At 37.3% G+C, this 56,743-nt stretch overlaps 1 protein-coding gene and 1 pseudogene across 1 annotated transcript; both read left to right on the top strand.

The window, feature by feature from the left end:
- Positions 1 to 10,459: 10,459 nt before the first annotated feature.
- Positions 10,460 to 29,778, top strand: LOC130429849 (NACHT, LRR and PYD domains-containing protein 3-like; annotated as a pseudogene).
- Positions 29,779 to 49,166: 19,388 nt separating this feature from the next.
- LOC130429848 (uncharacterized) lies at positions 49,167 to 56,237 on the top strand. Its single transcript, XM_056758674.1, has 4 exons — positions 49,167 to 49,352; positions 51,116 to 51,421; positions 54,914 to 55,237; positions 56,023 to 56,237. Exons 1-4 carry the CDS (start codon positions 49,262 to 49,264, stop codon positions 56,235 to 56,237), a joined length of 936 nt encoding a protein of 311 aa, XP_056614652.1. The 5' UTR covers positions 49,167 to 49,261.
- The last annotated feature ends 506 nt before the right edge of the window (positions 56,238 to 56,743 follow it).

Raw genomic sequence — 56,743 nt, 5'->3', positions numbered from 1 at the left:
GTCAAACGGCACACTAGAGTTTGGGTCACCGCCGTGTACATGGCGAAACCGCTATGACTCTTAAAGGGAATGGGAGATGAGACTCTGATTGGATAACTGCATGTTTAGTCCAAAACACAGTAATGACTCATTAAGAGAATAAGGAAAACCCTTTTAGACAATCCGCTTGGTGTGGCAAAATTAGCATTAAGCAGATGCCTTTATCCAAAGTGACTTACAGACCCCTCAGGGAGCAATAAAGCAATATGACATACAGGAGCAATAATACAATATATGCTAATACAGAGTTACTAGTTTCCACAAACAACCTGTTGAGAGAAATAGAGATGGGTCATTTTTTCTTCTTCTTTTATTTGTCTGTCATGTATTCACAGAAGAGATTTTAAGTAGTTTTTTAGTGTTGTAAGAGATGTGGTTGACCGGACTGAGTTGGAAAGAATGAAGAATGTTCCACCAGAAAGGAGTTTTGAGCACTTTCGCATCTGACTGCACTTAAAAGGAATTGTGAAAATTAAGCTAACTGCCCCAATGTTATTTCATATAAAAGATATACATATATATAACATAATGTCCACAACACAAAATAATAACTTTATTTAGAAAAAGCCAGTTCGTTAGTTTACATGCGCTGCAACGTAGATAATCAAAAACGATATGCAGTCAGTATTTTGAACTTTTCAAACAACTTTTACAATATACACACACATTACCTTTTGAATTTGAAAATAATAAGTGGTGCCAGTCGTTATTAACGTGTTATTAACATTCCAGCAATTGAAGCATTTTCATACAAAACTTGATGGTATTTTGAGCCATCGGTTCAGATTTTTATAAGCTTGTTTTGTCTTTTTTAAGCTTTTTTTTTCATTTTGCACAAATGTAAATCAATGTTATTAAAAGTTAAAAATATAAAATATATTATTTTCATGTGCCCATTTATGAAGAATGTGGCCCATTATGGATGTGACAATCTTGGCTGACTATGAAAAATGCCTTAGAAACTTTGAGACCTCACATGGGAATTTGAACCACCAAATGTTGACCAAATGCTGTTTAAACTGTTGGCAAAAACTTTCTTTTTTCATGGTAGGGTTTGTTATTTTCATGGAAATACCCTAATGTAATATATTTTTCAAATGTGTTCAATAAAAGCCTTGCTGAAAGCCACAGTGCAGTTTAATGTTTATAAGACATTTTACAAAGACATTTTCATTCTTAGTGTTTTTAAACTAATATATCATTTAGCTGTTATTGTGTGCTTTGTTATGTTAGAGTAGTTTTAACCGGTACATGGTGTCATGAATAGCCGAGGGAAAACAAGGAGCGGATCCACGTGCAGTAAATTATGTTAAATATGATCCAAAAGGAACACAAAGCGTTTAATCCAGGCAGATGACCACAAGGGAAACGTACATACATACAAACAATAATACACCGAGATAGCTGAACACAATGAATATATATACACAGACGAAGGAACAAACAGGTAATGAGACACAGGTGAAAACAATACATGATAACAAGACAAAGCATGATGGGAACTGGAGTCCTTACAAAACACAGAGTGGAATGGCGCCCTCAGGTGACAGAGGTGCCAGTACCAGGGCGGGACACACGGAATATGTATAGAAAAATTAACATTATTGAAGAGTTATTTGAAGGAGTTCGTTATTACTACAAACTTCAGATACTTTTGTTAATTTAGATATTTGATGGGGTCTTGTCATTGGTTTGTTATTTTACATTAGCCTTTTATTATTATTATGTGTAATTTTATGTGCTGCAATTTCTCGTTGGCCAAAACCTTTATGTTGAATCTGTCATTCTACTGTATTGGCAAAACCTTAAACAAGTTCAATTTGCACATATAATACACTTTATTTTGCAAAACTAAACACAATCTCTCTAAAAGATATTTGGAACAGTGATTCACTTGTATTACAAAATGGTAAACACAGTCGGCAAAAGTAAAAAAATATAAGGAGGATGAGCATCCAGCACACGACCCCAAGGCCTGTAGACTAGTATTCATTATTGAGCTCGTGATCACTATAGATTTGTGTACAATGTTTGAAAAGTGTATTGCTATGTACAAACGTTTATGCCCTGGATGCTATTTTCTGTTTTATTGTGTGATGAATGAGTTGTTTATATATGTTACCCTGACAAGTATTTAATATTATAAATATTGCAAACAAATACAAATATGAACATTGTCAGCCAGCTCCACACATTTACATTTAGTCGTAGTGTCAGTAGAGGTGCTGTTTTTCTCTGGTGCTTTGTTTGGCCTTTCCAGGAAGAATGTTAAATAGTTTTTAAAGGCTTATTATCTTTAAAGATCCCATTCCACGCGATCACATTTTCAACCTTTAGTTAGTGTGTATTGTTGCTGTTAGAGCATAAATAATACCTGCAAAATGATAAAGCTCAAAGTTCAGTGCCAAGCAAGATATTGTCTTTAACAGAATTCACTTTCCAAGAACTACACAGAACAGCTGGATCGGACTACAGCCCTCTAATTCCTGGGTATCTTATGTCACTATTCTGAGTGCTTTTATTAACCTCCGCCCAAAGGAATATGCCAAAGAAGGGGCGAGGTCTTCCGCAGAGAAGAAGAAGAGCTGCTGGAGTAGTGTTTGGTTATCAGAGATCATAAACATTTGACAGAGCTATGCGCTAAACTACTTTCACTTTCATCAAAGTCCTACAGCTGGTAAAAAGAGTTCAGCTACAAACATTCTAAGATAACCAACGATCAAATGACAGCTTCCATGACTTTAACATCAGCTGTGAAAGCCGTTCTGTGAAACACACTGATATTGTGTGTGTGTGTGTGTGTGCATACCTCTTAAACACTTCTATGAAATGTCCTTTGAAGTCCTGCTTACAAATGTCTCCGGGTCAATCGGTTATTTTATTATCCAACTTATGACCAATATAAGGCAAAACTTATGCTTATGTAATTAGTGTTAATTAATATAACCGGTCTGACCCATTGTCATTTCCCTCGTCATATAAGAAAAAATCCCCATACCTAACAAAGATTGAAGTTTGCACATCCACTAGCAGACCTTTGTTACAGTTTGATGGATCCGCATGTTTTTAACTGATAAAGTGAAGTTGACGCGATTGTTACTTTCTATTGCTCAAAGGCTAAGTTTATGAATACACATGCGCTGAGAGGGGCACGGACCAATCACAGCAGAAGCGGAGAAGCGGAAGCTCGCTGATATGGTATGGGTGGGACATCTTCACACGTACACTCTAAACTGGGAAACAATCCCGGCAGACCTGGTCAGCTATACCAATCGGAGCGTTTCGGAAAGAGGGACTTTATATAGAGCGGAAGTTGAAATATTTGAAATATAAAGCGTTTTCTTAAATTAGAAACATGAACATCCATTGTTAAACACCCCCCCAAAAAATATCAAAGCCTCAAAAACAGCGTTTATCTATGATTTGGTTTGGAACTCCTTTAGGGTGCTGAGTAGCTCCCCCTAGTGTTTAATATCAGACACTGCTCCTAAACATACTGTGTCTGCAGGGCAGTGGCGGTTGCTGGTCTTTCAAAGAGGGGAAGCTCATTTCACAATGAATGAATGAACAAACTATCTAAAAAACATATATAAACACGACAGAGGAAATGTGGGTATACATTAAACTGAAACAAGGAATGTGGTGTAATTGTGTGAAATGTATAATGAAAATTGGCAAGCAAATACCAAGAAATAGGTTGCAGCAGTTTGTCTTTCAACTACACTTGAAAAATCCGCAATGGGACTGAGATTGAAAAGCTTTAGCGTCAGCGACTTTTTATAGAACAAAATCGCTGTCAATCAAAAGGAGATGCAGTCTTTCGACAGACCCTCCAATCATCACGCAGTAGCTTGTAGTCCAGGCCATCCCACTCCTCCATTCACCCCCAGAGACGCTGAGCGTCCGTGGGCGGGACATGATAGCAGCATTTAACCAATGATCGTCTAATTTCGAAGCACTGAAAAAAACTGTTGAAAGCATCCCCATTGAAGTCAATGGACGCTAGGCTTCAACAGGGAAATGCACTCTGACGCTACGGGAATGTTTGAGAAGGAAATAGAGTCAGCCGACCTGCTATAGGTAGCTGATTATGAACAAACTCGTCTATGTGATGTGCGTGTTCAAACATATTTTTATTCAATAAAATGTTAACACCAAATTTCCTTGTTGACCAATAGTTTTTGACATTATAGGGGAAGTCAAGCTTCCCTTGCAGTCTTAAAGAAATCCCCACTGCCACACACACAGGATGCAGACTGGTAGTGTACCTTATTCTTTGAAAGTCTGTCATGACCCTCCTCCTGCTTCTCACCCTCCTGGTGCTTATATTTGGAAGCCCCTCCCTTTTTATTGTCAATCTTGAGAGACAGAGAGAGACAGACTGACTTTTAGCCCAACTCTTATTAACTTAAGTTACACCACCTTACACATACATCTTGTCAACAAAGCACATGAAATCATCATAGATGACACAATAACAAACCTACACACATGCCTCCACATTAAAAAACAAGAGAGAGAGGGGGAGATAACTTTAAGTAAAGCATCTTTTGCGGCGTATTTTACACAAAATCTAAACCAAACGCGACAGCGCAGCAGGCTGAAACATGAGGATTAACAATTGAAGACGCGTCACGCTGAACCATTGCACATGATGGAATGTCTTTATTACTCTTTATTGCTCTCTTTCACAAGCTTATAAAACATAAGCACTTACGCTGATTGATGTCCTCATGAGAACGGTGCAAAGATACCTCAGACAATGCATTTGATGGTGATAATGTTGGTGATGGTAACGGTCAATAGAAAGTTTCTCCCCATGCTCACCCTGCAGCCATGATCCATAACCCCCAGGTGAACACACGCACACACACTAATGTAGACACCACACCCCCGGTTCCACCCACAGTAATGACGTCACAATGCGTGTGCACATACACAACAGTACAAGAAGAAGAAATGAAGTCAAACCCAATTTGTGGCTCCTACAGCACCAATTGGTGCAGTCAGTTACCTTTTCTTTGAAGCCTTCCCAGTCTGCCCCTGCTGCTCACTGTACTTTGATTTTGGGATGTGAGGACATTTGTTTGCCCTTGTGTGTCCTCCTTCTCCATCTCGATTGCACACAGTTTAATTTGGAGAGTTTTTTCAAATTCTGTTGCAATAAAATTGAAATGTTATGCAAACGTTTGTCTAATCATGTTTAACCTTACCAAATCTAACATTAGTCCCAATTGGACTTCGCTAACATTAGCACATTAGGTAGCTAACATGAGCCAGAAAGCTAAGCTATTGCTAGCCAGGTACCTAGCAAAATCCATTTTACACTTCTTTAAGTACGAGCAAAACCATTTAATCTGGTATGTAACTACGTAACGTCAGCTAAAGTTAGGGTGTAACATACTTGCCACGTCAAAAAATTTGGCTCGGTGCACCAGCCAGGGTTTGCCTTTTCGCCATTCCACCAGCTTCTCGGTTTTTATCAGTCCTTGCAAGAAAATCTTTAAATGAAAAATCCGGGACACAGTCGAGGGCAAAAATAGTATAGGCCCCTCTATCCTCACCCTCATTCCATTCAAGTAAGACATAGCGGATCTCCAATGTTGATATCGCCATTTTTTCTCCCAGCCGGTATCTTTCGCCGCATGCGGATGACGTCATCAACTAGAAAACATTGCATTTTGCATTGCATTTGTTGGATGTAACGGTGAATGTGTGGATGTGTATGAGCTGTAATGTGAATCTGGAAGTGACTTGAAATTGGAAAAAAGGCTTGATTGACAAAATAAAAAACGACAAACCATTTTGTTGTACATTTCCTTCCTTTCCACTATCTTCATACAAGAAAGAATTGACCTTAAATGTTTCAGGAACACGTGTAGACATAGCTTTCCATCTCTTCTCACTTATTTGCCATAGTTAAATTCCATAACATGCCAATTACATCTGATACCAATTTCACATGTTCGTACATACATACGTTTTTTGCATTTTTTTTGTTTGTTAGTTATTGCCTTGATTTTAGAAAATATGAGCTAGGCATCATGTATGACAGTTGCCAAAGTGAGATATGAGCTACAAAATCACCAGATCCTGCCATGAGCTATATAGGAGACATATCTTGTATGTACATATAGGGCTTATAGGTGGATATGAAGAAGCAATACAGGAGACCTATATGGCCTGTATATGGACATATATGCACCTCAATTTTGCCTATATGTGGCATATATACGCATATAGGTTTCATATATGTGCATATATCCTCATATACTGTAGGTTCTTTCCATGTGGGAGTATGAAGACAAAGTATTTATCAATGTGTAAATTATAGAAACTAAAGTATATTGTTTGAGTCAAACTGTTGTCTGAATGCTGTCTGTTTTGAGACCTGTTAGACATGTGAATAAAAAATAAAACATTTCTTGGTTTGGACCAACGTCTATAATTTGTTTATTAAATAGAAAATACACCAGAAAAGTTTGAATGTTAAAGAACCGTTAACTAGTGTAAAGTAGGCTTGGTACATCATTTTCAGGGGTAAAAAAGAGAACTTATGGAAACCTTGATTTCTTCAGTCAATGTTTTCACACACTATCGAGGAGTGACTACGCTCTGCTTTGGTCTTTGTAGGCATTCTGAAGTAGTTGCTACAAACTGGCCACTCCTGCGTGATCAATGTGATGCTTTTCACTGACGCACATTTTATGGTAAAATAATCACTCAGAAACTTTGGTTATGAAAAGAATCAAATGGTTCCACAGTTTGCTCGTATAAGGACAGAAAATACAGTGCATGCTTATTTTTTATATAATAGTGTGTTCTTATAACTATCAGGCATATGCAGTCGCTTTAGACTGTCAGAAAAAAATGATCCTTATATGAACCTCTGTGATCATAACATGTTTGTTCTAATGATTTAAATGCATGTAATAATGCATTAGATTCAATTCTTCGCCTATATTGCATTTTTATATTGTAAACGTAAATAACTCTTGTTTTATTCTTTAATGTGTTGCCTCCTGGTATATAATGTTTCACAGAACATGTGTTGAAGTACTGAAGGGACAAACTCTCACTTTGTGGCTCCTGGCGGAAATTTCTTGAACTAGTTTCACATGTAAACTCTCTTCCCCACCGGCGGCACTCAATGCGGCGGTAGAGAGCATTCTGGTTGACTACCTAGTGTTTGTTTTTTCACCTGAAAGTCTGAATGAACGGCAGAAAACTGGTTAAAGGTCTCATGAAGTGTGCTTGTTTATTGTTTTATATCGTTGTACAAGTTCTGCTTGTGACGTTCGCGTGGTTTTTACATTCAAAAACATCAAAATCAATAAGTAATAAGCTATTTTCTACACAGGTTGAGGCCAGCTCTGCAAAAGCTCGCTTTTAATGGGCGAGCTGCATTGAAGAATTAAGTAAACTAAGTAAACGCTCACTGCTATGATTGGATAACAGTTTGTGTAGTTGGAGCCTTATGTGAATTTGGTTGGAGACGTTACGTTAGGTTACACATTAGCACCATTCACAGTTTTCAGAGGGCATCAGTATTATCTGGAGACCTCCTGTGATTTATAAATGACCTCACATCAGTATTTAATGTGACGCATTCGCACAAGATGATATTACTCAAATTTACTCACATTTCCAGTATGTGATGGCATACTTCTCGTTTGGCTCTCAGCGGAGGCGGTCGCATTTTCTCACTCCCCGTCCTTGCCCATATTTTCCCTGCTTTGTCTCTTGTCTTGTCTCGTCTCATCTATTGAGAGACTCTCTCTGCACTGCACTCCAAACTTCGAAAATTATGGATGTGATCAACGCAATTGACACCATTTTCTCAACGAGAAAACTGGGTTCGGGGGAACCCCCTTGCCCTGACGGAACGTACGCAGCTGGTTACACAATGGACGGGTGGGAGAGATGGCGGATCGTGTGTCTGGCGGCTCTTTCAGTCGAGGATATCGAGGATATTTACCTATTTGGAACCATGATAACAGGTCTTGTGGTGATTGGATTAGGCTTTGCCCTGGGTTATCGAAAAATTCACAATACGGGAACAGCTGTCATAAGGCTGCCCGTATCGATTGAAGCTGTTCGAAGAGCGGTCAGCATTGAGACTGAGACTATTAACCGAAATATGGTCGTTATCAGGGAAATCCTAACAGCTCTGGGTAGAAAAATTTATAATATCGGAGATAAGAATCACCATTGAACCAATTGGACTATGAGGGCTGCCGTGACATGTTGGAATACGGTTTCCCGACTAAACAAATCACAATCTTATCTATTCGGCTCCCCTGCTCCAGAAACGGCCTTGGTAAATCTGGAGCTGGAAAATTTAACCCTGTGAGAGCACTGCAGTGAGACGGTCTTGCGTTCCTCCCCCACACAAAGACTCAGAACTATCACACACACAAAGACTTATCCCTCCCACTCCTCTGTATGATTTGAACCGCCAGCCTGACAAGCGGGTCTCTGAGAGGCACCGTAATGGCACTGGGCCAGATGGCTGCTGGTCGGAGCTGGATTATTTTACCCTGTTGCGAGTCTTGTCTATGGTGTATTATGTGTATCTGTTTTTTTCCCTCCACTTCCCTCATGTTTGCTGTATTTTTCTTCTTAAATCCATATCGTTACACTGTACTTGTTATATGTGTAATGACAATAAATTGAATCCAATCCAATCCAAAGACTTTGCGTATAGTTTGTATAATATAGGTGTATAATGATATATGATTGTGTCTGTCAGCTTTTGAGACCAGTGATCCTGAACCGGACAAAAGATCACTGCGATCACAGGTCTCAAACCTTTCGAGAGTTTCCATGAGATAAAAACAAACAGGAGACTCCCGGTAACTTATGCATATCACACAGCACTCGAAATAATACCAAAACACTTCTAAACAGCCTCCATTATTCACAAACGGTGGATACAAATTTGAAAAATTGTTAGGGTTTACCTTTAAGTTTATTGTGCTGAGCGATATCACTTTATAAGACGTTAATTATTATGAAACTTTCATATTGAATGCAGCAGCGTTTTGGACTTTTAAAGAGTTGGCGTCTCAGGAGGACGTGCATTTAAATCACACTGTCCTTAATGTCTCTCCACTGATTTGAAATGTTAAGGTGTGCCAGGTAAAGATGATTGACAGGCCACATTTGGCCCGCAGGCTGCCAGTTGAGCGCTGCAGTATAAGTCTCTTCTGTGGAATCCTGATGTAAAATTATTTATTATTGTATGAGTCTGCGTGTACGAGGAAGTAAACTTGCCGAAACTCATGTCAGTTGTTACTGGATGGCATTTTTGTTCTTAAGAAAACAACACTGCCATTCTCAAAACAAAAGATTCAAAAACACCTGAGATCTTATCTTGAACAGACATGCAGAAGAGATATATAGAGAGTTATAAAATAAGATCATACAATGACTTGAATAATGTAAATTTAGGCTGTTGGGCTTGCATGTTTTATGGGTTAATTTCATAGACACAACGGTCTTTATACTGTACAAACTATGTAACATATTCCCTAAACCTAACAATCACACAAAACTGTCTGCCATTTTCAAAAAAGTTAATTCTGTATGAACTACAGGCTTGTTTCCTCATAAGAACCAAAAACATTCCCCATAAGGTCAAGGATTTTGGATATTGCAGTCTTTGTGGGGACATTTTGCCCCCATACCACATACCTCAGGGACACACACACACACCTACTTGTTTTTCTGCCATACACTCACCTAAAGGATTATTAGGAACACCTGTTCAATTTGTCATTAATGCAATTATGGTGGTGGTGTAATGGTGTGGTGGATGTTTTCTTGGCACACTTTAGGCCCCTTAGTGCCAATTTGTTTAAATGCCACGACCTACCTGAGCATTGTTTCTGACCATGTCCATCCCTTTATGACCACCATGTAACCATCCTCTGATGGCTACTTCCAGCAGGATAATGCAGCATGTCACAAAGCTCCAATCATTTCAAATTGGTTTCTTGAACATGACAATGAGTTCACTGTGCTAAAATGGCCCCCACAGTCACCAGATGTCAACCCAATAAACATCTTTGGGATGTGGTGGAACGGGATCTTCGTGCATTCCACAAATCTCCATCAACTGCAAGACTCTATCCTATCATCGTAAAGTGCAGCGAGTTTTATTTTCTTCTGTACATAAAGTGGCTTACTGGAACTCGAAGAGACAAAGATAAAGCTCATTTAGTGTGAAATGACAGCTGAGCAACACAAACGCAGAATTAATGCGTGAAAAAAACATCCAAGTTAAGACACGCAAAACTTACAGAACTTTTTTTGTGCAGTGTTGTTTTTCTGTCATGAATGATGTAAAACTGGTTTGATTCGTTTTCTGTTCTAAAGAGAAACAAACCAACATTCCTGAAAGGTGACGTGTTAAACAGAAGCGCAGAAGAGACGCTGTCATTGCATTTACATTTAGGCATTCAGCAGACGCTTTTATCCAAAGCGACTTAAAGAGAAGAAGATTACTCATTATTACTCATTTTATTACTCAAGATTAATCATTACTGAAGGTGAGTCATGAATTATTATCATTATTAATGTTTCTGCAGTAATGTTTTATTATTGGTCATCAAACAAACCTGTTTAATCTTCATCATATTGAGAATATCAATTTTTCTAGTATTATTGAGTAATATTATCATTGATTGTCATGTTTGCTTTTTGTGTTTTGTCATCAAAAGTATGTGAGTTTCTCTGTAAAATCCAATGCACTTTACTTAGAAAGCAAATAGATTGGCGACTTGTCAATGTCAATGGCATTGAATCAATATTACTTTTGCACCCCCATTAATGTACAGCTGAACACAGAGCCTTACAAACCGGGCCGGATTAAGAACACATTGGGCCGTGGGGCTATAGCAAAACCCATCAAGGGCCCCTTCATTTTATGCCACGCCCGGTGTCTTCTGCACTGTTGATTACATCTTGAATGAATTCAATTTCATTTTATATTTATTTTCTTATTATTTTATCTAATTACATAATTTAGCCGTTCAACAGTGTAATTGAGAGCTATCCTGTCTAGCAGGTAGGAAATACACAGAATTGAATGTTCTCAAAAGTCGGCCCCTTTAAGAGCTTAAGTGATTTAAAAGCCTTTACATAAATAATAGCGTTATTATATAATGCAACGCTAGACAAATGATTAGCAAACATACACATTCTGCATTAATTGTGTTAAATATTTTTCTTTAAAAAATGTTTTTGCAGGCTTCGACCTGTTAACATTAAAAGCCCTACAAATGTTCTATTCGTGTAGAAAATTACATTATATTTAATTTCTTTGTTCTATAAGCACAAGTTTGCAAAGCCGACTAAACTTTTTAGGCTTTTAAAAAAACATTAACATTAACTCCAGATATGAACTTCTAACGAACAGGTTTCCAAAATCAGCAAAAACATTTGCAATCACTTCCTGAATGAGTATTTAACAATAAATACTTTATATAGGGTCTTAATGTTAAAAAGTGTTCTTTCGAACTTTAGCTGAGCAAAAACCCATATAATGATACTGTTGTAATCCATGCTTTTAACCATGTGACATGTCGCATTCCGGTGTTAAGTGTTAAATGGCTCTTACAGCACTGTGGCCGCAAACAAGCCTTAATAAAAGATAACTTTGATGAGGAGCGCTATTCATTCCATCGCATTTGTTACCGATCAGATGAGCTGTCTAATATGTTGCTGCACTATTACTGTCGTTTTCATCTAAAGGGGCAAAGTAAACATTCATGAAACCTGTGCTTTCTAACTGGTTGTTTATAAGAACAATAATCTACTGCTGCTGCTTACTAACCTTCAACATAATAAGCACGTTGATCTGTGACGGTGTGATGCTAAATGTGTATTACAGTTGCACACACAAGTTTCCTCGGGCATTGATGGTTGTCCCAGAGGGAACTGAAGTAGTTGGTTAGATTTGGAACTTTAGCTGTAATTTAATCTCATGTTTTCCCTTTTCTACTTTATTTCTCCTTTTTGAGCACAACTATCACTTTTTTGAGCACAACTATCACTATCAGAATACGAAGGAAGCGACTGTTCTTCCACCACCAGGCACTGCACAATGTTGCATGTTTTTGCTTGGTCTCTCTTGGAAATCCTTGTTTTTGCTCATATGACACAGGGTTAGCCGCTTTCGAGAGCCCGTCGCTTAAGTGACAGTGTTGCCAGATCTTCAGAGAAAAAATAAGCAAACAAAGACAAGACGGAAATAAACTAATAAAATACAAATTATTTATACATTTTATAAGAAAAGAAAAACATTTATTAAGACCTAAGTGCCGAGGCTTTTTGATCTAAGACCAAGCAACAAGTATAAAAGCGCATACTAATAAAGAACATGGCAACATTGGGAGAGAGCAGAGGTGCAGAGATGTCGCTATGGTTACCAGATTGTCAGTCATCCCAAATGCAGGAGTGTGTAGAATGTGTACATAGCTTAAGTCATTCACTCACCAGTGGGAAAGGCTAGAGAAGTCGTTGATATTCTTCTGTGTAGGCGGTGTTCAACCTATAGATATGTACATTTCAGGACCTGGTGTTCGCTGGGCCAGGTGTCAATAACAGTTGTCATTTCAGTAACAAGGACGTCTTCAGTTCTCACACTATGTTCACTTCAATACTATACGGAGTGTTTATATAACAAAAGCTCGAGTTAAATAGATATCTTAATTCATGAGGCAAAGATACTTTCATGTTGCCTGTATCTGTATTTATTTAAATAAAAAAACATGGAAGGTGTGGACTTGCATTTTATGAATGACTAAAGATCACGATTTCAGGTACTGGAAAAATCAACAAAAAAAACATTTTTTGCACGCAGTATTTGTGAATTTTGCCTCTTATTCATTAATTCCCACACTGACTCCTATAGACATGACTCTACACTACTGAAATTGCATGAATTGTTTTAACTGCAAAACTTCCAGCTTCTGGTGGAAATGATCAAAAGCATAAAGTGACTCTTTCAAGACATGTTCCCAGATAGTGCATGTTCATCTGTTGTGACGATCCTGTCCTGTGCCTTGGGGACAGTGTTGTTACAGTACCATGTCTTGTGTTTATGTTTTGTTTTATGTGGAGACACATGGCGGAATGTTTTGATAATTCGACGCGTGTCCTCCTGTTTTTCGTTTAGCTCCGCCCCCTTGTTTCCCGTCTGATTTCCCATTAGTGTTAAGTCTTGTCACCTGTCCTTCTCTGTCCCTGCTTAATCTCCTCTCGTTGACTTGTCCCTATTTAGTATCTCTGTTTCCCTCACACCTCGTCGGTTCATTGTTATTTCTTGTCTTGCCCAGCGTAACTCTCCTGACGGTTTTTGGATAACCCAAGTATGTTTCCTCCCCGTGAGTTTTGTCTGTGGATTGCGTGATTTGGACTTATTTAATTATTTGCTTTCTTGTTTTGTTTTGAGAAAATTCTAAGAACATTCTTAGAAATGTGTGCGTTTCCCCTTAGAATTACAGAAAAGATCCTAGTAAAGAAATAAACCAATTCATAAAGGATCTTATCCCTTAAAAGATCTCTCATAAGGGCCAACATTTTAAAAAGAGCTATAAAATACAATTACATTAAATAGAATAACAGTGAGTTAATAAGACACAGCACATTTCATCTTTATGACCGATCCTTTTAGAGACAGGCTTACATCTCCAAAACAGCGCAGAAATTCCATAGCACCAGAAATAGAAGAATCTCTACATGAACATTTTCAGCATCTGGAGAAGTGCAGCTATTCAGCAGAGATGATTTGGTTCTGTCACAGCCTTCTATGGGAATCACACAAACAAAGCATTTACAAACTTATTGTGTAACTGTTCATTTTCGTGCGTGTGTGTGAGTGAGCGTGAGTACAGTAAAACAGAGAAAATGATGTGCAATTTCAAACTAACAATCCCAACCAACCAATCACAGGGTTTAAAAGACTGTGTCATACAAAGCATCGGGGTCAGCCCCGCCTCCTCACTAAATAAAAGTTGCTCAGAATTTCTCTCAGATTGGTCCTGACTCTCTTTTAAGATAAGACTCCTACGTAGTAGTTTTTAAGATAAATTAAGAGCTTTCTAAGAGGATTATTGGAAGCTTTAAGAATACAGACCCTGACAGACATCTTAAAATGAGTTTTACCTCCATTCTAAATCATAAACATCTCACAGATATGACATCTGACAGCACACGTCTCAGAGACGTATTGAGCAAAAAATTAAAATACTGAAACGTACATTTCCATTCAATTTGCTACTTTAAACAAAATCTCACAACCCTTGCTCTGCCTCTGGGGTCTGGTACTGCAAAAGATGCCAACGCATCAGTCAAATGTGCGTTTACCCCGTTGGGAACCCGGCTTAGAGCGGCCCTGACAGGATGAGCCATGGTTCTGGAGAGTGCGCTCTCTCTCCAGGCTTCCCCCAGGTGATATCACTGCCTTCCGCAATCTCCACGTGACGTTCCGTTGGCCGGCGGTAACACCAAGCAGATAAGAAGGCAGAGCAGTCAACCTCTTTGGGGTCCCCCACAAGTGCAAGGTGACAGCTCTGTCAGCCACTGAACCAGCCTCCCATGGCACATGGCAATGGATGAAACTGATCATTTTCAAGGTCCAAGGTCCCACTGAAACACTTTCAGAGGCTCCTAGGGCACGTGGCGTCCTCGAGAGGGGTAATCCCTCTTGGATTGATGCATATGCAGCCACTTCAGCACTGGCTCAGAGTGCTGACACGACTCAGAGTCGTGTTCCTTGGATGGCAGCACACCAGCACCAGGCGGCACGGCTGCTTTGGTGCACAGCCGCCCGCGGAACATGCGGAAGTAGTACTTTCCCACAGTGAGCCTCCTTGCACAGGGGCTGTGCGCAGTCAAAGAAGAGCGGCTTCAGTTACTGCTAGTTGTGACTTACTGGCCCAACCAGACTTGACTCTCAGTCCTCTCGGTTCTGACGACAGCCCCTCTGGCCGATTCCCCTGAAGAAGGCAATCACTGAAGAAAACACAAACAACGATAGTTAATTTTGAGGTCCCCTTCATGAATTAAATGTATCTGCCCTTCCATTCCCATTTAAAATATATTCATTTGGCAGACACTTTTATCCAAAGTGACTTAAAAGTTGGATGCAGTGGGCAACTATCACTGCAGAGCAAACAGGGGTAAGGTGCCTTGCTCAAGGGCTTTTCAGTCATTTCCTTGTGGTACTGAGAATTGAACCAGCGACCTTCTGGCTACGAGTCCAAGTCTCTAACCACTAGACCACAACATTACCCTTTAAAATGGGCAAATTGAAATTGCGCATTGAAAATACGCCAAATGGAAACGTCAATTTCGCAAAAATAGCACTAGGCACTAAAGTTTTTTATTTATTTATTCAACCAGGATACAAAATCCCATACATGGTTTAACGGGGTACGCAGTCGTTCTTCAATACTGTTTTTGATCAACATTTAGCAAATACATAAGTCTGTAAATCTGTAACCTGGGCCCGTTTTCATGAAAAATCATAGCGCAAAGAGTTGCTCCTAGTGACTAAATTCTAAGAAAATTCTGAGAAATGTGGACGTTTCCCCTTAAAATTACAAAAAGATCCTAGTAAAGAAAAAAGAAATTCAGCAAGCATCTTAACCCTTATAAGAGGTCATAAGTCAAACATTTTAGGAGTAGCGAGGAGGACTTTTAAGAGACTTAAGAGATTCTTAGCAGCAGACGAATGGACGAAACACAAAGAGTTGCTATTGATGACAGTTTACATATTTCTTTTAAGGTTTATCAGATTTTTTTTTGTGTGTGTGTTCAACTTTAGTTTTTTTCTGGTTTTGGTTGTCTTGTACAGCTGCATTAATGCAATGCAAAATGTTTAAGCGCTATATTAAATTAACTTGAATGACACTGAGTAAATAAGACTCAACACATTAAATCGTGGAGGGTTCATGTTTGTGACCAATCCTATTAGAAATGCCATATCGCCAGAAATAGGAGTAATCGTATTAAGATATTTGGCAACTGGAGGAATGCAACTGTACAGCAAAGATGATTTGGTTCGTCATAACAGTCACAATCTGATCACACAAACAATTACAGCAGTTCCAGAAACTTACTGTGTCAATGTTCATTTTCTATCAAATACTGTTTGTTGATATTAACAGAATGGAAAAATATTTGTTTATACACACACCCATATAGTTATATATATATATATATATATAACATATATAGTGCATGTGTGTGCATGTGTATGGTAAATCTGAACAAGGTTAGTAATGCAATTTCAAACTAACGACCCCATACTCAACAGTGGCCTTTTTTCCTTCTGGCAAACCAACCAATCACAGTCTTTGAAAGACTGTGTCATGCATAGCAAACGATGTCAGCCCCGCCTCCTCACTAAGATAAAAGATTTTGTATTTTCCACACTCAAAGTTTCTCTCAAATTGGTCCTCAATCTTTTTTTAGCCAATATTCCTACGTAGAAGTTTTAAAGCTTAATTAAGAGCTTTCTGAGCGGATTCTTGGAAGCTTTAAGAATAAAGACCCTGATGTTCATTGTCTTTCAACAGGTGCATTGTTGTTGTCCTAAAGGGATCATTTGACGCGGCTAAAACAAATATTATTGTTCGCTTAAGATGTAATGTAATGTGTATACAGGATTTAAGGTTGATAAACGCTGTATTTTCCACATAGTTTGGAACAATCTCAGGGCGATTAAATGATGCTAGAATGCTTATCTTTGGGTGAACTAACCCTTTAAGTAGCATGAATGAATCTCATTGTAAAATGTGTCTGCTGCAGATGAGTAAAGTCAGTGTTGATGTGAAGGCGGACACAAGTTCAGCTGTAAATGCTCCTGTGGTCACTGGAAACACTATAACAGGACCCGTGACCTTCATCTGCAGCTCAAACACTGCAGGTACAATAGAACACAAACACAAATACAACATGATCAGTTTCACAGTGTTTTCATTCATCTTTTCTCTCTTCACAGAGCAGCAAAACTCCACAGAGAAGCTCACACAAGAACAAGGTGAATCATCACTAAACATCAGACTCTATAGCACTTTACATTCTGTCCTGACTCACAGAAAACATGACTCAGTTAGTTACAGTTAAGTGTCGAGTGAATGAAACAGTCGACTTAGAGACTCGAACTTTAAACAATCCAGTTGAGTGTAAAAAGGGATTTGTTGAATCAGAACAGCATTACTATCATGACTTACTACACATCAGTTCCACTTACATACGTCTTCAACTAATGCTTTGTTGGAAGTCACTGGCCTGTTTAAACTCCATCATAAGGTTTGTTGCTCAGAGATGATCGGCTCATTTCACATGATACAGAAGAACTTGAGTGTATTTCAGTAAGAGCTTGTGTTCAACTACACAGAAATAAAACACTAGACTGACTCCTGAAATCTTTTTTCAGTTTGAATTCAGTTGTCTAAATATCTGAAAACGTAAATGATCGTGTTATTTTCTCATCTCATAATGAGATATACATACGTGACACAGCTCAAGACAGCTACACTACATTAAATTAACTTAAAAATTTACTGCATCATGTTTGTGACACTTCTTTCATTTTCAGCTGCATTACCTAAAAGTCTTTAGTTGACAATGCTCAATGTTCTAGCAGGAGATTCTGTATTTTCTTTATAAGTAAAAAATTTGATAACCGGTTGTTCATAGTACATACCGACTGTCATATTGTCATAGAACATTCCTTGTGTAAAGTATTTCCATAGTACATGCCCATTGTGTATCCTAATATTGTATTCTGTATTTATTCACACTGTATATCCTGCACTTGCTATTTGCACCTGTGGTTAGACCTAAACTACATTTCGTTACACTGTACTTGTATATGTGTAATGACAATAAAGTTGAATCTAATCTAATCTAATCTAATCTAATCTAATCTAATCTAATCTAATCTAATCTAATCTAATCTAATATATTTAAAGGGATAGTTCACCAAAAAATTATATACTGTCATCATTTACTCACCCTCAAATTGTTGCAAACCTGTATACATTTCTTTATTCTGCAAAACACATCTACTGTATATAAAACATCTGAACTATAAACACAAAACTAACTTAGAAAGCAAGATTCTGAAGACTGGAGACGGGTCAGATATACAGTATAAGCACATCAGATATATATATGCTTCATATTTTCTCACTTTTCATTTCGCTTAAAAACATTTAATGCCCTATTTATTGAGTCCACCCAATGTCATGATGTGTTGATCTGTTTCATGTGAGATTTGTTTCATTTAGTCTGTAATCCTCCATTAGATTAATTTAATGTGTGAATAATGATGAACATCCTGATGTGAATAACATTTGTCTTGAATCATTTCTCTTTTCTTCTCGTCATTTATGATAACAGAGGCTTTAGGACTGAAAGAGTTTTTGAGAAGTCATAAGATCTACATGAAGGAGAATTCAAAACGTATTTTTGAGGGTATGAAGGAAAATGAAGCCGATCTGAATGAGATTTACACAGATGTGTTCATAACAAAGGGGGATATGAAAGAAGTCAACCGTGAACGTGAGATTCTGAACATTGATGATGCCTTCAAAAACACAACCAAATCATCAGAGGACAAACACATCAAATGCAATCTGATATTTCAGTCACTGAGAGACAAGAAGAAGATTATTCTGACCAAAGGCGTCGCTGGAATTGGTAAAACAGTCTCTGTGCAGAAGTTCATTCTGGATTGGGCCGAGGGAACAGCCAATCAGGACGTAGACGCCATGTTTCTGTTTCCATTCAGAGAGATGAACCAGATTGAAGACAAAGTCAGTTTTCATGAGTTTCTGCTGGAATTTTATCCTGAAATGAAAAGAAATGTCATAAAGTTAACAGAGAAATGTAATGTGGCGTTTATCTTTGACGGACTTGATGAAAGTCGCTTGAGTTTTAATTTTAAAAGCAGAAAACGGAGTAGTGTTGAGGAAAGATCATCTGTAGATGAAATGATTATAAATCTGATCAGAGGAGATCTGCTTCCATCATCTCTCATCTGGATCACATCAAGACCAGCAGCAGCCAATCAGATTCTTTCTAAGTTTGTAGGTTTTGTTCACTGAGGTGAGAGGATTCACAGACCAGCAGAAAGAGGAATACTTCAGAAAGAGAATCAAAGATAAGAGTCAAGCTGATGAAATGATCAAACACATCAAGAGATCTCGTAGTCTCTACATCATGTGTCACATCCCCGTCTTCTGTTGGATCACTGCGTCAGTACTTCATGATATTCTCATCCAGAACCATGAAGAAAACATTGACACGACTCTCACTGAGATGTACATTCACTTTCTGCTGATTCAGATGAACATGAAGAACCAGAAGTATGATGAGGAAGATGAAGAAGACTATACAAAGCTCTTAGAATCCAATAAAACCACCATTCTGAAGTTGGCCAAACTGGCGTTTGAGCAGCTGAAGAAAGAGAACATCATCTTCTATGAGAAAGATCTTAAAGATTGTGATATTGATGTGAGTAAAGATTCAGAGTACACAGGAATGATCGCTGAGATCTTCAAGAAAGAATCTGTTCTTCACAAGACAAAAGTCTTCAGCTTTATTCATCTGAGCGTTCAAGAGTTTCTGGCTGCGCTGCACGTCTTCATCTGCTACATGACCGACAACATGAAGGACCTTGAGTTTTTCATCACACCTGAACAAGACTGCTACATGACCGACAACATGAAGGACCTTGAGTTTTTCATCACACCTGAACAAGACTGCTACATGACCGACAACATGAAGGACCTTGAGTTTTTTATCACACCTGAACAAGACACAAAGATTTCTCTTCATGAGATTCTGAAGAAGGCCATTGATAAAGCCACAGAGAGTGAGAGAGGACATCTGGATCTGTTTTTACGTTTTCTGATGGGCCTTTCACTTGAGTCTAGTCAGAAGCTTCTCAAAGGTCTGCTCACACGCACTGAAGACACTAGAGACAGCATCAGAGAAACAACTCAATACATTCAACAGTTACAGGATCATTACAACACCTCAGATGAAGCTTCAGTGAACCTGTTTTACTGTTTACTGGAGATGAAGGATCAGTCATTATACGAGAGAATCCAGAAATACTTACATCCAGATGATTCAGATTCAGTCATAGAGCTCTCAGATTCAATGTGTACACTGATGATCTATGTGCTGCTCATGTCAGAGAACGTGCTGGATGAGTTCAACATGAACAGATATGATGTAGAGGATAAGAAGAGACTCGTTCCAGCTGTGAGATGTTGTAGACGAGCGATGTGAGTTCATTCAGTGTTTTTATAGCCTCTCAAAATAACAATATTCACTCTGTGAAAGTACAGGCTGTGAATGAACACTGGAATATAATCTAGATTAATCTTCCTCTCACAGATTTTCAGGGTCTGATCTGACTGCTGAGTCCTGTGAAGTTGTGTCTACAGCTCTTCAGTCCTCAAAGTGTCCTCTGAGAGAGCTGGACCTGAGTAACAATGATCTGAAGGATTCAGGAGTGAAGCTGATCTCTGATGCTCTCAAGACTCACAACTGTCAACTACACACACTGAGGTGTTTCTCTCTACACACTGATCTCACAATAGAAAAGTGAAGAGTGTGTTGACATGTTGATGTGTGTGTTTGTAGGTTATCAGGTTGTATGGTTGTATGGTGACAGATGAAGGTTGTTGTTCTTTGGCTTCAGCTCTGAGTTCACAGTCGTCACACATGAGAGAGCTGGATCTGAGCTACAATCACCCACAACACACAACACTTCAGCTGCTCTCTCACAAACTCAATGATCCAAACTACACAATCAAGTATGACACACAACATACACATGATTCACACACACCAGACCAATGTCACATCATGTTTATGTCTTTAATGTGTGTGTGTTTCTGTAGTGTGAGTCATGGAGGAGAGGAAAGAATTAGAGCAGGACTACACAAGTGTAAGTCTACACACACACACACACACACCCGACACACACACACACACACACACACACAAACACACCTGACACACACACATATCCCACACAAACACACCTGACACACGAACACAAACACAACTGACACCAGAGGTGGGTAGTAACGAGTTACATTTACTTGAGTAAGTTTTTGAAAGAATTATACTTCTAGGAGTAGTTTTAAATCACTATACTTTTTACTTTTACTTGAGTAGATTTGTGAAGAAGAAACTGTACTTTTACTCCGCTACATTAGGCTACAATAAACTCGTTACTTTTCTTTTGACCTCTTTGATATTCTACGCGTCATTGTTTTATTTTGACAGAGAGTGAGACTTCTGCCAAAGGCTCTACCATGTGACTGTGTTTCACCAATCAAACGTAGTTGCGCAGTCTCGTCACGTGACCATACTCAATCTCAGCGGCGTTCGGCGGGACGGGTTAGTTTACAGTCGTAGCAAAAAAAAAATGTCACAATCAACCATCGGCAATGCAGACACAGGCGAGGAGGAACACCCCTGGGGCCCGTTTCAATAAGGAAGTTCAACCAACACCGAGTTAAAATCTGAACTCTGAGTTGATTTACTCAGAGAATCGCTACTCTGAGTTTTCAGTTTCAGAACAGCTGATTTGAGTTAGTTTAATCAACCCTGAGTAAGTTCACTCTAGGTTACGCGCGTGCAGCATGGCGATGAAAAGCCATCATCAATTGAGTGAAGATAGCACGATTCACCATGGCAACGGCACGTGACAAAAAGCGCTCTGTTCATTTCTCGCCAATCAAATTGAAGGAACTGTTACAAGCGTACAGTGAATATGACCAGATATTTAGAAAAAAGTGCAACACAGCCGCAGCAGCAAAAGAAAGAGAGTTGGCGTGGGAGAAAAGTGCTTCACGTGTTAATGCGCAAGTTTATATGTCAATCACTTTTATATTTATTTTGTTGAAACTGTGAAAATGTAAATTATATTTAACTCTCTTGCTCTCATGTAGGTGAAATCCTTCTGCAATAAAAAGATCTTGGCAGCAGCTGAATATGAAATATACGACGGCGTCGTAAAAAAAAGATTTCGAGAATAAAGTCGAAATGTTACGAGAATAAAGTCGAAATGTTACGAGAATAAAGTCGAAATGTTACGAGAATAAAGTCGAAATGTTACGAGAATAAAGTCGAAATGTTACGAGAATAAAGTCGAAATGTTACGAGAATAAAGTCGAAATGTTACGAGAATAAAGTCGAATGTCAAATCTGACATGAACTACGAATTAACTCACTGATTCAGATGACGTACTTAAACATAATTTAAACTCTTAAACTACAACTTTCACGAAAATAATATACGTATTACGACGAGTTTATTCTCGTAACATTTTGACTTTAATCTCGTAAAATTTCGTCTTTATTCTCGTAATCTTGAATTTATGTTATTTTTAACGTGGCACTAAAACGCCGTGGTAGAAATACAATAACATCATTCATTCAGGAAACTTTAAAGAAATAAAATGGTCTTGCTAGTAGGATGACTGATTGGGAAATGTTAAATATACTTCTTAAACTGGCTTTAAAAGTTAAGATAAAACGTCCAAACGGGCCTCAGAATTCTCTCCCGACATAAATATAATTCTCTGCGAATTAATGCAGCTTCCTCATCTATGGGTTCATGAATAAACGAACATGCTATTTTAAGTTCTGTGTGACTAAATAGAGCGCGATTAGGAACACGAATCAATAAACAGATGACGTATGTCATTTCAAACCCGCTCGCGCTTCGAAAAGGGGGCGGAGATTGTAACAAACCCTGCGTTTGCGGAATAAAAACCTGCTCCCGACCAGGTTAGGTTCACGGAGTAGGTTACTCTGGTTACTCACTCGGAGTATAAGATACCTCGATTTCTGAAATGGGCTTGACTTACTCCGCGGTCGCGGGTTTGACATTCCTCGCATTCAGAAACCAAAAACCCTGAGTATTCCGTTTCTGGGATTGACTTACTCTGAGTTTGCACTTACCCTGCTTTCTGAAACGGGCCCCTGGCCTCATATTGAAAAGCATGTTTACCTTAGTAAAAGTGCGAAACAGCAGCTACATTATGCGGTGTCTTCTGTGTCTCCCAAAACAAACGGACATTTCAGCATTCAAAAACTCAACATCTAACTTGAGGAAACATGTATCGCTAAGTGTTCTAAAATCGTTTTTTTTTGCTGTGGATAGACGAATGTTTGTCTTTAAAGTTACATATGTTTTAAACATTTCCTATATATATTATGTGTGGAACGGTACGTGTATTTGTATTGAACCGAAATAGTATGGGCGTCACGGTTCGGTGCATACATTTAACTTACACAGAGAATAACTTACACGGTATAAAAATAAATAAAACTCGCGTGCAAATTAATTAATATAATGCAGAACTACTGTTAGATACGTGGGTTCTTTAGGGAGACTTCATCTGTAGTCCCACTTTAGCTTGAAGCAGGCTGCCTTTGCATTGCAATGCATTAGTATATTGTGTGAGAGAGAGAATGGCGAGGGCTCGATCGAAAAGTCACAAAGTGTTTACTTTACTTATTTTCCATCATTTTGTTTATGCAGGACATCATTCAAACTGCAAGTGTTGAAGTCACACATAGGTCCGTGTACGTTTTATTCATTTGATATCCTATATTAAATAAATTAATGGAAACTGAAAGATGACTCGTTTTTTCATTTTTCGTTTAGTTCAACAAACGAAAAATTAGATTTCGCCCCGATTTTTCATTTTTCGTTTGTCGTTTAAAAAACGGATTTCGGACTCAATATGGGATTCGTACATGTGGGCGGTGCTGTCACGCCCCTTTCACCCGATTGGTCAAATCGCTCACCATCTGTACGGACTTAATTCTACCCAGCAGATTAAGAGTCTGTACGAGTGCGATACTGACAAGTGTTTGCACTTTAAAATATGTTTACTTGAACACCAGACAGCCTCGCATATCTTAGACCCGCTAGGTTAAGAGGGACGTGCTCACTGGACTTTCTCTTGTTTTCTGTGCACCTTGTCTCACAGCAGTTTAGGCATGTTATGTTTTTTGTTATAAATCAGAAATGACAAGGATGCATTTTCCCGCAATAGAAAGTGGGTTGGGATTGTTTCCCCGGTGTGGGCGTGGCCTAAATGCGCTCTCTCTTTATGCGCTAGCTCAAGTTCAAAGTCTACTCCTGATGCAAGTTGGGCCAATTTTCACTTATTTTAATGTTTATTGTTATAAAAAAGTGGATGAATAGGCTCTATATCACGAACTTTGATACAGATCATTTAGATCAAACTCCAAAAATTCCATGATGACCATAATTCTTAATGCTGTCCACAAGAGGGGGTGTCAGCCTCTTTCAATCTAATTTATCCACTCTCCATACAGATAAAGTATGAATATGTTGTAGCTGTATTTCTGAGAACAAACATCACACATAAGGAACATCATGAATCTGCACAGTTGGGAGCCTGCATGCAGATGTGTATGTTAGTTTGTAAAACACAAAATTTAATTCTGCAAAAAAATTATTTTATTCTCACAACATCACATGTAACCAAACTAAATGTGACCTGAAATGTTTTAGAAATTTAAGTCAATTTATCACAAATAATTTTCTTTCAACAGCGACATTTTATAGTACAAGTTTATGAACATTGCTGAACTTAAAACAGCATTCTGTAATGATGATTGGGAACATTCATCGATTCATGTTTAAGGAGAAATAGTTCACGCCATGAAAGTGAAAGTGACCGATTCGTCAGGTATGGTGACCCATACCCGAAATGTGACCTCTGCTTTTTACCCATCCAGTGATTAGTGAGCACACACACAGCAAGTGATGAACACACGTACACCCGAGCAGTGGGCAGATATCACTGCAGCGCCCGGGGAGCATGTAGGGTTAGGTGCCTTGTTCAAGGGCACCGCAATCGTTACCCGCCGGGCCTGAGGATCGAACCGGCAACCTTCTGGTCACAAGTCACAAGGAGATGGTGGTCTAGTGGGTTAAACCACTGAACTGGTAATCAAAAGGTTGCTGGTTCGATCCCAGCAGCCACCAGTGTGTCCTTGAGCAAGACACTTTACTCCATGTTGCTCCAGGGCACTTATTGTAATAAGTGCCCTGTAAGTCGCTTTGGATAAAAGCGACTTGCCAAATGACTAAATGTAAATGTAAGTCCAACTCTCTAACCATTAGGCCATTATGACTACTACTAACCGTAATTGCCCCATCAGTTATATTCCAAAAATAAAAAATTCAATCAATATTCTTCTCCCCAATAATTATTGTGATCCGAGTAAATTATATGTACAGTATGCATGTATGTATGTATGTACAGTGAGGGAAATAATTATTTGATCCCAACACTGATTTTGTAAGTTTGCCTGCTTACAAATAAATGCAGGACCTATAATGTTTAGGTTTATTTTAACTGATAGAACCTGAAAATCAACCAAAAAATCAGTGGAAATAAAGGTTATAAATTGATTTGCATTTCAGTCAGTGAAATAAATATTTGATCCCTACCAACAAGCAAGAATTCTGGCCCCAAAGATTGGTTATGTGCCTACATGGCCCACAGATAAGTCCTGTCACTTTAAGACAGTACTCCTAAATCATCTTATGTATATAAGAGAGGCCTGCCAACAGAATCTGTATCTCCCATTTCAACCTCTCCACCACTATGGTCAACCAAAGAGTGGCTTAAGGAGACGCACATTAAATGTCCTAGCCAGTCTCTAGACCCTAGTCCTATAGAAAATCTGTGAAGGAGGTTAAAACTACAATTTACTGAGCGACAGCCAAGAAACCTTAAAGATATAAATCGTGGCCTAATGGTTAGAGAGTCGGACTCGTTACCAGAAGGTTGCCAGTTCGATCCTCACGGCCGGCGGGTAACGATTGTGGTGCCCTTGAACAAGGCACCTAACCCTACATGCTCCCCGGGCGCTGCAGTGATAGCTGCCCACTGCTTCGGGTGTACGTGTGTTCACCACTTGCTGTGTGTGTGCTCACTAATCACTGGATGGGTTAAAAGCACAGGTCACATTTCGGGTATGGGTCATTTCGGGTACGGGTACGGGTATAGATATTATCTAAATTATCTTTGGCTTATTTGTATCAGTACCTATTGTGTGATTGCTCCTGTTTGACATGTCGCTTATTGCTCCCTGACCTCTCTGTAATACTCTTTGGATAAAAGCGTCTACTAAATGACTAAATGTTAATGTAAATATATAGTTCTATCATTTTGGTTTTGTAACAATTTCTGAACCAGCTCATGCAGACCGAATGAGAAACCCAATTATAAAGCAGATTAGTTTTTGTTGAGAAAAACCAGCACATCTAAATTTTCAGGTGAAAGTCGAGTCTGTAAAGTACCCTAGGTGTCGACAGAGACACTTACATACAGATGTCACGGTTTGTGAAGCAAACACTCAAGACAAGCAGATACTCCAAACTGGTATAATTTAATCCACAGAGACACAGGAAAAAGCACAACACCATAAACACATTCAACAGCGGACAAATAACAAGACCAAAGGAATAAGACAGTAAACAAGGGGTAGACAAGTGATGGGAATAGTGTCCAGATGATGGGGATCAGAGTTATTCTGCTATTTTTTTTTTATAATTGAGGAACATAAATTGCTGAATTGACGAAATGCATGCAGCAGGCAGTGAGTAGCTGGACTGATGCAACTCTGTCAAACACCCGCAATGCCCCGTGAAAAAGGATCTTTGTTAACGTTTTTACTTATGCTATTACACATGTATGTTTTCTATGTCTGCGTGTCAGCAGAGACCTTCTGTAGTACTTCGAAGAGGTCACATTTCTTATTCTTGACTGTCTGTGTCTTTTAAGTGTTTATTGTAATGGGTGACTTTTGTTGGAAAGATACTATATCATCATAAATCATCATAAATTACTGTATACAGAGGGATCTTCAACCCTGGACCTGGTGAACTACCGTCCAGCAAATTGCAGCTCCAACCCTGCTTCAGCACACCTTTCTGTAATTATCAAGCAACCCAGGTGTGTTTGATTGGGGTTAGAGCTGAAATCTTAAGGAGAGTAGCTCACCAGGAGCAGGGTTGGAGACCCCTGGTATTCAGCATACTGCATCTCTTAAATGTCGTACATTGCAACAGATATGTCTGCTTAAATATCACGCACTGTTAACAATAAGCAGTGGTTCGCGCCGACATACTTGCAATAACTTAAAAATGAAGGACTAGAGGTGACTCTTATTCTGCCTGGCAGAATTAAGACCGTACAGGATGGTGAGCGATTTGACCAATTGGGTGAAAGGGGCGTTACAGCACCGCCCACATGTACGAATCCCATATTGAGTCCGAAATCCGTTTTTTAAACGACAAACGAAAAATGAAAAATCGGGGCGAAATCTAATTTTTCGTTTGTTGAACTAAACGAAAAATGAAAAAACGAGTCATCTTTCAGTTTCCATTAATTTATTTAATATAGGATATCAAATGAATAAAACGTACACGGACCCACATACTCTATCTCTCTCTCACACACACATTTTATGAGAGTTTATGGGCTGCCATGTTCTAGTTCTGTCTGCAAAGCCTGGTAAAAAAGTATAAAGGTTTGGAAATTTGTGTTTACTTGTGTTTATTTATTTTTTATCATTTTTTTTTTTAAGTACTTGAATTTACCTGGATAATTTTAATTTAAGCTATTTTGTAATTAATTCATAAATTTATTTTAATGTATTTTATTGATTTCATGAACTATAATTTGCTTAAACATTATTATTTGGTATTTTTGTCTGTCTGATTGAATGCTTGTTAAAAAATAAATCAGACGTTACTCAACAGTTACTCAGTACTTGAGTAGTTTTGTAACCAAGCACTTTTTTACTCTTACTCAAGTAATTATTTGGATGACTACTTTTTACTTTTACTTGAGTCATATTATTCTGAAGTAACAGTACTTTTACTTGAGTACCATTTTTGGCTACTCTACCCACCTCTGCCTGACACACACACAAACACACCTGACACACACACACAAACACACCTGACACACACACCTTAAACACAGACCCACCTGACACTCACACACACACAAACACACACACACCCCTTTAACACAGACCCCCCTGACACTCACAGATTGATTTAGTGATTGTTGTGTTGTTGTGTTATAAATGTGTCTTCTTGTGTTCAGATGTCTGTGATCTCACACTGGATCTAAACACAACAAACAATGAACTCAAAGTGTCTGAAGAGAACAGAAAGATCACACGTGTGGAAGAGTGTCAGTCGTATCCTGATCATCCAGACAGATTTGATGAGTGTCCTCAAGTGTTGTGTAGAGAGAGTCTGACTGGACGCTGTTACTGGGAGACTGAATGGAGCGGATCAAGTGTTGATATATCAGTGTCATATAAAAGCATTGAGAGGAAAGGAGAGAGTAATGATTGTGTGTTTGGACGCAATGTAAAATCATGGAGTCTGTGGTGCTATAATGACACATTCACTGCATTTCACAATAAGAATGAAACACTCATTAGTGTCTCTCCAGGTGTGTGTAAGAGAGCAGGAGTGTATGTGGACCAGTCGGCCGGCACTCTGTCCTTCTACAGCTTCTCTGACACACACACACTCACACACTTACACACATACTACACAACATTCACTGAGCCTCTCTTTGCTGGATTTGGTGTGTATGATGATGACTGCTCAGTGTGTCTGTGTGACATAAACAGTCTCTATAGAGCCTCCTGTTAAACACAAGAGAGACACACACATAACCACATGAGTTATAACACAAATACTGTCAAATCTTTCTCTTCTGCTTTCTTTCATCTGGACATTATGATCTGTGTGTGTGTGTGTGTGTGTGTGTGTGTGTGTGTGTGCGTGTGTGTGTGTGTGTGTGCACACATGAACTCGTCTGGCTCTCCATAATCAATCACATCAATCATCTGAACAGCCTAGAAGTAGTCAAGCCCCTCACCTCCATTCTCTGGTTTCACCACATCCCTCCTCCACACCACGAGACCGTCTTTACTTCAGCTAGGGGGTCATGATAAGGGTCCGGACACACTCTGAGAGCCCTCAACCCCGGGACAGTTCGACAAACACACATACTGTCTGTCCCACTTCATTATCTGTAGGATGAACTTGTGAATTCACTGTTTCTCTCTACAGAAATACATAGAAAATAGAGACGAGGACGGAAACATTGACACATAATTCATTAACATAAAATTCCAATGTAATATTAAATGATTGACATTATTGGTTTATTACCATAACTTGTTCTTTGTAAATTCATGTTTCTTTGTTAGAAAATTAATCAAGTAATGCTCATTTAAGCTTAAAACATGAATGTAGATTTGACATCAAGTGCTGAATGTGTCTGTAGAATAAGAATTCAATGTCTCATGTCATGTTTCTGTCTTCACTGATCTTCTTTCTCTCCTGTAAGAGGTGAATGAGTGTCAGTCAAGACTTTTCTTTCATCTTCTCTCTGAATATATCAACAAATCAAATGATTCTTGACTGCTATGAGTTGCCTTATTTACTTTCTATTACTGCCAAACGTATTGTTTCTTACATTCAATGATTTACTTGTGTGTGTATTCTTTGGTTATAAGAACGTTATTCAAAAAGTTTTTAGAACGGTTCATTCTGTTGTTATATTAATGTTCTAAGAAAGTATTTTTAAACGTTATTAAAACGTTCCATTCGCCATGATTATAATATTCTGAGATTGTTCTTTAAAACGTAATCGAAACGTTCCGTTTAATATTATATTTATGTTCCAAGAACGTTTTCTTAACATTGACAGTAAGTTTTAAAAACAACAAGTTTGAATGTTCTTAGAACGTTTGAAACATCCAGTTTTTAGACGTTGTATCAACCTTATTGTTTGGTTATAATAACGTTATTAAAAGCATTTTTTGGAACATTACAGTCTCTCGTTATAAAAATGTTCTAAGAACTTTGAAACATTTTTAGAGCTTTCCATCCCCATTATATTATGGTTTTCTTTTATGCCAAAAATGTTTAGGATATTTAATTAAGATCACCTTTCATGAAGATGTTTTGTACATTTTCTACTGTAAATATATCAAAACTTTATATTTGATAAGTAATATGGAATATTAGGGACTTCATTTACACAACATTACAAGAGATTTTCTCAATATTGGGATTTTCAAATAGTTGCATCCCAAATATTGTCCAATCCTAACAAACCATACATCAATGAAAAGCTTTTTTTCTCAGATGATGTAACGAGTATGGATACAAAACCAATGACATGTACAAAGAATCAATTAAATGTAAACTTAATATTTCTATTGTGTTTATATTATAATTAACCCTGCAGTTCAAACAGTATTTTTAGCTCACATCTATATGAAACACATGAAATGATATAATTGGACTTGAATTGAGAAAATATTTATAAAGAACTACAAAGCAAATTCATTAAACAGTTTAAACACTAACATCTAAAACAAAAACTATGTAGAGACTTACAACAACTGTTTTAAATCACTGTGACTCCACGTCAGCTTCAATCACCGGGACATTATGGACTGAAGCTTCGGAGGAAGTTGGGAGATACTGGAATGACAAAAAGATAACAGTATTGTATTTAAGTGTGATGAGATTTACTATTAAAGCAATGGAATGGTGTACTTACTCATGCAAAACATCTTATTTTAAAAAAGGAGTGAATAAACATTTTTTTAATGCTTCAAGCATGATGAATTAATGATTAGTACAAGTTATGGATGTGTGTTTTTTAAGTTATTTTCTAATTTGCAAAAAAAAAAAAACTCACACTTTTGCTAAGAAAATGTATGCTTTGATTTCATTTGATCAACGTTATTTTGCTGTAGTGTGTCTGTAGGAAATGTAAGTCTACATTACAGCATTCCTTTTGTTATTATTTGTGAAAATCCAGTGACGTTTCTGTATGTACAGGGAGTCCGACAACAATGCTCCACACAGAAATGTTGTCTCGTCATCTTCTAGACTGATATTATTACATTGAGGAGGAGAAAAAATGAGACAGACTTAATCGAGAAGACCTGTGGCAATGTCTCCAAGACACTTGAAGAAACCGACTTTCAAAGCTGAATCTTGGACAAAAGTGGCTTTAAACACATGGGGCAGTCACTGCAAAGATTGATAATAGAAGGTAATTGATAAATAAAATTGATTTATGACATTTTTATTATGAAGCATCCCCACTTTACAGATTACAGAAAAAAGTGTCCAAAGCTTCATTGTAGTGTATGTTTGCAGGTGCTCCTTTAAGTGTCTTTGAGACATTGGCACAGGTCTTCTGGGTTTAGTCTGTCTCATTCTTTTCTCTTAATAAACAGACCAGATGATAACAAAACCACATCTCTGTATGGAGATTATCTATTGTTGTCAGACTCACTGTACACACACAAAAATCTCACTGGATTATCACAAATAATGACAGAAGGATTGCTTGGAATGTAAACTTAAATTTCCTAAGGACACACTACAGCAAAATATAAATAACTTGTTGGTATGAAAATTCTATAATGCGCTTAAGACTTTTGCCTTTTTTTTGTGACAATACTGACAATGAACAAGCTGTTTGAATAAACAAATCAATAAACATCACAAAATAAAAGTCCCAATAAACAACAGCAAATATTAATGCAAATAAAAGCAATTATATCACGGCGCAGTACATGCTGGGAACCATAGATGAGCTTTGTTTTATGGTACCCAGCATGCATTGTGGCATAAAGTTCAATATTGTGCAATATTGACCCACCCATGGGTTAAAAACACACCAGCATTTTTTAGATGGGGATTTATTTTAACAGTGATAAACATTAAATATAAACTGTAAATTATCCATCTACTCAAAACAAGTTAATTTCCCTTCTGATACAACTTGATTTATGTTCTTTGTGCTTATTTAGAAAAGTTATGTTCAGTCAAAACTGATCAGGATATTGATGTTGAATTAATTATTACTTTTTTGTGTTTTTAATATTCAAAAAGATGTGTAAGTCTTTGCCAAAGGTTCTGTTATCTGGGTTTTTGTGGATTACCATTATGCGAAAGAGTAAAGAATGTGGTCATGCAAAGGCTGGGCTGCATATTGTCGATACTCTGCTGGGTTTTGTTTGATTTAAATTATTGTGTACCTGTTCTTGCTAATGCAGCCATAATCTCTTGCTGTACTACAGAAAGTGAAGTTTCTTTTTAAGTTATTACACATTCTAAATGAATAATAATACATGATGTGATCATTTACTCACACTGTATGACTTTCTTTCTTATACAGAACACAAGAGAAGATATTTTGAAGGATGTTAGTAACCAAACAATGGCCGTACCCATTCACTTCCAGTGTGTGGACACAAAACCAATGTCATGTCAATGAATAATGTTTACCAACATTCTTCAAAGTGGCAAACATTTTATGTGTTCTGTAGAAAAAAGTCGTATGGGTTTGAAATGATAAGAGGGTAAGTAAATAAATAAGAATTTAGTATTCTGGGTGAACTATCACATAATTATATATATTATGTTAAAAACATTCTCATTAAAAAACAAACGTCCTATGTCGTACAGCAAGAGATGCATTAATGACAGGAGGGTGAGGCCTAGTATTTGAAGATTAATGTTATATTATGAATTATTATTAGTGGACTATATCAAATAAGTTCAGGGCTGTGTTTACATTTACATTTAGTCATTTGGCAGACGCTTTAATCCAAAGCGACTTACAGTGCACTTATTACAGGGACAATCCCCCTGGAGCAACATGGAGTAAAGTGTCTTGCTTGGTGGTGGCTGCTGGGATCGAACCAGCAACCTTTGATTTACCAGTTCAGTGGTTTAACCCACTAGACCACCATCTCCATGTTTCCTGATAAGGTTGTCTTTTAACGCACTACAAAGACTCTAAAGGCACCTTACATACAGGTTTACCTTTTCTAGTTGTGTTCCCCGACCTAGGAGGTGACTTATGTGCCACGTTACCAGGTGCTGTCTATGGCTGTGTTGCTGACTCAACAATCTTTTTTTACTCTATACAGGGACTGCTTTACTGCGTTATGTGAGATAGCAGCATTCTTTATAAAAGAAGCACTTTAGAATTAGTTGAAGTTGCATTTACAAGGAATCATAGGATGAAAATAAACCAAATTGCAACGTTAATCCAGACACGTTTTTATTTAATTGTAAAATGAGTGTGTGAACCTAAAATCTCATGCGCAAATGTATCAACCCGCTACACTAACTGGCAGTGAGGTAATTTATATGACAGGTTCTCAAACTTTGGGTCATAAGGAGAGTCACGCAAGCCACTTGACGTGCATCCAAAAAACCTTTTGCGCAATGCTCTTGACATTTAGTTTTAATAATGTTCATTAAAATATGAGCAGGGCTATTTTTTTAACCTATAGATGCTGAAAATCTTGCTTTATGTATGAATGAAAAATGCATAGTGTTTAGATGGTATTTTATGGATATAATATGAAATTCCTCCATCCCCCTTGAATATCAATCCCTTGATCTCTCTCTGCATTTCTCCATTCCTAGCACTGGATATTGTATACAAACTACAATGGAATCACGTTTCCTGTTTCAGGCAAAACAAATGAAACTGTAACCTCCTCCAGTTGATCCTGTCAGCCAAACTGCAGCTTTTCGCAAGCTGCCGCACATTGGAAAAAGTCCAGTAGGAGAATATTTTTCATTGAAAAAAGTAAATATAAATCACTGTAAATATATCCATATGCTGTAAATTATTATATTGATTGAAACAAAAACATACCTCTTTGCTCTCCTCCAACTATGAGCCTGGGACAATTTCCACCGAATTGTCGTCTGCAAATTCCACCACTGCATGTTGTTTTGTGACCATCTGTTAAAATGAAATTGGATTTCTCTGAGGATCAGTAGGCAGAGTTCATATCAAACAAAAGACTAATACAAAACTATAAAAACTGTTAATGATGATCTGGTTATTGCATAGAATTAAATGTAACCAGTTGTTCATGGCCTCCACATAGTGCATAAAAACCCTTTAACTCACGACTAGTCTTGGATCATCCCTTACATGTTATGTAAGGGATGCTATATGTAAACATCTGTAATGTGAAATAAGTGAAAATTATGTAAAAAGTTAAGGGCAACGTTAATCAAAATATTCTGTTGCTGTTTACGTTTTTTCATTCATATTTTTCGACTTTAGTATTTAGTAACTGTTTTTAAAAAGTAATAACATACTTGAGGCTAGTGCTTTATCTTAAATAAGTTACTTATTCACACTTAACCTCTCTTACCTTATTGCTTACTTATTACATTACACTCTTGAATACTGGATTCTTAGCAAGAATGTCTGCTTTTAAATAAAAAATAGCTACTAAAATGTTTTAAATCAATGTTTCATGTTTAATAACTTATGAGGTAAGTGTGTAACAGGGATAATGTACAATCATCCGGTTATTGTGAAATAAAATCCTTCAGTGTGATACAAGCCTGATGACACTGTCAGAGTTTATTGTGCGATAACAAGTTCCGGACTGTTCTAGAATGTTTAATATCTTATTTTAATAACCTTAATGTTTGTCTTTGGCAATATAATATATATATAAGTAATTCTTCATTTAGCTGTTTTATTTTTTGTATTTAGGCTGTATACCATTAGTTTATGTAGAGCTTGTTTTAAGCCACCACAGTGTTATTTAAAACATTAATGAAATATCCTTTCATCAGACTATCATTTCAGGAAACTCTGTATGAACTACAAAATGTATTAACTTCCATTCTAAAACAAGGTCTAGCCCCCTCGTCGTCTTAAGTGGGAAATTCTTTTGAAATAAAAATGGAAAAATGTGCTTGGTAAGATATCTATCTAACTGTTTTATTTTTGTTGACTTGTGAAACCTTTTTATGTATCCCTGAAACAAGTGAGTGCTTCACAATATTTTTAATTCATCTTTTGTTTTTGCTTTAATTTTCAAGTGCTTGGAGACTTTCTGTCTATTGTCTGGGGGTGGTCTATAATTGCCATTGAATATAACGTCAACTGGTAAGTTAACATCAATTAAAGTAGCGAAGGTTAACTTTAGTTTAGTTAAGACTATTTAGTTAGTTTAGTGTTAGGTAAACAGTGAAACAGAAACAAAAATAAATTGTAAACAATTTTTTGTCACCTGTAAACGGAATGAATGAATGACTTAATAAATGAATTATTATTTTAAAATACTAATATTTCATGTCTGATTTGATGGATATGGAAATCAGAAATGTAACAAAATCAAAGCTAGATTGCTAGAATTGTTTGACGAGACAGCAAAACATTATGATAATGTGTGAAAGAAAAACTACATAAATTATCTCTCAAGTTCCCCAGCTAGACACGCACATAAAAGTTTATGATTAGATTCATTTTGGCAGGTAAATGCCTGGCAATGTTATTATAAATTAAATCAAACAGGAGCTGGTGAATTATAACTTCAAATCTGAATGAATCCCCAGCAATCGTCAGCAAAATCAGCAGTGATAAGTGAACACACCTGCTGTAATGTGTACAGTTGAGGTCAAAAGTTGACATACATTTAGCAGAATCTACAATTTTTTGTGAATTTACAATCAATGAGTACATGAAAATCTACCACTTTCCTTTACTTGAGAATTTTTACTTTTAAAAGTAGAAAAGTATGATTTTTTTAATTTAATTAAATGCTGAATTAAACTTACAAAAAATGCTTTGTATAATAAGCAAATAAATCACTGAGACAATGTTAAACAAGTAACAATAATATTCACTATAACGATTAGAGTAAATGATGAATTAAGTAAATTTTATTTATTTTTCTTTGTAAATAAGACTCGTCACTTGACTTGCAAAGGTTACTCTCTGCTGTCTCAGACGACATCATCTCTGTCCTGTGTCTGTAACTTCAGTCTGTTGTTCGCTGTGAGACGTAGATTGCAATTATCAACACCACCGGTTATGGCCGCTATCATTTACGGAACCCTTTTGTCCTGTGACGGCAACCGTAGCTTCTCTAATGGGGGGGGGGGTGGAGCTCTAGGTTGCAATTTCCAACTACGCCAATAGTGGCCTCTGAAACTTACACACAGAACCTTTAAATGTCAGATCTGAATGCTGATGAAATGTTTTCATTTGGATGGTTTAGATATACATCTTTACAGTATATTATACAACATTCTGTGTGTGTTGACAACCAATGTATTAGTGTGAACAGCTTTGAAGCATTTGACTCAATCCTGCAGATGAACTAACCCAGAAATATATATACAATTTAATTTCTTAAAATTCAGTCTCTACATCTCTGTTTGCACTTTTCTGAACTATTGCACTGTTACTGTTACAGTTGAAGATGATAAATGGCTTAAGCTGTATTGCTTGTTTGAAGTGTCTTCAATAAAAGACTTAAGACAAGTCACGATGCAGTTTTATTTCTATGAGACGTTTAATAGAAACATTTTTATTGACTTTACACTAGAATAATTGATTTGTGTGATCTGTTGTATCAAGACTTTTAACCTGAAGTTTACCACCTATAGATGTGCTTAAAATGAGTTGTGTTGGAAGATTGTGAGTAATTATGCAGTTTGAATTTCATGTCTTAACAGTTTTAATTCAGAACCTTTGGCTTAAATAATAATTTAGTAATAACTTCTTATAAACCTTTATTGACTTCAGTAGTTTGTCTTGTGTTCATGTAGAAAACAAATGATGGTTTTGGACACCAGATGGCGCAAAAGTCAAAGTGAATTACTGATCACATTGTGATGTCAGTTTAATACATTTGAATGCTGCAGTTCATATATTTGAGCACAACGAAGCGCTATAAACATTATCAGTTTATTCTAAAGATTTGACACTTCTTATAGAACAGACCTTGATGTTTATCAGCTCAGTGTGCTAAACTGCAGTAGAGGTGACATTTTAAGTCATTATGACATAATTTACTACATATCTAAAACATAAATACTTGCTAAATAAAACATTCCACATACATTTATGGACTTGACAGATGCTTTTTAAGTGACTTTATAAGATACATTACAGAATGAGTCTGACAAATAAATCCTTCATACAGTGTGAGCTGACACCACTGTCACTGTTTGATTTAAAGCAATCTTTTATTGGTCAGACATTGACATAGATGTGTTCAATGCTTCATTAAAGCTGTTTTTGTGTTAAAGATGAAGACAGCAAAAGAATCACACTTCAGTCACACATACAAACTCTTCACACCTCTGACATACACACACACATGGGTCATCAAACACAAACGGTCACTAATAGACAAACACATATCTCATGTTCAGCAGCAGAACAGAAACCACATTTATCTCCACATCAGGTTTGACTTTAACCCAGAAATAAATCTGTTAGAGCGTCACATGCATTCAGTGTCACACATCAAATACAGTGTATTTGAGACCCCTGTTAGTTATTCATTTATATATTTTATGATAATATTTCATCCATCTTTGTCTAAACTACTGTCGATCTTTCATGCATAGTGACACACTTGTGTTTTTGGACATTAGGATGTGATTTATTCTTGTGAACATTATGGAGGTTTAATAGGGGAGCAGTTGTTAGAGCACAATTTTTCCCCTTTGTTCCGCCAAACTTGATTTAATGTTCAATCAATGTTAAGAATGATCAATTTAATATTTATTATTATTTAATATTTTACCAAGTGTCTCTTGTTCACTTTGAGTGCTTCTCAAATCGATGATTCCACGCTTCTAGACTGTAACACAGAAAATCAATCGAGCTGATCCACATCAGGACTGAGGAGACATCTGAGGAGTCCAAAGCGAGGATACACAGTTGTATCTTTCCCTCACATCCTCAGGGGGTGGAGATGAGTCACAAAGAAAGAAGACGAGGAAACTCAAACAAGAAATAAGAACACTGTATTTTCTTTGTGTATTTATATCTCTATGTTCCTGTTGTATCTCGTTGTGAGTTCTGAATGAACAGATTCAATGATATGAAACATGATGACATGTTTTTTACGTTTACATTTTTTTTCTTTAAGTTTATGGCTTCATTATGACGTTTAATAAAGTATTAATGTCTTTGAGGGCAGAGTTTAGGACTGTATATGAAGGCGTGTGTTGAAAAGAAGGGGCGGTTTTGTGGCAGAGACATGAACATCACCTCACTGAAGACTTTACTGACGTGACACTTGTTCAGACCTCTGAAGTGTTGAAGACGATGTTTCTCTTGTTTGTTTTTCTCTCTTTGTGCTTCTGCTGTCTGCAGGGGGGTAAGTTATAAACACACTCAACTTTAGGATTAATAATATCAGTTATACAGAGCCATCAGTAGATTTGCATTTACTTCTTTTCAAATGTGTTTGATGTGCTTTTGAACTTCAGCGTCAGCTTCAATTAAGTTTGGAAACAGCACACATTTATCATTGTTGAACCAAAGTTGTTTTCCTAGAAAGTGACGAGTTTCCTCTGTTATTTGCAAAACTTTGACTTCTGAACACTTTCTGCAGGTGTGTTTGGTGATGCAGATGCAGATGTAGTGAAGTCAGTGTCAGTGATGGAGGGAGATTCTGTTACTCTACACGTTAATACTGTTGACATACAGAGAGATGATCTGATAATGTGCGGGTATCAGAGCTCTCTAAAAACTTTCCTAGTTAGAATCAACAGAGAAGCCAATACAGTCTCAGTAAATGCTGATGTTCATGATGGGATGTTCAGAGACAGACTGCAAGTGGATGTTCAGACTGGATCTCTCACCATCACAAACATCACAACTCAACACTCTGGACTTTATCAACTAATCATCAGCGGCAAGGAGAAGAACTTTAATGGATTTAAGGTTACTGTCTACGGTGAGTAAAGATTCACTTTTGACAGTAACTGTACATTTTTTTATTAGTATTATGGTTTACGACAAAATATATTTTATTTATTTGTTTATCAACTTTGAAACAATGCTCAAAGAAAGTTTAATTCCATTTTATTTCAAATTTCATACGATTTTTAATGTCGATGTCATACGACATTAAACACTGTCAACATAACCGACCTCTTGCTTAATAGTAATTCAGATTTTTGTCAATTCCTTTTTTTTTTCAGCTCGTCTGCCTGTCCCTGTCATTAGCAGAGAATACACAACCCTCTCAATCATCAGAAAGTGTGTTGTTGTGTTCAGTGATGAATGTGACACATGTGAGTCTCTCCTGGTACAAAGGAAAGAGTTTATTGTCCAGCATCAGTGTGTCTGATCTCAACATCAGACTCTCTCTACCTCTGGAGGTGGAATATCACGATACAAACACATACATCTGTGTCATCAAAAATCCCATCACTAACCAGACTACACATCTAGACATCGAACATGTCTATCACAAGTGTTCAGGTGAGTCATGACTCATGTACTCCAGCAGGCACGTGCACAGATAGGGCTCAACCTGTTCATAGCACATGTCCTTTTTCGCCCTTATACTCCGAAGTGTCCTTTTATGATGGTGGCTTTTTCAATTAAATCTGTGCTATTGGTCTCCCTATACGTCTGTCTGCCTGTTTTACAAATATTTCGCCAATAATAGGTTAAAAAAATCTTGTGAGTCTTGTTGGATACGCAAACGCTCAATCTATAAGTAAAACCTCATGGCTCCACAACATTCTGTCTTGACTGAAGTGAACTTGTTCTTTCCACAGCAGCTGAACGTCTTGCAACGGTAACGTTATCATAAATAAAGATCTTGTTGTTTGAACAACTACAGCGTTTTCTTAACGCAAGAAACATCTAAAATGTTCATTTTTATGTATTTGAGGTCTTGCACATTTAGGACTGGAGAGGGAAAGCATTTGCCTGCACAATAGCCGGCGCACACAGTAGCATTTCATCTTTTATAAATACGATTTTTGTCAAACGTTTTACAACAAGAAAACTGAGCACCAATTTACCACAACATTGTTATCTGTTGATTAAAATGGTAATGTCTGTGTTATATGAGGACGGACAACAAGAACATTCACATCGTGGGCGTGGCTTGTTGGTTTTGACTAAATCTTTGGTGTTTCAAGTCTTGCGAAACCTTCACCCTCACCAACACCCTAACCTAACTCTAACCATCTAAACTACCTATCATTGTTAAAACTGACGAAAATACACGTTTGGGGGATGACGTCAGACTCGAAACACCAAGGATTTAGTTAGAGCCGGTGTAATACACCTTATATGAGGGCTACAGACTGCGTCACTGATCTCTGTCAGAATGTGTCACACAGTTCACCAGTATAACGTTCTCTGTTGTGCTTGAATGAACAAAAACACACAAGATTATGACTTAAAGTACATTTTGTTTAGTATTGTTGTCAGATCTGCGCTGAGCGTCAGGGGCCGCATTCTTAAACTGGCTGCAGTGAGTCTAACTCCTGTCACTAATGATAATCTAAGAACAAAATAAGAAATTAATGTTTTTTTGAAGATTAATGAGTTTTCTTCTGTACTTAATTTAGAAAGACTGTAAAGTGTTTGAGAACTGCATTCAACTTCTTATATTTTCTACCTGTTAGACTCTCTGTTATTAACAGTAACTAAATCTTAAGCTTTTGAATCTTATTATTTTCTTAAATCTTATTATTTTGTGTGACTAATAAAGGGGGGGGGTCGCCCTTTTTCAGTTTCAGCACATGCCCCTCATGGCCTAGTACTCCAGGTCTGTACATCCCTCCAGGTTTCCTCCCATTCATTGTCTGTCATTTGTACATTTAAGATCTTCTCAAATGTTGTTAATGTTTCTAAAGATCCACAATCCTTAAGAACTTTGTAGAATGATTTTGCAGAATTGTCTTGGAGTAGAAAATACTTCCTGTCCAGAGATGATTCAAGCAAATCTTAGCGGAAAAGTATGTTTCAGGATGTTCTTATGGAGAAAAGACAAAGTCACATTCAAAAATCACCAGGGAACCAAAATACAACCATGAAAACATATTTCCCATCAACTCTTTAAATAGCGCCCTCTTGTGTCCTTAATGACATCTATAGATTGAAAAGTCGGAAAACACAGATTCCTTTTGAACATTAAATTAAACACCTCTGGGGTGAACAAAGGGTTTGTAAAAAACAAAAATAAGTGTTTAAAGAACAATTGTGATTTTATTGTCCCAATACTTAGACATGACACATACACACACACACACACACACACACACACACAGTCATCATATTATGACCTTGATGGCTGAAGTTGGAGTTTCTGAATTTGACTCTTATATTCACTGATAATTAGGGGGGAATGGATTATATATATGTATATATATATATTCGCTCTGAAAAAATAAAGCAAATTCTTAAAAACGTGAAAAGACGCCTAACATGGGTATTTGAACCAGTAAATATGAATATCTGTGCTGTTAGTATAAACCTTTGGTAAAAACTTCATTTTTTATGGTAAGGTTGACATTTTTACGGAAATGCCCTTCTTTTATTCCTCAGATTGTGGATGCTGTTGTAATGGTCCTGAACCTGTGATCCGATTGGTCATCTCTGCTGTGGTGGGCGTGGCTACTGTCGCAGTTCTGGTGTATGACATCAGATCTAGAAAAGTTCAGACTTCAGCATCAGATCTTCACTGATAATATTGTACACAGTCACATCTACTGTAGCTTACACGTGTGTCTTTGAGTCTGTACATTAGCAACATTTAACACTTTTAAATGACAAACTTTAGCTTTTGATTTAACTTTTGACTTTATTATACAACATCTCATAATTTGGATTGCACATTGAAAATATTAATGATTATTGTATGTTTGTCTTGTTTTTTGTGTTTATGCAGTAATCTGTTAGTTCATGACGGAAGTAAAAACTAAAAGCAATATTTCATGGCTATAACATATATTGTAATGTTCAGCCGGTGAGGGGTTAATGGTTCTGCTAGATTTGTAGTAACTGTGGTTATTAATGGCAGTCAATACACCAAAAAAACATTTCAAGTTCAGCTGACACATACAATTTATATATATGCATATGTTACAATCTTTAAGACTGAACATCTGATCATATTTGTGTTGTCATTGTGTTGAATATCTGTAAAACAACAGAGAAACTTCATTATGTGAGCAAGTACACTTGACAATAAATCTCTTCTGATTCTGATAATACTCGAGCACTTTATTTTGAGATTTGTAAATTAAATTTTTGTTTGTCAGCAGCAGGTGTCGCTGTTTCTACATTTTAACTCGTCACACGTATACAGATTTCGCCATTTTATAACTACATTTCTTTCAGAATTTGTCGTAAAACTCTTTTCATTTATCTTCAGAGGAATCATCGTGATAACTCATCAGTTATTCTTCATGTGTGTGTGTGTGTAGGTTTAGTTTAGTTTAGTCTTTATTTCTCTCTCAGTGTTTTTGAGGCGGAGGCTGAGATCTCAAACACTGAAGACTTGAATAAACTCTTGAATCACTTTACTGATCATCTTTAGTAACAACATGAAGACGATCTCTTTACTCTTTATCATCTCTTTATCATCAACGGTAAGTAATGACATTATACAACACTTTCCTACAAACCGAGTAAACTACATCAGACTTTATATTTAATGTGTAAGAAGAAAACATTTACTGGTCAAGACTCAAAGATGAAAGATCTCAACTGAATCTTTTACAGACACACAGTGTTTGATCTCTCAGTGTTTGTGTCTTCAGGTGTTTGATCTCTCAGTGTTTGTGTCTTCAGGTGTTTGATCTCTCAGTGTTTGTGTCTTCAGGTGTTTGTGTCTTCAGGTGTGTTTGGTGATGAGACTGAGAGAGTGTCAGTGAATGATGGAGAATCTGTGACTCTACACACTCATGTTACTGAACTACATAAAGATGATCTGATAGTGTGGAGGTTTAATGGCTCTCGCATAGCTGTGCATCGCATCAACGGACCGTTCTACAGATACAGGGGACAGCAGGTCTACAACAACATTGATCCATTTTATGACTCTGATGAGAGATTTACTGACAGACTGAAGATGAACCCTCAGACTGGAGATCTCACCATCACACACATCACATCTAAACTCACTGGAGATTATCAACTACAGGAAACAGGACAAAATTATTTTTCATCTTCTAGTTTCAGTGTCAGTGAGTATCACAAGCTTTATTTTAGTAATGATAATATTAACATAATGATTCAACATCCTGAACAATTACAGTGTGAAATAACAGACATTTGTGCTGTTAATGTTATTGTCTGATGGTAAAACGCTCAAACATTCTGTGGTGAGATGATCAGATGTCACTGAACAAGATGACAGAACCCAAACACAGGCAGTAGAAGGGTTAACAAAACTACTTTTATTAATACAACAAAAACCCACGATGGGGAAAACCGTACGAAACAAGGAATCAAACTAAAATACTTATGGGGACAGATGAGAGAGATGAAACACAGCGGAGAAACAAAGGGGCGGAGCTTAACGAAAAACAGGAGAAAAAAAATTGCCACAACTCAATGAGTTGTTTCAACACGATGAATTGGTTCAAATGAGTCATTACGTCGAGAATCGGACATTAGTGGACATCGACGCTGTTTGTTTTTCACAGCTGTAGGATAGGGTGACCACCCGTCCCGCGTAGCGCGTGCGCGCACAGCGTTTGAAGCCCAATTCATGCGTCCCGCAAATTGAGAAGGTGTCACGCATAATCAATGCTTTCTCAAAAAAAAGTTGGTCGCTCTATATCCTCGAGCCCCAGACAGCCAAACGAACATTACTCGACAGTTCAGCATGCTACTGTTGCCACACCCACCCCTCAGTTGAACTGCTGACTAGGTTGTTCCGTTGTTGTTGTCATGACAGCGCGCGCACATTCACACACTGGGAAGGAACTTTTAGATGCGCGCTCCAATTTGAAAAAATGGAGAAAGAGAGTCTGAGCCAGGGGCGATTCTAGGTTTTCAATATTAGGGGGGCTCAGCCTCCAATGAGGATATATATATAGAGAGAGAGCCACACTCTAATCACCACATATTGTATACGTTACTAAAATAAATCATTAAGAAAGAATATGCAGAAAAGCATAAATACAAATTATTGTTATTCAAATGAATATCACATTAATCGGTCAATCTGCAACATTTATATTTCAAAGTGACAACAACAGTCACAAATCCATAAAATAAATGTCACAATCAACTGCTGAATCATTATTTAGTAAGAATAACTTATGGTGCTTTCATTTCGCTTGAGGTAACGTTAACAAATAGTTAACGAGGGGTGAACGCACATAAAACTTTTAAACAGTGGAAGGGAAAGGGGTCTTGTATCGCTTCCACATCATATTAAGATGCATTTATAACAAAGAATGGCAAAAATGCAGATGTCATGTTAATGAACACACCTTGTAAAGTTACTCTGCTAATGACGTTAACTCCAATGTGCTGACGTGTGTGAACTGAAGAATGCGCTAAATAACGCAGCCTAACGCCGTTTTCATAATAAGAGTTTTAAAGGGGGCTACAAAGCGATCTCGAATTCTTGTACAGATTACATTACACACAATATTTTAGGGGGGCTGAGCTAGAACTTAAAGGGCCTAGCAACGCCACTGGTCTGAGCCATTAATTAAAAAGAGAAGGTGTGGGTACAAGAAAGACTGGGGAAATTAAATAGCTAAAGTAAATCGTAAGTGGAAGTGCATTTGTCAATTCATTGAATGTTCAAAATATTGTGAATCTTTATTTAAAAAAATATACATTGGCTGGCCTATTCAAGAGCATACATCAGCAATTACACATGTTTAGGGGAATAGGGCATTATACCATGTAAGGTGGTATGTGCTAGAAATGGGTAAACCACTAGTGAGTCTGTCCGGGGGGTGGGGGCACCGCCGCGCCAGGCAGTGTCCCACATTGTCCCTCAGAAACATACCCCTTGTCCCCCCTTCGGCTTATTAGCAGGTGGTCACCCTACTGTAGGACATCAGAATATGACATGAATGATCCGTCTGAGACTCTGTCATGTGATGCTTTTATGCCTCTCTGTCTGCCCAACACCAAATGAAGTTGAACGCATACTTTAGTTTGGAGACAGAGGGAGTGCACAAGCTCTCTGCTCGCTCTTTCCTGCACTTATCACAAGCGCGTCATTCACTCATAAATCACATGAAATGTTCAAATAAATCTTTGGCAGGGCAACTCGCACCGATGCAACACTGTTGACCTCGCATGTTATAAAAATACGATCACATTTGTGAGCATTTTGATGCCAGTCTAGAGTCCTGCTCTCATATGTTCTTCAAACAATCTGTGTCACTGAATTCAAAAAACTGAAAATATGTTTATATATCAGTGCTGACCGCTTGTGTCTGACTCACATGACACATTAACATGTTTTACTAACAGAGTTTTACTAACTCTTTCTCTTTTCCTCTTTCTGTTCGTTCTGCAGGTTTGTCTCCTAAACTGAAGATAGTGAAAGAGAGAGATTCTGTCTCTCTACACATTGATGTTACTGAAGAACAGAGAAATGATAAGATACACTGGAAGATCAAACACAACAACTCTCCTGTAGCTGAAATCATTACAGAGAATAGAAAGATCTCAACACCTTTTATTGAAGAGAGATTCAGAGACAGACTGAAGCTGGATGATCAGACTGGAGATCTCATCATCACACACATGAAGAATGAAGACTCTGGAGAGTATAAAGCAGATGTCACCATCGGACACACACACACTATACACAAGACATTCAGTTTCACTGACTCAGGTGAGGAGATCTCTTTAATATAATTAAAGTCTTTACATAAAAGTTTCGTCTCCCTTTAGATTAAAGCATTGTGCAAAGACAATATTTCAAAAAAAGTTAATTTCAATTAATCTGTCACAGTAATATTTAAAATGCAGTCGATCAGTATTTGTTTCACAGTTTGTAATGTCCTGATAATTCATATTTACACTTTAACACCTGCTGTGAACACACAGTAATGCATGACATCCACACAATCATTCTGAACATCATTTACTTATTACACCTGACATATATGTATATATTTAGAAATTGTTTTCTTGCTGTTTGATTCATTCATAGATCAAATAATATTTAATGTAGATTGTAGCAGAACACATTTACTGATCATCAAGACTCAAAGAGTGCGTTTATATGCACAGTCTTACTCCCATTATGTTTAATAAACTGATAACAAGTGAGGTCATGTAAACGTATAAAACGCTTTTCTTTTAGCAGTGAAAGTTCATAAACTGTGTAAGTGAAATCCGCTCGCCAGAGGTAGTTTTTTGCCCATTACTCAGATTTCACGCTGCATGTAAACGCCTTTGCTGGTTTTCTCTCAGTTTTGTTTATGTCACATGTCTGACAGCACAATAGTAAAAGTCCCAAACTGAAGTAAAAGTAAAGTAACTCATAAAAGTTTGCTCTCGAATCATTCAGTGGATGTAGAAACGTCAAAATGAAAAACTACTGTTGCACATGCAGGTACTGTGGACATGAGAAGAGATATAAAAATACAGCTTCTGACCGTTTTCTGCTGAATTTTTAATTACTAAACAGACTATCAATGTGACGTCACTGCACACGAGAAACCTGGCAAGACTCAAACTTCCATATAAACGTGGTTTTCTGTGTAGCCGGTTTATTACTGTGCATGTAAACACATGAAAACAGGTTTCTTTCATAAGCTTGTTTTTGATAGATATCTGTTTATTTTGTGCATGTAAACGCACTCAAAGATGAAAGATCTCAACTGAATCTTTTACAGACACACAGTGTTTGATCTCTCAGTGTTTGTGTCTTCAGGTGTTTGATCTCTCAGTGTTTGTGTCTTCAGGTGTGTTTGATGATGAGACTGATACAGTGTCAGTGAATGATGGAGGATCTGTGACTCTACACACTCATCTTACTGAACTGAAGGGAGATGATGTGATAGCGTGGAGGTTTAAAGGCGATCGCATAGCTAGAATCATCAGAGCGGTCAACAGTGATCCAGTTTATGAGCCTGATGAGAGATTTACTGACAGACTGAAGATGAACCCTCAGACTGGAGATCTCACCATCACAAACATCACATCTGAACTCACTGGAGAATATCAACTAGAGATCATCAACAGATGGACAGAAACAATGTATCAAACATTCAGTGTCAGTGAGTATCACAAGCTTTATTTTGTTATGATTTTATTAACATAATCATTCAACATCCTGAACAATTACAGTGTGAAATAACAGACATTTGTGATGTTAATGTTATTGTCTGATGGTAAAACGCTCAAACATTCTGTGGTGAAATGATCACATACAGTTAACTCAAGATATATCAAATCTTTCATGTCATCAATACCCTGTGACCCACTGTCAAGTGCTCTCTAGCTTTTAGCAAGGTTTTAAACATGCAGAACTCTCACACATGTAAAGACAGTCCAGTACAAGGAGAATCCAACTGGGTTTATATCATTGACCACACTTTTGACCTCTTTTTATTTTGGGAAATTCAATTCATTCAGTCAATCAACCAGGTGAAAAACCTTTAAGCACAAATACAAACACCACATAAGGGTGAGTATAAACACAGTAAATAAAATAACACACAAATAGGATCCAGCAAACAAGGGTGTGTCACATCATACCTGCCACCATGGGCGCCGTAAAGGGGTGGAAGGTTAGGACGATTCTAAGGGCCCAGCCTGATTTAGGGCCCAGAAGAGCAGACCCCCTTTTTATTTTCCTATTTTTTCTCTTTTTTTAATACATACATTAAATATGCTAGGGCCCCTCGTGCACTAAATGTGTATTTTGTCCGTTTTGACCATAGATTTAATATTTAAAAAACAAATAATGTATTTACTGTTTCGGTCACAACCCTCCCTGCTCCCTCTCACAATGGTTCATTCCACCTGCGCTCGCTAGTGTAGCGTCTCTTGCTTATTGGACTTGCCGCAGACAGTGACACACGCAGACACGTCACATCAAAAGTCAGGGAAACAAAAACGGAAAGAAAAGAAGTCAAGAGAAGACAGAGAACGCCAAAGTCGACAGTATGTCACACAGTTTTTCAAAAAGAAAGGTAGTTTGCCCTATTCCTGTATTCCAAAACTTATTTTTGTTGCTACATGACCTGCTTTTATCTAGCTAGCTTAGTAAAATAATTACTGAATTATGATTTACATCCAACAATAATAACATCTCTGCTGTCTCCGGGACGGGTTATCATGTCTCGTAGACACAGATTCAGCGGCTGCTGCACACCCACGTCCCCCCCCCCGTCTCAGCCGAACAAGGTGAGCCTGAGCGCGAAACTTCGCGAAGATTGCAGCCTCTAAACACGTCTTATCTACTGTGTTCGCCACATGATGATAACTTCGCAAAACAAAAAGTAATCTACACGCTTCAAAAATTACAAAATTAGTTTGCCGTGTCGTGTGTTCTGTGAAGTGACAATGCGGCTGCTAAGATCGATACTGTCAAACTTGACGTTCTTAATATGAATAAAATGCCCCAGAAAAATATAATATAAATTGAATAAAACGTGTCTCTACTGTAGCTGATGTTTCCTGAATGAGCAGTTTGACCCAGCTAAAGCTTGTTCATGTTAAGTATATGTCAATACATAATGTTCTCTTGTGCTTGCAATTGCAATTGAGATAATAAATGTTCTGCCTTTTATGTAAACAAGTACATATTTCTAAAAAAAATTCTTGTTTTTGTAGGCTTTGTACTCATCTTTAGACATTTTAACTATGCAATGTGCTAAGTATCTTTTTTTAAGTATACAGGGCATGTTTATTGGGTTAAATTTTATCTGTAAAAAATGTAGGGGGCCCAGAAATTTTGGTTTCCATAGGGCCCAGAATTTCTGGCGGCACCCCTGCCTGCCACGATATCACCGGTGTAAAAATTAAAATGATAAAGAAAGTGTCATATCACTCTTTCTGTTTCTGTTTGTTCTGCAGGTTTGTCTCCTAAAGTGAAGATGGTGAAAGAGAGAGATTCTGTCTCTCTACACATTGATGTTACTGAAAAACAGAGAAATGAGAAGATACACTGGAAGATCAAACACAACAACTCTCCTGTAGCTGAAATCATTACAGAGAATGGAAAGATCTCAACACCTTTTATTGAAGAGAGATTCAGAGACAGACTGAAGCTGGATGATCAGACTGGAGATCTCATCATCACACACATGAAGAATGAAGACTCTGGACAGTATGAAGTAAATGTCAACATCGGACACACACACACTATACACAAGACATTCAGTTTCACTGACTCAGGTGAGGAGATCTCTTCAATATAATTAAAGTCTTTTCATAAAAGTTTGTCTCACTTTAGATTAAAGCATTGTGCAAAGTCAAAAAAAAGTTAATTTCAATAAATCTGTCACAGTAATATTTAAAATGCAGTCGATCAAGTATTTGAAGAGCTCTTTTCCAAAACGCTCTAAATCCATTTTAATAGTTTTCATGAAAATGACATTTCTTTACCTAGAAACATACATCTTGTTGATATTCAATTTATCCTGTTAAATTTGTCTGTTGGCTCAGTCTGAACATGTTAAACAATGATTGTTAAATGAAACAACAATATTGTCGATTATAAATTCAAATTTTATTTTAAAAAAATTCAAAACGCTACAAATCCATCGTTTTTTTACAAAAAATATGGGTTTATTTCTTTTTAAAAACAAACAAACATGACAACAAGAAATATATGACATCAGGGAGTCATACTATAAATGAATAAAAATCAAATAAATGCAAATGCATGAAATAAATATCAGCCAAATAAAATAAATAGTAACAAACTAAATAGAAATAAAATAAAAAAAAATAAATTAATTTCATGTTTCAATATTTTCCACCACATACAACAAATAATTTAGAAATATCACATACAAATACCACTAACGAGCAAATCCTGGTTGGTCGAGAGGACATATCACATTTAGGCTAAAAACAGGTTCGGCACTAATAGCGTTTTGGAAAGAAACTGCATCTTGCAGAACATTATAAACAAGGAAATATAGCGATTTGGCATGAAACATTGATGGAGCAGTGAATAGGTTTAGTACACAGCAAAATGGCTTTACAAACTCATTTTTTTTATTTGCCGTTTAATGCGTTTTGGAAAAGAGCTCTTCATTTGTTTTACAGTTTGTAATGTCCTGATAATTCGTATTTTCACATTAACACCTGCTGTGAACACACAGTAATGCATGACATCAACACAATCATTCTGAACATCATTGACTTATTACACCTGACATATATATATTTTTAGAAATTGTTTTCTAGTTTGATTCATTCATAGATCAAATAAAATTTAATGTAGATTGTAGCGGAACACATTTACTGATCATCAAGACTCAAAGAGTGCGTTTATATGCACAGTCTTACTCCCATTATGTTTAATAAACTGATAACAAGTGAGGTCATGTAAACGTATAAAACACTTTTCTTTTATCAGTGAAAGTTCATAAACTGTGTAAGTGAAATCCGCTCGCCAGAGGTAGTTTTTTGCCCATTACTCACATTTCACGCTGCATGTAAACGCCTTTGCTGGTTTTCTCTCAGTTTTGTTTATGTCACATGTCTGACAGCGCAATAGTAAAAGTCCCAAACGGAAGTAAAAGTAAAGTAACTCATAAAAGTTTGCTCTCGAATCATTCAGTGGATGTAGAAACGTCAAAATGAAAAACTACTGTTGCACATGCAGGTACTGTGGACATGAGAAGAGATATAAAAATACAGCTTCTGACCGTTTTCTGCTGAATTTTTAATTACTAAACAGACTATCAATGGTGACGTCACTGCACACGAGAAACCTGGCAAGACTCAAACTTCCATATAAACGTGGTTTTCTGTGTAGCCGGTTTATTACTGTGCATGTAAACACATGAAAACAGGTTTCTTTCATAAGCTTGTTTTTGATAGATATCTGTTTATTTTGTGCATGTAAACGCACTCAAAGATGAAAGATCTCAACTGAATCTTTTACAGACACACAGTGTTTGATCTCTCAGTGTTTGTGTCTTCAGGTGTGTTTTATAAGAGAGTGTCAGTGAATGATGGAGGATCTGTGACTCTACACAATCATCTCACTAAACTACAGACAGATCATCTGATAGTCTGGTGGTTTAAAGGCGATCTCATAGCTAAAATCGACAGAGCGGTCAAGAGTGATCCAGTTTATGACCCTGATGAGAGATTTACTGACAGACTGAAGATGAATCCTCAGACTGGAGATCTCACCATCACAAACATCACATCTGAACTCACTGGACTTTATAAACTAGAGATCATCAACAGACAGACGGAAACGATGTTTCAAACATTCAGTGTCAGTGAGTATCACAAGTTTTATTTTGTTATGATTTTGTTAACATAATCATTCAACATCCTGAACAATTACAGTGTGAAATTACAGACATTTGTGCTGTTCGTGTTATTGTCTGATGGTAAAACACTCAAACATTCTGTGGTGAAATGATCAGATGTCACAGAACAAGATGACAGAACCCAAACACAGGCAGTAGAAGGGTTAACAAAACTACTTTTATGAATAAAACAAAAAACCACGATGGGGAAAACCGTATGAAACAAGGAATCAAACTAAAATATTTCCCACAAGGGGGACAAAAACAAACAGGCAGAACGATGATCTAAATCAGGGAGTCAAACTCAGTTCCTGGAGGGTCAAGTACTGCACAGCTGCGGTCCTTCAGTAACAGAGTCTGACACCTGTGATCTAAATGATAAATCCAAAACACAAGGAGCAGGAAGACCAGGAACGGGGTGATCCATAATAGACGAACAGAAGGGCACAGAGGATACAAAGTGAAATCATGACAACAATCCAACCAGGTCCAGGAACAGAGAAACAAAAGGGCTTAAAATAGGGAACAACTAACTAAGAATAATTACAAAGGGGAGGTGACGGAGATTAAACACTAAATGGAAACTAGCGGGAACATAATGGGACAGATGAGAGAGATGAAACACTAGTGGAGAAACAAAGGGGCGGAGCTTAACGAAAAACAGGAGGACACGCAGCGCAAAGTGACAACAAAAGCCACGTGTGTCCACACATAACACATCTAAACCTAAAAGACGTGGTTCTGTCACAACTCTGCATAGGGAGCTAGAAAACTCATGACTGGAAGGACGGAGTCCATTAGGGATGCACCGTAATGAAAACCCATCCATCCATCCATTTTCTACCGCTTATCCGAACTACCTCGGGTCACGGGGAGCCTGCGCCTATCTCAGGAGTCATCGGGCATCAAGGCAGGATACGTAATGAAAACCCGAAAACCAAAAATTTGTTTTATTGAATTCTATTAATTACACACTAAAACCACACAAATTAAGGAGAACGTATTTTAAAACAATACAACAAATATCACTTTCCTTGTCATTTTTTACCAATCATCTAAACTTTGTAGTACTAGAATTATTAGGCCTATATGCATAACAGTAGTTAAGTTATAGTCAAACTTAAACTCATTCAAGAAGTTTATATATGGTGCACAATCATTTTAATGAAGTAACAGGCAGAACACAGAGGGGCAGTGAATATTTTTTATGTAAACAGCTTAACATGAGCTTCAGTGATGATATCAGTACCTGTCACATGCCGGATGACGGTCCATGCGAGCGACATCATCACTTTCTGACAGTTCGTTCTGCTGATCATTCAAGTCTATGAAGAGTCTGTTGCGTTTAAAGTTCTGCTTTAAAGGTTTCCTTAGACAACCACATTCAACAAATTGGTATAATTTATTTAAGATCTTCATGAAATTTATGGAACATATTTTGCTTAAAAACACTCAATGGCTGTGTAAACAAAACCCTTCTTGCCTCGACAAAAACAGCTCTGCTCACTTTAACGTTTTTGTGCATGTCTCTTTAAATGATAATGAGTTACAGAGCACCCCTCTCCCTTCCGTCCGGTGTGACGACACAGCACACGTGTAGTACTGCCATGACAATTGTTTAGCAAAATTATGTTTCTTGAACTCGTCTGTGGTTAAACGTCTCAAATCATTCGTCCGGAGACTAAAAATCAGTCACAGCAAACAGTGCTCACGTTGTGCGTTTATGTTTTCCTAAAATCCACTGATTGCGCAGCTGCAGCTGCAGGAAAAACGTGGATTTAAGCTCTTGTTGTTGAAGTTACACACACAACGTGAAAGCATTACTTGTAAGCTGAGAATGTATTTTTCAGTCTAAACATATTAACGCACATAATGTCTTAACATTCATACAGTTAAGTAAGTGTCTCTCTGCACTTATATACAGTAAGTTTAACACAGGGTTTAAATGTTTTATTTAGCCTGTGACTGACTTCGCTATCATAAGCTAACGTTATCCTCCTATATACGCTACATTTTCGTCAATTCAGATTGTTGATAAATATTACTCACATCGGCAGTTTTGTCTTGTTCAGTCGGTCTCGATCCCTCTTTAGGAACAACTTTGAAGCTTATCCTGCTTGTAATGTCCCAGGCTGAAAAAGCACTCAGGTTTGAAGTGATTTGTGCAAACAAGCAGGTTTTTACTCATGGTTTCTGATTGATTTCCACTAAAAATAAAATAAATCCACTGCTAGGTTTGGACTCTTTCCAGCGACTACATTAAATGTCGTCCACCAACTTTAGCCATGACGTCACGTACACCGCTGTCTCTTGTGAAAACCACAATGGCGGAGCGCTGGGTGGAACGGAGTAGATTAAGGGCCAGTAACATTGCAATAAAATCCATTTTGGACATCACAACCTGAACGATATCTGAACGACTCGATTTCTCACATGCTTTCAGGCAAAGGCAGACCAAAACAAACTTACTGGGTTCTTATTTTTCACATTTTCTGGATTGCTACATGCACCGGGGAACCGATTATAGCACATAAACACAATAAAAATGGGGTTTTCATAGGAGTAAATGCATCACACAGAGCTTGGCGTCATTTTCTGTTTGCTGGTTTTAAGCTGTGATTGTTATTTGCATTTTTTTTAAACTTTGTTATGGCGTGCTTACATGATCATCCTTCAATAACAGCTAGTAAAGGCATGAACACGAGCACTGAAATCTGTCATGTCACCATCATCCTGTGACACACAACATCATATCTATGAATTAAACCGTTTTATTGCAAGTTATAGTTTTGTTTTAATCTGTTCTGGGCTGTAGACTCATTTTTCCCGCTGGTCGCACTGGTGTGACTCACTTTCTCAGGTGGTCGCACCCGTTTTTATAGCATTATCATAATGACCTTGACCATACCATTATGAACTTCTTTCAAGTTATATTTTGGCAATAAAATGATCTGACACAAATATAAATTGTATCTCTTCACAATCCTTTGTTTTCTTTGCTGTTGTTTTTCACAGCTGTAGGACATCAGAATATGTCATCAATGATCCGTCTGAGAATCTGTCCTGTGATGCTTTTATGCCTCTCTGTCTGCCCAACACCAAATGAAGTTGAACGCATACTTTAGTTTGGAGACAGAGGGAGTGCACAAGCTCTCTACTCGCTCTTTCCTGCACTTATCACAAGCGCGTCATTCACTCATAAATCACATGAAATGTTCAAATAAATCTTTAGCAGGGCAACTCGCACCGATGCAACACCTGTAGACCTCGCACGTTATAAAGATACGATCACATTTGTGAGCATTTTGATGCCAGTCTAGAGCCCTGCTCTCATATGTTCTTCAAACAATCTGTGTCACTGCATTAAAAACACTGAAAATATGTTTATATATCAGTGCTGACCGCTTGTGTCTGACTCACATGACACATTAACACATCCTCTTTCTGTTTGTTCTGCAGGTTTGTTTCCCAAAGTGAAGAAAGTGAAAGAGAGAGATTCTGTCTCTCTACACATTGGTATTCCTGAAGAACAGAGAAATGAGAAGATACACTGGAAGATCAAACACAACAACTCTCTTGTAGCTGAAATCATTACAGAGAATAGAAAGATCTCAACACCTTTTATTGAAGAGAGATTCAGAGACAGACTGAAGCTGGATGATCAGACTGGAGATCTCATCATCACACACATGAAGAATGAAGACTCTGGACAGTATGAAGTAAATGTCACCATCGGCAGCATCACACACACTATACACAAGACATTCAGTTTCACTGACTCAGGTGAGGAGATCTCTTCAATATAATTAAAGTCTTTTCATAAAAGTTTCGTCTCACTTTAGATTAAAGCATTGTGCAAAGACAATATTTCAAAAAAGTTAATTTCAATAAATCTGTCACAGTAATATAAAAAATGCAGTCGATCAGTATTTGTTTCACAGTTTGTAATGTCCTGAAAATTCATATTAACACTTTAACACAGTAATGCATGACATCAACACAATCATTCTGAACATCATTCACTTATTACACCTGATATGTATATATTGTTAGAAATTGTTTCCTTGCTGTTTGATTCATTCATAGATCAAATCATATTTAATGTAGATTGTAGCAGAACACATTTACTGATCATCAAGACTCAAAGAGTGCGTTTATATGCACAGTCTTACTCCCATTATGTTTAATAAACTGTTAACAAGTAAGGTCATGTAAACGTATAAAACACTTTTCTTTTATCAGTGAAAGTTCATAAACTGTGTAAGTGAAATCCGCTCGCCAGAGGTAGTTTTTTGCCCATAACTCAGATTTCACGCTGCATGTAAACGCCTTTGCTGGTTTTCTCTCAGTTTTGTTTATGTCACATGTCTGACAGCGCAATAGTAAAAGTCCCAAACGGAAGTAAAAGTAAAGTAACGCATAAAAGTCCCCTCTCGAATCATGCAGTTGATATAGAAACGTCAAAATGAAAAACTACTGTTGCATATTCAGGTACTGTGGACATGAGAAGAGATATAAAAATACAGCTTCTGACCGTTTTCTTGCTGTATTTTTAATTACTTATTCAGAGTCAGTGAATGATGGAGGATCTGTTACTCTACACAATCATCTTACTAAACTACATACAGATGATCTGATAGTGTGGATGTTTAAAGACCGTCACATAGCTAATGTCAACAGAGCGGTCAACAGAGATCCAGTTTATGAGCCTGATGTGAGATTTACTGACAGACTGAAGATGAATCCTCAGACTGGAGATCTCACCATCACACATCACTTCTGAACTCACTGGACTTTATCAACTAGACATCATCAGAGAAAAGACAGAAACAATGTTTCAAACATTCAATGTCAGTGAGTATCACAAGCTTTATTTTAGTAATGATTTTATTAACATAATCATTCAACATCCTGAACAATTACAGTGTGAAATAACAGACATTTGTGCTGTTAATGTTATTGTCTGATGGTAAAACGCTCAAACATTCTGTGTTGAATGATCACATACAGTTAACTCAAGATATATCAAATCTGTCATGTCAACAATACCCTGTGACCCACTGTGAAGTGCTCTCTAGCTTTTAGCAAGGTTTTAAACATGCAGAACTCTCACACTTGTAAAGACAGTCCAGTACAAGTAGAATCCAACTGGGTTTATATCATTGACCACACTTTTGACCTCTTTTTATTTTGGGAAATTCAATTCATTCAGTCAATCAACCAGATGAAAAACTTTAAGCACAAATAAACACCACATAAGGGTGAGTATAAACACGTAAATAAAATAAC

The sequence above is a fragment of the Triplophysa dalaica genome, chromosome 10 (assembly GCF_015846415.1).
Source record: "Triplophysa dalaica isolate WHDGS20190420 chromosome 10, ASM1584641v1, whole genome shotgun sequence".
In the NCBI taxonomy this organism is placed as follows: Eukaryota; Metazoa; Chordata; class Actinopteri; order Cypriniformes; family Nemacheilidae; genus Triplophysa; species Triplophysa dalaica.
The sequence above is the reverse complement of the archived record's forward strand: the minus strand, read 5'-3'. Positions and strand labels throughout refer to the sequence as shown.

Coding starts and splice junctions, on each gene's coding strand:
- LOC130429848 (XM_056758674.1), top strand. CDS start 49,262: ATGAAGAATGAAGACTCTGGACAGTATGAAGTAAATGTCAACATCGGA. Junction 49,353..51,115: donor ATTCAGTTTCACTGACTCAG/GTGAGGAGATCT, acceptor TTGTGTCTTCAG/GTGTGTTTTATAAGAGAGTG. Junction 55,238..56,022: donor ATTCAGTTTCACTGACTCAG/GTGAGGAGATCT, acceptor TTACTTATTCAG/AGTCAGTGAATGATGGAGGA.